At 40.7% G+C, this 72,089-nt stretch overlaps 1 protein-coding gene across 1 annotated transcript; it reads right to left on the reverse strand.

Annotated features, from left to right (window-relative positions):
* Positions 1-10,355: 10,355 nt before the first annotated feature.
* MXRA5 (matrix remodeling associated 5) lies at positions 10,356-42,160 on the reverse strand. The gene is made up of 7 exons (XM_060233919.1): positions 41,991-42,160; positions 33,278-33,493; positions 29,789-29,918; positions 26,311-26,701; positions 18,970-23,763; positions 17,407-18,307; positions 10,356-12,586 (listed from the first exon to the last, which is right to left on the reverse strand). Exons 2-7 carry the CDS (start codon positions 33,481-33,483, stop codon positions 10,678-10,680), a joined length of 8,331 nt encoding a protein of 2,776 aa, XP_060089902.1. The 5' UTR covers positions 33,484-33,493; positions 41,991-42,160; the 3' UTR covers positions 10,356-10,677.
* Between the last annotated feature and the right edge of the window lie 29,929 nt (positions 42,161-72,089).

A 72,089-nucleotide genomic window follows, 5' to 3' on the forward strand; every position in this document is an offset into this window, starting at 1 on the left:
ATCCCCGGAGCGACGCTAACCCAGAACTGTAGCCTCCTCACCCGGAAGGCCCCCCTGTGCGTTACTATCGTCTGGGCCTCGGCCGTCTTATTGTCTACCGGGAGCTGTTGGTAGGCCTGGGCCAGATCCAGCTTCCCGAAGATTTTAGACCCCGCAAGGGCAGCCAGGACGTGGCTCACCACCGGCACTGGGTAGGGGTTATCCTGCAGTGCCCGGTTTATCGTGCATTTGTAGTCTGCACAGATCCGCACCTCCCCGTTTGGCTTAAGTGGGGTTACGATGGGGGTCTCCCAGGGGGCGTAGTCCACTGGCTCCAGGACTCCCTGGGCTGTAAGGCGGTCTAGTTCGGCCTCTATTTTGGGCTTCAAGGCGAACGGAACCCTCCTTGCCTTGAGCCGAATCGGCCTGACCGTGGGGTCTAGGGGCAGTGAGATGGCCGGCCCCTTGTAGCTTCCCAGGGACCCGTCGAATACTTCGGGGAACTCTTTGCAAATCTCCCCGAACCCGCTGGGCGTTAGGGTTTGCCCCACCCCCTCCACGCGTATTCCCAAGGGTTTGAACCAATCCAGCCCTAGCAGGGTGGCAAGTTGGCGCTTTACCACCAGGATGTCCAGCGGCCCGTAGAAGGATCCCCTCTCGACTTGCACCCGCGCCCACCCCGCAACTTGCACCGGGTTCTTCTGAAAGTCCCGGAGTATGAAGTTCGCCGGCCGCAGTTGCAGCCGCTGCCGGGGGCACAGCTCCCTCAGGGTCTCCTCCGCTATGAGGGAAATGGAGGAACCTGAGTCCACCTCCATTTGGCAGGGGTTTCCTTCGATGAGGACTGCCACTTTAATTTTGTCAGGGGTGGCGAGGGGCAAGTTCAGTACCTGTAGGGACGTGGAGTCTGCTGAGTGGAGCTCCGCCGACTCGTGGTGCGTGGTCGGCCTCCGGCGGTTGAGCTTGGCCCGGCAAGCCCTGGCGATGTGGCCGGTCTTCCCGCAGCTCCGGCAGTCCCAGGTCCGGTACTGGCAGTCTCTCCGATCGTGGGCGTCACCGCAGCTGGCGCACTTGGTGGCCGGAGCCCTCTCCGACGCCGGTGGTCGATCGGCCGCTCGGGGGCGTTGGGCCGCTCTGTTGGGTGGACCGGCGGGGCGACGCAGCTGGTAGGCTTCTCTCTCCTCCATGCGGTCGTGGTCCAGCTCCTCGTGGTGGACGGCGTCTGACCGGGTCTTGGGAAAGGTCCTGGAGGTCCTCTCGAACGCCACCGCTTCGCTGAAGGCGCTCTGGAGGGTGAGCTCCTCTTTGGCGAAGAGCTTCTGCTGGAGCCTCTCGTCGCGGAGGCCCCACGTGAACCGGTCGGCCAGGGTGTCTTCCAGCTGGGGGAAGTTGCAGTTCCCGGCGATCTTGCGGAGGGCTGCCAGATAGTCGGCGGCCGATTCTCCTGCCGCCTGGTCCCTCCTGTGGAACAGGAATCTGCGAGCCACCCGTGAGGGCTGCGGCAAGAAGTGGCCCGTGAGGAGTCTGATGATCTCCTCGTAAGATTTCTCCGCCAGGCGGGCGGGCGCCGAGAGACCCTTTGCGATCTCGAACGTGGCAGGCCCGCATACGCTCAGGAGAACATCCCTCTTTGCTCCGGCGTCGGTGACCTTGTTGGCCCGGAGGTAGAACTCGACCCGTTCCGAGTAGGACTCCCAGCCCTCTGGATTAGCAGGGTCGAAGGCCTCAAGGTAGCCGGTGATTCCGCCCTGGTTGGCCATGGTGGCGGTCGTGACCAGTCGTTCGTTGCCCAAGATCTCCGTCGTAGCCGATAAGGCTAGAATCCCATCTTCGTCGCCAGTGTAACGTACTCGAAGCGGAGACGAGAGTAGGGCAACATGGTTTATTAGGAGCACGTTGCAAGAGAGCGAACACGCGGGCCGGGTCCCACTTATATACAATCCCCGGTACAACCTACAGGGTTGGTCAGGCCAATCCTGACCCGTTGAACTTCCCGCCACAGCTGTTGATAGGCGGGGAGATTCGCGCCCTGCGCTGGGGCTTCTGGGGCGGCCCAGTTGCCCCTGCGCCCGGTCGCATATTATTTACTGATACACTACAAAAGTATAAAGTGATACATATAAGAGTGAAAAAAGACTACCTTCAAATGTATGCTAGTGGGATCTGAACTGGAGGTGACTAACCAGGAAAGAGATCTTGGAAGTAATAGATAGCTCAAGGAAAATGTCCTCAGTGAATTGAAATAGTTTAAGAGGTAAATTCTATGCAAGGAATAATTAGAAACAAGTTTTAAAATAAAATATTTGGTATTGAAAAACTCTTGTATGAATCTGTGTACAGGTGCAGTGGGAATACTGTTTACTGTATTACTGGTCACTCTCAAAAGAGATTAGCACTGGAAAAGGAGCAGAAAAAGGCAACCATAATTATCCCAGAGTATCAGCATATTTCCTGCAAACAAAATCTGAGACAGTTTAGTCCAAAGAAATGATGACCAAGGGTGGGTGGGAGAACAGAAATCTATACAATTGGATAGGATGAATTGGGAAAAACTTTTTTCTCCCTTTCCCATGGTACTATAACTCAAAGGCACCCAATGAAATCAATGTGCAGTAGATTCATGGGAAATAAAAAAAATAAGTCCTATTTCACTCATACAAATTAGCTGCTATAGGCTGTAGTGATGGTCACTAGTTAGGATGGCAGAGTTAGACATCCATGAAAGATAAACCCATCTGTGGGTATTATCCATGAAAACTATTTGTGTTAGAGGCAGTAGCCACCTAAATAGCAGTGGTGCTGGGGCAGAAGGGAAAACGTTTGGCTACAGTATGAAAACAGGATGCTGGACCAGATGGACCACAAGTCTCATCCAGCACATCTGGTCTTACATTCTTGATTTTAATTCACTACTCAATTCTTAATCTTCTGTTTTCTGTCAAAACCAATATATGAAGGATTCCCTATATCACTTGTAAACTTTTCAGGGCTCCCTGAGACCATTTACATCCCCTAAATTCACACACAGTGGCTAGTATGTGGGTGGTGCATCCGTAATATGCAAGCCAAGAAAAACCAAAGACATCTCTGCCTTTCTGTTTAAACTTTTATTGTATCCAAGCCCTCAGCACAATGAGGGCCACTTTATATGAAGTAAAACAAAATGATTAGTGTAACAGTAGGACATGCAGCATAAGTTCATAAGGACAAGTAATCCTTTGTTGTTTGGGTGCACTTTCCAGAACTTCTCAGGCACTCAAGGCATTTTGTAATGAGGGAAAAGCGAATTTGATTGAGCCACTGGCTGTGTCTGTTGCTCTTAACTCTATGTTGGTCACTGAATGTAAATGTATGTTCAGCCTACTGAGATGACCGGGTTATAGATTAATGTTTCTTTCATTCTGGCTTCATATAAGAATTGACTGGGATGCTATGTGGCTGAGGTCAAGCTATTCAAAGGGAAGTCTAATATCGGCATAGTTTCCTTTGTTCTTGCGAGGCTGTGGAAAATCCACTTCAAACTGTTTCCCATTTAGACACTATGGGATGTCTAGTTAATTACATGGATGCATAAAAACATGAAAGTTGTTACAGCTGTTAAATGAATATTCTGGAAAAAGAAATGCTAGTGGGTTAAAAATAGCATATTTGAATAAGTATACTCTACAAGTGGGATTTGTGTACGAAAATTATTTGTATTTTTTATCTTTGTGAATTCTTTTTATATAAAGAAATAGGTCATTCCCTTCAAATGCATTTTTTTAGAGTGGGCTGGATACTACTCTTCTGCATAGGCAGAAGTGGATCATAATCCAGCCTTTTCCTTCAGCCAGCAATGTCCTTGATTCCCCCAAAAGGTTAAGCCCCAAACACGAAACCTGTATGGTGGCAGTGGAGAGAGGAATCAGGTGAGATGCCTCCTTGTCCCTACTACAGCCACAAGAAGCTGCCAAGACCCAACCTGTAACCTTTCATCAAGCTACCATGGGAAGTCAGTTTTCTCTACATTGTAAGGATTTTTTCATTTTTTTTTTAAATCATCTTACTTTGCATCAAGCAGTGTAATTTCTGTCAGGAGTAAGATAGAATGGCACTGATCATTACAGTTAATTATTAGCAGAAACTGCTCAGAGGAACTCTAGAGGATGTGTATCTGTAAGGAATTATATAATTGTGTTTGCATGGTTTGTGCTGGGTTTTTTTTAAAAGCTAAACTATTCTATTTGACAGCATCATTTTAACCATTCCTGACAAAAACAATTGTTTAAAGTGCTTACTTTGTTCCTTAGGATTCAGTTTCCAGGCAATCAATATTGTAAATTACTATACTATATACAAAATATGCAGATGCAATAACAGCCACATGGCATGAAGAAAGAAAGAAAGAAAGAAAGAAAGAAAGAAAGAAAGAAAGAAAGAAAGAAAGAAAGAAAGAAAGAAAGAAAGAAAGCTCTTTTAAGATTCTTGTATAATGTGCTTGCAAAAATATTCCCTTAACAACCACTAATGGTCCATCAGATTTGGTTTAATCTAAAAATCAATGTGGAAAGTACTTGAAGCTTCACATATCAGAAGGATGGGGACTAGGGTGTGCATGGAAAAAATTGGTATTTCCCACAATTCTCAAATCCCAATATCAGTATGAATCCTATCAGTATGATATTGGGATTTGGGTAAATAATCAGGAAACTTGAATTTATGCTGTCTTCCCTTCATTCATATAGGAATGCTGCCACTACAGTGCAACTCCAAGAGTGAAGGGAAGGCATTTTTAAATGACTTCCCTTCACTCCCTAAAGTCATGTTGCTATTGTGACATGCCTCTCTAAATAAAAAGAATGGCTTCCCTTCATTCCCCAGAGTTACACCATGGCGGCAGCACACCTTCATGAGTGAAGGGAAGCATTTTAAAATGCCTTCCTTTCACTCATAGAGGAGTGCTGCCATGGTGGCATGAGTGAGGTAGTGATGGGAAGTCATTTAAAAATGCCTTCACTGGTGGAAGTGCGCCTCTGCAGTGGTGTCATGTCTTGAAACATAAGCTGATGTACCGCATGGCGATCGCTACAGAGGCGACCCTGCGGGTCCCTGGATGTAGCTCGCCAGATGCCCCACCCATCAAGATCTGTAGTGGGAAGTTTGACTGACCAGGATTGCACTGGTCAGACTGGGGGGGCAGTTCCGGGTAATGTATATAAGCGGGACCCGACCTGCGTGTTCTCTCTCTTGCAATGGACTACTGAATAAAGGATGTTGCCTTCAACCCGTCTCGCAACTCAGTACATTACAGGTGGCATGCCTCCAAAAGTGAAGGGAATGCCTTCTCCAAGACGCACTGTGGGTATGCAATTCAGCAATATAGCTGGCTCAAATAAAAGCTCAATAATATTGGCTGGTTTGTGGGGGACTGAAGGTGATATAGGAGTAACAGTTTCTGCATCACATGTCTCTTTGCTTTGCCTATTCTGCTTTGCACATGCTATATGTATCCCCCCCCCCCCCCATATAGCAAAAAATCTGGCTATGCTCCACAGAACTTGGTGATGACATCTGAGTTAGGAAGCTGCAGTCCAATCAAGGAATACTTTAGAATTCTGTTCCCTGTGAGCAAGTCAGCTTGTTGCACAAAATATGGGCCCCAGCTGCAATTTGGAGGCTATCAATTCAAAAGCATGTTTATTTTTGTGAGCATTTATTTTGTATTTGCACTTTCTAGAGACTACCTTGGGTCTTCAAAATGTCTATAGGTAAATAATCTCCTTAACACTTTCCAATGGAATTTACAAGTCACATGCTGAAGTTAAACAGTTTGGTATACTTTTAGCTGAAGGCATCTTTCAGCTTAAACTGCTACAAATTAACTGTGATTGATTTTAAAACATATCATTCGCCTCTGCATTTTGTGGGATGTGGGAACTGTTTTGATTGTGTTCTCTGATTTAGGAGTTCAACGGTATTGAATATATTTGCCAATTGAAGGGTTCCCTGCAACCAGTCTTGTTTGCAGAAACAGCTGCTGTCTGTACACAAGCCCTCTTTGAATCCCAGTCATCCAGAGGGGAAAGGGAGAGACTTATAGGTTTACATGGAGAAAACACAATGGGTTAGTTCCAGGTCAGAGGTGTCAAACTCAATTGTTACAAAGGCCATATCTGACATAAATGTCACTTTGTTGGGCCCAGCCATGTGTGCCATAAAATGTAATGCTAGGTACCAGAGATATTTCACCACTGGTTGTGATCTACACCCCTCCTTGGCATCTTTTGCTTGATATGCACAAGAAGTTTTGCACAGAGAGCAATTGCCTGACAATCCAGGTGCAACAACCAGAAATTCTCATGGTTCTTTAAAGACTAAAAAAGCTTTAATAAGCTGGAACATGAAAGGCTGCATTCTGTTGCTGCAGGTGTGGCAGCCAAAGACAGGTAACCAAGTGGCATCAACTGGGGAACTCAACAAGTTCTGCCTTAAATAAACTGCTACAGCTAACAGGCTTTGGGGAGGAGGTGGGGTGAGGCAGCTACACAATTCCACCCTTCCCTCTGTCAAAGTCCCAAATTCAGCAACAAGCTTCAACCACAAGGGGAACTGTGATGCTCCCCAGCACTATGAATTTTGGCCAAAATGCTAGTGTTGCCATGCAATGTCCCCAGAATAATGACATCACTTCCACATGATGTCATTGCACTGGTGACATCACCCTGCCCCCCACTTCTGGAAAGCTTCCTTCTACCTGCTCTGGTAGGACCTCCAACCCTAAGGTGACAGGCAGTGCATCCCAGCCTAATGCCTCAGCCAAGGCAGCAGGCAGGTCCTGAGGAGACTGGCTGCACAGAGCTCAGGGCCAAATCAGCTCTCCTCTTGCCTTATGGTTGCCAGTTCTTGGAGATCCGGGGGAAGACCCTTGGGAGGGCTCATGTTTGGGGAAAGGAGGGATCTCAGCAGGGGGTATAATATTCCAATATAGGCCCTTCCAGCCCACATTTGGACTGGTTTCTTCCCCAGTTGCTCATGGGCCAGATACAAGCCCTGGGTGGGTTGTATACACCTGGGCTGTATGTTTGACATGTCTGTTCCAGCCAGTTTTTTCACTCAATGTCATGCAATTCGTTCCCTTACTAAGTCCCATCCTACATGGTTTTTGTCCTTGCAGATCCCATGATCCTCAGCACTGCATTTTTGATGGTCAGTGGCTCCAAATGGAAAAGTTGTTGGATCCAACCCAGTAACTGCACTTGCACATGGCAGTTGACTCAGAAGCATAGCACTTTATAACTGAACAATCTTGTCCTAATATCTTCCATACCAGGATGTTCTTTGTGAAAACTGATCCTCTGCCACTATACCAGCCTATGCTGTCCCAAAAGATGGAGTTGTGGAAACTGGCAGATCTTTGTGGGAATGGCTGATTACTGTAGAAGGCTCCATGCAACTGCTTGTAAAATGGCTATCATGCAGCATCCGATTTGTATATAGCCCAACATCGGGGGTTGACACTGATAGACACTGATAGACATCTGTTAACATTCAGGCCCTGACAATAGGGTTACCAGCCAGCAGCTCAAAACAGGTGGGATTCTGGAGGAGGATATGGGGCCACTGACAGGTGGGAAAATCTGGATGTGGTGACAAACTGAAAACAGTAGTCTGGCAATGGCCAGCAGTAGAAAGGAAGGTGAAAAGCAACAGGAAAAGAGATGGCAGCAGGCAGAAGAAATGTTCTGCTGTTCTGCCCACTTACTTGGCCAGGAATAAACTACTCCCAAGCCAGGCACCCCAGCCTTACTCATGTATGTATGCGAACCGTTTCCACTGAAGCCCTGTTCACACTACAGTGAATTATCATACAGCCTGCATGTATGTGCATGCACCTGTTTGTAAGAATGAGACAGTACAAATTTACTGTACAAATGAAGCCAGGGACCAGTACCTGGATAAATATGGACTTTAAATCACATATTTATCTATACATAGCATACATACACTGAATGTAACATGAAAATTACTCAGTACATATATAAAGAAAAATAAAATGTATGCTGTATGTGAGTTTGCTGTGACTCATGAATAGAGCTTGAAAGGAAAGGGAGCACCAAAGCAAAAACAATTTTTTTCAAGATATTATTTGAGAACTAGGTGTCAGTTGCTTAGCTTCCAAGATCTGATGAGATCAGGCTAAATCTTGCTGTCTTCCCTTCCATCTGAGCATGATACTGAGTATGTAAACGTAGTTTCAAAACATTCAATATTTCATGAGGTGTGCACTTTTTGACCTTTAGAATAGAAACCCAGTTGCTGATATGTGTACTATACACTTTTCAGGGTAAGGTGAATTTAAAAAATTATACAGGTTTTTAAAGTGACACCACATTACAGATTGACAGGATTCATGTTTTGTTTTGTTTTTAAATCCAAACCAACTTTTTGCTATGATGGGTTTTAGTGAAAATTAAATACAAAGAAGTATTTTAAAATACTTATTTGGAATTAATCACTTGACTTTTAAAACAATGGACGCTTTCCTGTTTAGGACAGCTTAGAAACTGAAAAGTTCTTCAAAGAAATCCAAGGTATGGAAAGAATGATCCAGCTTTCTCATTGGTGTTGTTTCCATAGTTTGACAATCTAGTGGATCTGGAACCAGATCAAATAGGCTGTCTTCTGATATAGACCTTAGCAAGTGACTAGGCCTCGGTTTCTTATCTTTCGGGGGGCAGAGTTGCCAAAAGGTCCAAGGGGGAAAAAAGTCCTGTCTGTTTAATAGAGACATAATGCATGGAAATAAGCAGCTAAAGCTTTTTATGGCATAGAGGTAAATAATATCACCTGATAGCTAACATTCCATTAATATGTCAGGACTTCTTTATTTTGCAGACAATTGGCAGCTCTACCCAGTAATATAATCAGTACATTACTTAATAATAATAATAAGTTTTATTTATATCCCGCCCTCCCCGCCGAAGCAGGCTCAGGGCGGCTACTTCACTTGATCAGTGTAAACATAAGTCCTATGAATGTTGTGCAGTGCCTGCAAATCAAAACAACTGTGCAAATGCAAATATTGCTGTGAAAATGTAGTGGGATTTCTGAAGTGTTCTATGAATGTGGGAAGGCTTCTGAGCTGCTGACCAACTTCTTAAATAAAAACAGACATATCTATACTGGAATTGCCTACTTTACATTCAACTCCTATATCATCAGCCGGTTTCAAGTAATGTATATTGCTCAGTGGAACAATTTTATGCTTGGAAAGAACACCATGGCAAAGTTGTGTGGAAAATATTTTTTATTATAAAACACACAGTATACTGATCTTAATATTATATAAAACACAGTAAAAATATCAGAGTCTTGTAAAGACCAATAATTTATACACTGAGACAAAGGTCATTGTTATTCCAGTCTCATAGTCTGAACGAGGGGGGGCAATATACAGAATGACTGAAATCTGCTAGGGATTCCCTAGCTGTGAGGCATTTGCATTGTTACAGTAATTATTGCTAGGTTGTCCTGGAATTAAATCAAAGACTTTTTAAAAATTGCAAACTGAAGTACTGATTCTTGAGAACTATCAGCGCTGAGAATTTTGATTCTGTAAAGATTTGGCAATGTCACAGCAGTGTAGGGAATGAAAGAAATGGTTTATGTCCAGCAATGACAAAAAATAAAAATAAAAAACACACCTCAGCTCTTCTGTTACATTTTAATACTATTTTGGTATGTTTTAAGGTGCTTGTTGCTTCAAGGAATCAATTTGGACTATTATTTGGCAGACGGTTTTAGGCTACAGACTGAAACAAAATTAACTGGAATAAGGATTTGAATTTGCAAATCAAAGAAATTGAAGAATGCAAATTTATATAGCACTTTTCCAGCATCCCTGTTCATGGATGCCATTGGGTCTGAGGGCTTTAGGTATTACAAGGTAGAAAAAAATTAACTTGACAAATTGGTACTAAATATTATTGCATTGATATCAGTCAGGCAGATTAGGCCTGGTATAGTTGAGGCTGTTAAGAAAAACTGTGATAACCAAACTGAATTCTTTTCCTCTGCCCTGTAATTTGAAGGAAACATGATCTCATTGTAACTCTCTATATCCCTGACAGTGGCAACCAATGATGTGGTGTGCTGAAATTCACAACGCAGTGACATCATATCATTGGATGAGTAGTCATAAATTTTATGTAAGAGATGGGAATTGGACATGTTTACATCATTATAACATGTGTTAATCTAGCCTTAAGGATACAGAGAGCAATGCAGCCATTTTAGTTTCCATTGACTCTGGTGATCAACCCCACTGACTGAAATTAAGGCCATCTAAAAATGTTTAACTTTACCCAGATCTTGCTCTTAATTTTTTCCATACATCTATCCATCACATTTTCTTTTTGAAATTCATAAAGTTATTTTGAAACAATGACAAACTTTGGATTTTATTTCATCTCTAGTCTCAAGTTGTGAGGTGAGAAACCCAGATGCATCAGTTATGGCAGTTCAGAGGTCTTCTCAGGCATGACAACTGCCAGATTAGTATTTTGGTATGGCACAAAAGGTAAAGCATGACAGTTATGGTGCAACCCTCTTTTTCTCCCCTTAATACAACTGATTCCATGTAGTAATTATATTTTTCTAGTTGTACTCACTTGGCAGGATCTTTGGATCTTTGTGTATTCAAAGGCATTTGTTTGAACTTTAGAATATGTGTATGTAGGTTGCTTTTGAATCACTGCCAAGTATATTTTTAGCAGTGCATTTGTAGAAGCCTGCATCCCTTTGTGTAGCTTGTTGGATGATTAATGAGCCCTGAGGGTGAAGGAATTTGTTTCCATACAGACGGGACTGAGCTCCTGTTGTCAGATGTGATTTGTCTGGGAGTTCCCATGTTATTTCTGCTTTAGGAATCCCAATGGCCATACAGTTCAGCTTCACTGTATTGCCAGGCCTTGCGTAGACAACAGGAGCTGGTTCACTTGTGATGCGGGGTGGGTAGGCAATCACAATCACTGGAACATTCATAAGGGAAGAGCCATACTCAGTTGCTACCTTACATAGATAAGTACCTCTGTCAAATACAGATGCTTCACGAACTGTGAGAGTGCCATTCTCCAACAGGGAGAATCGACCAATGGTCTGAGGACTATCTAACACCATCCCATTGGGCAGAGTCCAAGTTATACGAGCCCGCTGACTGGGCTGGGTTACACAGTGAAGCTGCAGGGTCTCCCCATTGATAATGCTCACCAAGTTGTTATACTGGTTGCTAATTTCTGGTTTAAGGCCCACTTTGAGGGAAACCACTCGCTCAGCAGAACCACCTGAGTTCCTGGCCATGCAGCGATAAGTACCGGCATCTGTTCCAGAGAGGGCACTGATATGAAGTATTCCATCTCTTTTATGGTAGAATCTATGCAAATGACTGGCTCTTTGAACTTCTGTGCCATTGGGAAGGATCCAGGCTGTGCTAGGCTGAGGATTTCCATGTACCGAGCAGTTTAGGTTGATGCTGTGCCCTGCAGTGGCAGTGATCTTTTCAGTGACTGGATCCCTAAAGGCAGGCTTTTCCACATGATCCATGACTTGCAGCTGTACAATCAGCCTGGCTTCCCCACCTTCATTTCTGCCAATACACACTAGCTGCACTGAGTCAGTCTGTCTCACTCCCCGAATGTCTAATGTGCCATTACGATGCACAGTGATTCTATTCCCATAATAGGGAGCAGGTAGGATTACTCCTTCTGGAAAGGCCCACATGACCCGTGGAGATGGGATGCCTTCTGCTTTGCAGTCAACCAGCTTACGGCTGTCTTTCACAGCCATTTCTTTGACTGAGGTGCTGGTGCTGGGATGCCCATTGATTCTGGGAGGCTGGACATTGACGTGGATCAAGACAATCTTCCGGTCTTCCCCAGCACTGTTCCGAGCTATACATGTATAGTTGCCATTGTCAGATCTTTGGGCTTTCTGAATGAGAAGTGTCCCATCTCTGTACACCTGATACTTATCTGACAGAAGTGGGATGAGTCTGTTGCTTGGAGACAACCAGGTAACTTTAGGTGTAGGCTCACCTTTTGCTTCACATCCCAGAGATATCACATCCCCATACGGGACACTGATAGTTGTAAAGGTTTTGTTCCTAATATTGGCAGGCTCAGCCACTACTTTGACTCGTACTTTCATCTCATCTTTGCCAATCTGGTTCTCAGCATAACAGGTGTAGTCCCCTTCTTCTCTCAGGCCTACTTCATTAAAGTATAGTGTTCCATTGTTGAATACCACGTATCTCTTTGCTCGGCTTCCACTGTCATCAGATTGCATCAAAGTGTTCACCATGCTGCCATCTGGAAGGCTCCAGGAGATTTCAGGGTTTGGCAGACCAGTGGCTACGCAGTCAACTTTTAGGTCTCCACCATACATCACTTTATGGTTATTCACATTCTTGTGTTCTATTTTTGCAGGTTTCATCATCACATTCACTTTGAGGACCACGTAGTCATCGCCAATCTTATTGCGGGCTACACAGAGATAGTCTCCTGCATCTTTGTCAGTGACGGAATGGACAACCAAAGTCCCATTGCCAAACACCTTGATTCTGCTGTCCAAACTAATTTAGGAAGACAGGAAACAAAACACATGTTGTAAGTTTATACTCATAATTTACCATAATTTGAGCCAGAAAGCAAAACATAATTATCTTCATTTGAAAGCAAACAATTCCATCCTGAAATAGACTACTCTAATGAGGATGCTTTTATTTACTTTATGCTCCTGAAGATCTAGTTCTGATTTATGCAATGTCTTTAAAATGGAAATGTAAAAAACTTGTTTATAAACAGCATGTCTAAATTTAAAACAAACTTATATGTGTGGATACACATGTTTACAAAATGAACAGGATATTGACAATAAACTCCATATGACTAGATATACACATTTATTAAATGAAGACGTTACTCAAAGAAGAGTCATATTGTTATGGTTTTAACTGGTTAAAATAAATACCAACACACACACACACATGCCTATATTCATCTACATGCGATGGTGAGATATCTGAGAAGAAGATTTATGTTACACTAATATAACAGGAGATATTAGTATATATTGCCAAACAATTGAAGGTATAATCTTTGCTTCAGGAGTAAAATGCATGGTCAATCTATTTTAAATTATTACAGATATCTAATAACATAATGTAGGCTTATAATGCTTATATAGCAAATGAGATGTTTGCCTGTATGTTGACCCTGCAGGAGTAACTGAGCCTCCAGCTTCCCAAGCTGCTACTGCTCAATCCATTTTTTCCCCCATTTCTGGGAGAACAGCCATACTGTTGCTGTGTTCTCGCAGATAGATAAGGAGTTGCTTTATAACAACTCAGATTACTACTTTAGCTATCCCAGGTCCATCTATTCTGAGTGACATCTGACATCCCTAAAAAGGACCACTGTCTGATGTCAACTCTCTGCTGTATATATCTAATGGAGCTTCTTGTGGCACTCAAAGGAAAACCTGTATATAATGCTTCTACACTTATGGCCTGTTCACCCTTCAAATATCATAAGAAATACAGCAAACTCAATGCAGATGTGACTGTGTAATCAGTCCAAAGCAGCTTTAACTGGCAGCAGCCTTCTACGGTCAGGCAAAGGCCTTTCTGTACTCAGGTACTTGAGATCTTGTCAACTGGAGATGTCAGTAGCTAAGCTCAGGATCTTTTGAATGGAAAGCATGTGCTCCATCAAAAAGCACATCAAAGAACAATTGTCCATTGCTCCACAATGGACAACAAGCTGTAATTCTTCCTGGAAAATGTACACGAGGAACAGAGCAATGAACACACTGCAGTTGAAGATGCTAAGGTGAGAAAGATGATAACTCTGTCCTGTTTCCAATAAACCACTGTCACTAAACCAAGGAGGAGTGAGCAATGGTCTTTGCATTGGTTAGAAAGGGAACATTAATGTTGCTGAACCAGTTCTTGTACAAGGCTTAGGTTCAATGCAGGTTCCAGCATGAAAACACAGTACTAAGACCCTGGAATATAAACCTATGAAATACCACCTCAGTAAATTGTCTCATAAGGTCAAGACTGTTAACTAACTTTTTTAAAAAATCTGCAGCTTCAGACATAATTAACCATCATTAGGGTTTGTAGAATCTTTCGGGATCAAGTGCCGTGTTCTACTGGAGAAAGTTTTCCTTCCAGACGTTTCGTTCTCAGCTGCGGAGAACATCCTCAGTGGCGTTGCAGCCGGAGCAGGCGCTCTGACCTTCTTGGCTGCTGTGCATTGAGTGGGGCAGCAGCCCTGGCCCCACTCAATGCACAGCAGCCAAGAAGGTCAGAGCGCCTGCTCCGGCTGCAACGCCACTGAGGATGTTCTCCGCAGCTGAGAACGAAACGTCTGGAAGGAAAACTTTCTCCAGTAGAACACGGCACTTGATCCCGAAAGATTCTACAAACCCTAATGATGTTACCAGCCGTGAAAACCTAAAATCTTTGATAATTAACAATCTTTAAAAGAAGACGTTATAAGATGACAGGTACAAGAGATTGGCTGTATTTATAAAACTTGCATTTATTCACAGTTCTAAACAGGGAGGTTATTTCTACTGAAAGTCTTTGACTTTAGATTGGTAAATATTCAACAATCATTTAGCCACTGTGATGGATATAAATTTTGACTACGACTGAAGATATCTTTGCTCAGCTATACTGGAAGATCTTTCTTGGTGTAGCTTCTCTCTTAGGGTTGTTGTGAAGGTAAAAGGGGTGTATGTGTTGAATTGTACCACATATGTTGTTCTGAGTTTTATTATTATAAACAATATTATTGTAACAACAAACTTCTAATATGGTAACATTCATGGAAAATGGGTGCTAAATGTCTTAAATGAAAATATGTTTAAAATATCACAACAGCTCGACTATGCTATAAAATAATCTCAGTGAAGTGCAAATCAAGACCAAACATCTTGGCAAAGCTTAAACTTTTTAGCAAGCAAAAGAATATAAAGGCTTTTTGCTAAATGTATATGAATGTTAACACAGATATAAAGTTCTGCTGGTGTAGCATACACAGTCACAATCCAACTTGAATTAAATCATTTTCAAATTGAGAATTAAAAAAAAATAATTATCTTCCCTGAAATCAGTGGCCCTTCACAATGCTTAACTCAGGATGGACTGCAGTCCATTTTGTTTTCACACGGAACATGGCTGACCACAGTTACTATATGCAGGCAGATTGTAGCTCCTGATCCTTCATTAGAATTATATCAAACAATTCTAATGTAATTTTATCCATCCTATCAGAGGATTTTCTTTGTGACAAACGTATGCCAACCTTTCTCTAAACTACTGGATTTTAAACTTTCTGTGTGACCAAGAGGTGCTGCCTGTTCATACAGGAGAACTCCAATAGCTAGAGAGAGAGTGGGGCTCCTATTCTTGGAAACAAAATGGAGTCTGATCAGAAACAGGCCAAGGAAATATTCCATTCAAAATGGAGTAGAACCAGCAGTGAGGTTGTTCTGGTCATTACCTAAGGCATCCTCTTGACATGGCCCTCTCCCTCGCCCAAACGAAATGCATGAGGACAATAGGGTCTTCTGGTAAGTAAGGCTCATAACTTAATTCTCAGCTACTGACCAACAGCCCATCCTTCAGGCCCATTGCTTCTACTCAGCCTTTTCTATTTAATTCTATGCTAATGCCTACCAAGTTGCTCAAGGTCTACTAAACTGATTTCCTTCCTGGGTGTCGAAACCAAACCACTTTAAACTCATCAACTGCATCCTGACCCATCCTTCTAGTAATTACTGTGCAAGAACTATCTATGAGCTCTGCTCATTGGCTTGAGGTGAGCACCCAATCAGATACCCAGAAAAGACTCATCACTGCCCACCACAAGCCAGAGGGGACCTCACTCCCTCCAAAGATTATAAACATGAGAGCAAGTCAAACCTCCTTTTTCAGTCTGAACACATGTAACTAGATTGTTTCCCCCCATTACTCTAAGAAAGGGCGCCCCTCAGACATTGCACATGGTAGTGCATGTCTCCATCTTCAAGTTGTAACTGGACCTCAGCACATCTGGACCAGGTAGTATCACCCTGACTGTGTTTTACCCTTGTGTTACCCCTATCAATTTCATCTCCATTTTCCTTTGGAACTGTGTGATTGTTGTATGAATTATTTACCTTGTTTGAATGTGTGATTGTATTTTTATATATATTTCTAAGTAAACATTTTATTTTAAACCATTTTACTGTTGGAGTTTTCTGTCTGAAACTGCACCTCCATAAATAGGTAAAAGATCCCTCCTAAGCTCTACCAGGGTCTCCTCTTCTAATTCCGCCATCTAAAGAGGAGATCCATAGCAATTTCTCTAACATCTGCCTTCAGAAATGGGACTTGTTTCCTTATTCATATGTTTGTTGTAGAACCCCATCATGTCTCCTGTGGATCCTCTGTGCACTGAAAAAACAAGGTGCACAGACAGTTCACATGGAACGCTGGTCAGGCTTTTCAGACCTCATCATTGCCCTGCATGAATCATGACATAATACAACACAACAAAACATTCTCTTTTCTTGGCAGGGAAAGACTGTGATTAGAGATAAGCTTCCTTTCAGGGAAGCACTTCTGCTATTACTGACCTAAGTGAGAAATTGTTAATGTGCTTTGAGGAATCTCAAAATTAAAAAAACCCCACCGTTCTAAGCAAATAACACTATACAGGCTTATTAATGATAAAGATCTGCTGAATACAGCGGGACTTATTTCTGAATAAACATGAGAAGCATCAGTATATTCAGAGCCAGTGGGTTCTAGAGCAGGGGTGGCCAACGGTAGCTCACCAGATGTTTTTTACTTACAACTCCCATCAGCCCCAGCCAGCATGGCCAATGGCTGGGGCTGATGGGAGTTGTAGGCAAAAACATCTGGAGAGCTACTGTTGGCCACCCCTGTTCTAGAGATTAGAGTACTGGACTAGGATGGCTGAGACCTTCTAGCTTCAAATTCCTACTTAGCTTAATGCATAACTTTGGGCCAGTTACATTCTGTAACCACCTCATAAGGTTATGGTGAGGACAGGGAGGGCAGAGAACCACATATGCTGCCCTGAGCTCCTTGGAGAAAGTACAAGATAAAATTGAAAAAATGATATAGGAATAGGCTTTTCAAGTCCAAACATACTTATGAAATGCTGCATGGAAAAACCTGATATGCTAAATAAATGATTAAATGATTGCTGGAGGAAGTTTCCATTCAGAATGACATGTAATATATAAATCAAGAGACAGTATTCTGAACAAGTTATTATTTCTAACCATGGAGCATAAAACTGGAATGTGATATAGTGTGATAACTTGCAAATTATTTTGTCATCAAAACCAACAAAAAGCAGCAGCAGATACCTGTGTACAGAATCCACCATTCTTTTGGAAGGCAGCCTCCAGAGTATCCGCGGCCAGGGGTCTCCTGATGCACTACAGTCTAATCGTAGGGTGCCACCATATGTTACATCAGTTCTCTGGGGAGAACTCCCGGTGATCCTGGCATTTGTGGACTGCTTCTTGACATGCAACCATACCGATCTCCTGGCAGCACCTACCATATTAGCTGCAATACATTCATAGCTCCCACTGTCTTTAGGTGAAACATTGCGTATGTAAAGGGTTCCATTTGGAAAAACAAACAGATTCCCATGAACAAACTGAGAAGTCCGAATCTGGGTACCATCAAAAAGTACCCAACGAATGCTCGGCAAAGGTGCTGCTTTGGCACTACAGTGAATATTAACGTTCTGTCCCACATTCAAGGAAATGTTTTGCTGTTTTTCCTGCTGGATAATAGGTGGCAAGGCAGCTATGTGAAGTCTCACAGCAGTGCTATCTGCCCCTGCAGCATTGCTGGCTATGCATTTGTAAACTCCCCGGTCTGAGAAGTTAGTGTCCTTGAGCGCCAAGGTTCGGTTCTCATATAGCACCACTCTTCCCTCTGTAGTACTCACAGTTTGCAATATTTTCCTGTCAGGGAAAATCCAAGAAAGATGTGGACTTGGAATTCCAGTGGCTTGGCAATCCATGGTCACCTTTTCTCCAAAATAAACAGTCACATCTCTGAAGCGGGAGCCTAATATTTTGGGCTGCTGGGCAAGGACTGTCAACAGCACAATCATTTTATCAACACCGTGCAAGTTCTGAGCCATGCATAAATACTGTCCACGGTCCTGAAGGTGAACTTTTCGGATAATGAATGTGCCATTTTTCAAGACTTCAAAACGTTGTATCCTTGTATTAGCTGTCATTAGAGCCCCTAGAAGATATAGCAGACAAAAAATAACAGACTTCATTATTCTTTTTTTAAAATTCTGGGAATTGCAATAACATCTATTAATACTTTAATACAATAAAGGGGTAGAGGAGCAAAAACACATGCCAGCTACTCTCCCACGGAGACTTTGAACATTCTTGGGTATTCTTACATGTATCAAATGATGCATCTAGCCTGTTCAATAAGTCTTAGATGAGCATCATAGCACCCATCTGGATGAAACATTTTCATCCACACTGTGAAGGCTGCTTGGGTGTCCAGATCACTCTTGCTAGATTGATGTGATTATTATTTCAAGAGAGTGGCTGAATTAGCCTTTTGTGGCAAAGAAAAATAGAAAGCAAATCACATCTTGATTTTTTTAAGATCTTAAAGATGCCACTTTATTTCTGCTTTATTTAGATTATTGTGAATAATACACTAGAATAAATGCAAGTACAGTCTAAGGTTAGGTACAAAATTACATGATAAAGTAACAAAAGGAATCTCACTTTATTTTATTCTATTTATATCCCACCCTCCCCGGGAAAGCAGGCTTTGTAAAAAAAAGGGTATGTACACAGCAAACAAAGAATATAACCTTTTTGGGGGGAATTTAAGTTCTTATGCCCTTTTGTGGCTGGATCAATCTTAAAAGCTCATACCTGTGGAAATTTTTGTCCAAGAAATGAAAGGTTTTGGTTCTCCTGTGGCATCGCATGGGATAATAGCATCTGATTCAGCAAGAATGGATAAACTGTTAAATCCTTTTGTTAAAATCTTAGGCCTTGCCCCCTGTGTGCTGAGATTCGTGGAAGGCTGAACTACACTGGAATTAAATGCCTTTCCTCCCAATTTAAGAACAAATGGTACATGTGGATTGCTGTTAGGGATGCTTCGTGAGAACTGTAAGGTTGAAGCCATTTGAGATTTAACACTTGGAGCTATGGATGCAGGAGGCATAGCTATAGCTGGTGGTGCAGTACTTAAGGACAGAGGAGGGACTGGAATTGCTGTAACTTTTATAGGAGTGCTCTGTGTAATATTGGTTGAAGAGTTGGATTTCTTCTCAATTGCGCTTGCTGGGACAAGCTGATTGGTTGTCATAGTTTTAGAATTTATATCCAAGTATTGGACTACTCTGGTTCTGTTAACCAGGAAAGGCATTCTGGGCTTGGGGATATATGGTATAGCTTGATTTATTATTCTTCCATGCTTGTCTTTGGTATCAGGAAGGTAGTTATTGATAAAACCTCTAGATGGAATGCTGTATCTAGTTTCACCCTGATTGCCAAATCTGCTTGGAAGATTTGACTTAGGTCTGTACGGTGGAGCTGCTGTTGTGATAAGAAAGGTCTCTGTGTGAAGAGTAGAGATTTTTCTGTCTTGTGTGGTATGAGCAGCATAGGCAGTTATTTCTGGTTTATTGGTATAATGAAGGGGAGGCTGATGAGTTCCAAAATGATGAAATAGACCTGGTAAAATGAGATATGGAGGCCTCACTGTACCCCTCACAAGAGGAAGTTTTGGTGGTGAAAAAGCAGGTGGCTGATTAAAAATTGGTTTAACTTTCATTGGTTGGTGAGGAATATTTGAATTTGGAGCTAAGCTGTTGAATGTTCTGCTCCCAGATGACTCTTTCAATTGCACTTGCTTTTGTTGTGTGGTTATTCTGTTCTGGTTTGAATGGATGAAGAAAAGTTCATTCTGCCTTGAGCCAGCTTTGGCTTGTGTGTTATCAGCACTAGATCCTTTAAGGTCAGGTGATGTTACTTGACTAGATGTATAATTTTCCTTGGTAGCAAAATGGTCCAACCGATTAAGAGTGCTAGATTGTAATGGTGAGAGAGTAGTTGCCAGAGGTGCAAATGCAATGGGCAAAACTGGAGAATAGTTTGTTTCAGTTCTGTGAACAGCAGTCTGATTATGATGGCCTTGTAACTGAGTGATTGTTTCCTTTGTGTGGCTTGAAGATCGTATTATTTGTGCTTTGTTATGCAGAAGGCTGAGAGTTTGTTTAGTTTCTGAGGGTGCTAAAAGATCATCAAATATTGTACTATAGTGAGGTGAAGACTCTATTACTCTTTGATTAGAAGATGGTGTAACTATAGTCATTGTTAGTGAAGCTGAAAATTTCTGCACTTCATTGACATTTGAAGGATCTGTCAAATGCACTGCTGTGCTATCAGTAGTAGTCCAATGTGGTACAATGTCTGACCCTGACTGAGTTGCTTTTGGCATGACTCTGTTCTCTGGAGATGAGACTACAGATCCTTCTTCAAATTCTGGAATGGAGGAAACTGGTAATACTGGGCTAGTGAAATTTGCAATAGATACTGAAGACCCTGGAGTATGTGCATCTGTGCCTTCATAGCTTGTTGTAGGAATATTTCCTTCAAAGTTTTCAAAGAATTCATTGTCTGTTGACATTGTTGGTTTATGCCCTAAGCTAGAATATAAAAACAGTTCTCGATTGGGAGCTGTGGTCAATGCATCACGTAGTGACTTTTCCACCATATGACTTTTCTGTTCTTTGATAGCATTAGAAATGGTTGCAGGTGTTCTAGGTTGTGAAGACATAAGGCTGAGGACAGAAACTGCTTCCAAGTCATGGACTTTGATGGATTTTTGTAAAGCAGTAGAACTTGTAGTTAATGAAGAGCTCTCTTCCAAAGGTTTGTGTTCATTTGCAGCTTCTACTTCATCATCAGGTTTATGAAGACTTGTATAAATGTACCGTTGTAAACTTTGGGTTGCAGCTTCTGTTTTAGGTTTATTTTGAATGTAAGGCCTAACTCCCATGGGAGAGAGAGTAGGAGAAATAGGTCTTGGTCTTCTGAATCTGTTTGGTCTTAATCTCCTTCTTCCATATGGTCTTCTTCGAGAATACTGGAAAACCTGTGAATCAGAGGTAGTGCTTTTGCTTCCATGGTCTGGAATGACTGCCATTGTGGTTAGCTTATTAGTAGCAGCTGCAGTCATTAGCCAGTCACTCTTTTTAAATGGAGCAGTGGTACTTTCCAAAACTGAAACAGATTCTGGTATTGGAATATGTATGTTTTCAAGTGTTACCCCTTCTAATACATGGTTTGGGTCAGAATTTTTGTTTGCTTGCTGATGTTCTATGCTACCACTGTTCCCAGGACCAAAAACTTTAAATGGAGAAGCAGGCATAAAAATGGTACTTGTGATTTTAGAGCTTTCAGAGGCCTGATGATCTGCAGAAACATCAGCTTCAAGTGGTCTTTCTACAGAAGAGAACGTATACTGTGCTGTTCTAACCCCTTTGTGTGCTGTGATCAAAGTGCTCTGAATATAAGGCTGGCTACTTATTACTTCTTCATTTGACTGCTCTTCAGTGAAAGTAGTGGGTACTATTGGGTAATTATCTGTTCTCAAATCACTGTGTTTCCAATCATGTGACTGTACAGTTGTGGAGATCCAAGAATCTTTTGCAGTAGGTGTTTCTACCAGGTATGTACTTCCTGCTGTGTTTGATGATTTGTGCTCTGTAACAGGCTTAGCACTTACTACTGTAGATGATAGAAACTGATTATAATCCTGTACATTGATAATGGGAGGAACAGTGACTGAGAATGGTTCTCTCTCTGCCAAGTGGGCTATGTCACCAGAAGACTCCTCTTCACTGACAGGAGGTTCCATAGTAGTCTTTTGTGGGGGACTGATAATGGGAGGAGGCGGTCTTGTAGTTTTATACATCAATGGTGTCTCTGTAGTAATCCTTAGAGAAGGGACTGGAACCACTGTTGTTCTAGGAAGATTTTTGCCACGAACCTTGGCCAAAATACTGGCCCAGTGCTGTGGATTAATCTGCTTGTTTGCCATATTTATTCTCCTCCGAGATTCAAATACTCTCCGTCCTTCTGCAACATTGATTTCTGGAGTCCTATCCATTCCTTTCCACAACTTCATTTTGCGTTTTCCTTTTTTATTCTTTTTCACATGGCCATGAAAAACATTGTCATTCTTTTGCTTAAGGAATACTTCATGGTTCTTCAAGTGGAGTTTTTTACTTAGAGTCTCACCACTTTCTCCAGCACCTGACCCCTCATTATCAGTTATTACCTGAACCTTTGTTTTTACAGAGGTTCTTGAACCAGGATGCTTTTTAAATTTCATGCTTTTTGAAGATCTCTCAGACTCCATTTTATTTATTGTTACTCTGACGGCAAATTGATCTGATCCTTGTTGGTTTATAGCCACACATCGATAATATCCACTGTCACTGACATGGCTGCGTGGAATTAATAGTGAGCCATTGTCTAAAAGGTACCCATTGGAAGAGTTTGATAAATCATTGAGAACATGGCTGTTTGGAAGTATCCAGCTTAGGTGTGCATCCGGTATGGCCACTGCACTGCAGGGCAGAAGTATGGGCTCCCCCACATATTTCTGAACCTTTATTACCTCAGAGTCTGCTGGCTGAATTACTGGAGGCTGCACCAAAATTCTGTAGGACATTGAATCTATATCACCTCTCACTTGAGCAACACAGTGGTAAACACCTGAATCAGCATAGGCTACTGATTTGATGACTAGCTGACCACTGCTAAGGACAGAAAATCTGCTGTCCTCCATTTTGAATGGAGCTTTCAATTTAGTCCCATCTGGAAGAAGCCATTTGATGGAGGGACTTTCTGTTGCTTTCACATTGCAGCTCAGCTGGGCATCTGAACCCTCTACTACACTCTGAACTGCCTTTGTGTGTAGGTCTTGCTCTATCATAACCCAGCTGTTTCTCTGGTGTTTGTTTCCTTGAGTTTGAAGGGTTTGAGAAACATGGGTAGAAAATGACAGAACAACTTTTTTCCCAGTGCTCTGGCGTCTATTTAATTGGATATGTATCAGAGGTTGCATCAACCAGTCAGGCTCAGCAAAGATCCTGCCTTTGACACCTGTGTAATAAAGTGCATCATAATCAGAACCTTGCCTGTAATGGTAGCTCAGTTTAGGTTCATGGCTGAGCATGTGCTCCCTTTCTAACTTGACAGGGACTTCACTGTAGTAAGCAATTAACTTCCACAGTTTTTCATAGTTCTCACGGTTCATGAGGCACTCCATATCCAGGGAAATGGAGGCATTGATTTCAATTTCATGGGGAGAAATTTGATTCCACTGGATTTTGGTAGAGTCTGTTGGTTTCTTAATCTCACAATCCAGATTCACAATGTTTCCATGCTCATCTGTCATGTTCAGAGTAATGTTCCATGGAGTAAGCTGAAATTCTTTGCTGTGAAATTCAGAGCTGTCATCATCTTCCTCCTCTTCCTCCTCATTGTGGCTGATGTTCAGTTTCAGTGGAGACTGTATGATGGGCTTTGTACACGAAATGTCTTTCAAATGTTGAATATCATGAGTCTGGAGCTGCTTAGGGTAGCTGCATTTTGGGCAGAGTTGCCCATCCTCATAGATTTTGTCTTTTTTACACTTTAGGACACCTGGAAGAAAAAAAAAGAGAGTATTAAATAATCTATGGAACTTTCACATGGAGTGTTTTACCAGGAAAAATCAAATGTTTTCTAAAGGCAAGGACTCTAATCTCACAATAAATTGAATAGAGACATACTAATTCTAATTTTGTTGTTTGGGCATATAATTTGAAAGAAAATGACAACAAAACAAAAGAGTATGAAACATATTTTACTGTTTACTTCATTTATACCCTACCTTTCTCAGCAATGCAGACTAGTGTTTCTCTATTTCAGGGGTGGCCAACAGTAGCTCTCCAGATGTCTTTTGCCTACAACTCCCATCAGCCCCAGCCACTGGCCATGCTGGCTGGAGCTGATGGGAGTTGTGGCAAAAAACATCTGGAGAGCTACCTTTGGCCACCCCTGCTCTATTTTATCTTCACAATTATCCTGTAAGATAGGCTAGGCTAAGAAAATGTGAATGGCTCATGATCACAGAGTAAGCTTTAATGGCAGAGTGAGAATTTGAACCTGAATCTCCCAGATCCTAGTGTGATACTCTAACTACTGCATTACCCTGGCTCCACACAAGAGCTTCTCCTCTACACATTCCATTATTGTTACACTTCTCATCTGTCCTGAGTACCAGAAACTGCCCAATAACACTTTAGTTTTCAACTCAATTCTATAACCCTAAAAAAATGATACTGAAATATTTTAAAAATATTTTGATTTGGGTGGATCTTCTTGTTTTTCTTTCATTATTCCTACCACTTGTCAAATTCTTCAACCTGCTTTTAAGTCTGGCATCCCTTCCCAGACTATCATCACTGAGGATTCTGTAATCACCATTTCTGTTACACTTATATCGGTTATATGGGTATCTGTTTGAATGAGAATATGTCACAGAATGCTTTACAACACCGTGTGATATTTTAGAATGCATTCTCAAGGTTGCTTGGGAACACCCTCTGCCTCAGCATGCAAAAATCCCTCCCTTGTTGGCCCTGATTCCTGGACAATTTTTTTGTTTTTTAGGGACAGCTGTTGGTATGATGTTTACCTGCATTTCTAACAAGTCATAGTCTTTGCTCAGGTATATAGAGAGCAGTTTGTCTATAATCATGCCCATAAGAAAATGGCAGGACTCAGTTGCTGACCCAAGGAGAAGATTTAGAAACCAGCCTTCTCTCTGACATGCCAAGTTCTGTAGTTTTCTGACAAATACCTCCCCATCTGCAACTCTCTCTTGGAGTAAAAATAACAAGAGAAGCTGGCACACAGATCATGCATTGACAACAGAACCCAAAAAGAATGTGAGCCACCATAACTGAAAGGGATCTGTTGAGGCTGGGTGAGTGGGCGTCAACGTGGCAGATGTGGTTCAATGTGGCCAAGTGCAAAGTAATGCACATTGGGGCCAAGAATCTCAGCTACAAATACAAGTTGATGGGGTGTGAACTGGCAGAGACTGACCAAGAGAGAGATCTTGGAGTCGTGGTAGATAATTCACTGAAAATGTCAAGACAGTGTGCGTTTGCAATAAAAAAGGCCAACACCATGCTGGGAATTATTAGGAAGGGAATTGAAAACAAATCAGCCAGTATCATAATGCCCCTGTAGAAATTGATGGTGCGGTCTCATTTGGAGTACTGTGTGCAGTTCTGGTCGCCGCACCTCAAAAAGGATATTATAGCATTGGAGAAAGTCCAGAAAAGGGCAACTAGAATGATTAAAGGGCTGGAGCACTTTCCCTATGAAGAAAGGTTGAAACGCTTGGGACTCTTTAGCTTGGAGAAACGTCAACTGCCGGGTGACATGATAGAGGTTTACAAGATAATGCATGGGATGGAGAAAGTACAGAAAGAAGTACTTTTCTCCCTTTCTCACAATACAAGAACTTGTGGGCATTCGATGAAATTGCTGAGCAGACAGGTTAAAACGGATAAAAGGAAGTACTTCTTCACCCAAAGGGTGATTAACATGTGGAATTCACTGCCACAGGAGGTGGTGGCAACCAAAGTATAGCCACCTTCAAGAGGGGTTTAGATAAAAATATGGAGCAGAGGTCCATCAGTGGCTATTAGCCACAGTGTGTATGTATATATAAAATTTTTTGCCACTGTGTGACACAGAGTGTTGGACTGGATGGGCCGTTGGCCTGATCCAACATGGCTTCTCTTATGTTCTTATCTAAACATTTATAAATGCAAAAGGATTCAGGTGAGAAATCAAGCCCTTAACACAAGATCCAGTTGGGCCCTCAGTACACGATGACCATGTAAGTACTGTATAACATCATGTCATTCAGGAATGACTCAGATCCCTGGTCTTTATCAATCACCCCTGTATTTGACAAATCACAGAATCATTTCAAATATGCATTTTCATATATGATGAGAATTTTTTTGCTATTGTTTTGTTCACTGAAATCTACAGTAAATCACAGAAAGGCAATCTATAACCTTGATACATAAATAAACCAAACCCTGATTGCCCATAACAAAGGAATAGAAAATATATGTACCAGGTTTTTGCTGGAGTACTTTTCTAGTTTCCTGAAATAACTCTTACCTGGAGACTTTTCATTCCATTCAAGGAGCCATCTCAACCTGCAGTCACAGGACCAGGGATTCCCATGAAGATAAACATTCTCTAGTATTGGCATTTTTTGAAAAATGCCCACAGGCAGTGTTCTAATAGCATTTTCAGACAAATAGAGGTGCTTTATTGTTGACAGCCTGAAATAATCAAGGATGATAAATGTGGAAAATGTGTTGGGGTGAAGCTGCTGAAGTAAATTTCCTTCCAAATGGAGAAGACGTAGGGAAGTTAATCCATTAAAAGCATTTGGATGGATGAATTCAATTCGGTTGTGGTCCACATGTAGTCTCATTAAACTGGAAAGCCCTTGAAGGGTTTGACCAGTTAAAACTTGCAATTTGTTGTAGCTTATTTTGAATACCTAAGTGGCAGAGGAAAATCAGTAGATTAATGTTTTCAACAGTGATATAGCATTTCAGAAAAGCAGAGAACGTAACACAGGAAAATGCAGTAGCTTTGATTCAGAGAAAGGTCATCACACTTAAGTTCTATTGAAATCAAAGGGATTTAAGAGAGGTGCATCTAACTTGTTCCATTGATTCCACGGACTCTTAAATATGATTTATGTTCTATGGAACAGGACCAAAAATAAGACATTAAACAACATTATGAACCATAGCAACAGACTCATTCAAAACTTCAGGATCTTCAAGGAATAAAAATGACTACTCAATGCACAACAGAAGCTAATTGCTCAACATTCAACTGAAGGAGCATTCTTCTAACTCATTTCATTACAATAGGTCACTGACGTGGATGACTAAGGGTTTCTCCTCTGCATTCATGGAGCTTTATCTAGTGCCTAAGAGAACAGAAGTCTTGGCTTATATGAAGTTCAGGAGCCATGTAAAGTCTATGCATGCACAACAGAATGTTTTGGAATAGGGTAGAACAGCTTTTCCCAACCTGTGAATCACAGCCCATAAGTGGCAAAAAAGCCTCTGAAAGTGGATTGCAGGCTCCTATTGGTGGTTGTTCCTTTCCCCTCCTTCCCTTGTACTCAGCTAAACTAATGCTGAATCTTTGAGCTAGAAAAGGCAGTGTGTAGTAAGCCTGCCAGCCAGCAGTTGGTAGTGAGCAAGGGTGAAGTTGTAGCTGTGCTTGCATACCAGAAAAGAAGCACGAATACCTTCTTGCCTAGCACAGAGGCAGCAACTTCATCATGGTCTTCCTGGTAGATATATGAGGTGAACTCTGAGGTGCTTGCAAAACCAAACAAAATGGTTTTCTATCCTCCCCTTCATTTGCCAACTGACAGGATGAGGCAGAGATAGATGGAGGCTGGAGGATCCAGTGGGGGTGAGAATAAGTGGGAGATAGTGAGCTCCTTGGATCTTATCCTGCCACCTGGGTTAGGTAAGTTTACCTGTTGATTTGAAGCATCTCCCCTAATTTTACCAGAGATGCTGCTTTGCTGCAGCCTTCTGAATGGGTTTGGGTTAGGCTCCTTCTTGATGTATATTTGTTGGGCTTTTGGGGTCCTCCAAGTTTTTTTTTAAAACTGGAGCTCCTTACTTTGCTGCACTGCATTTTTTTCTTTCTTTTGACTGCCACCTCCCCATTTCCTTTGATGTTAAGATCACCAAGCTGTTTCTTAATGGTCTGTCACTAGTTTAAAAACCACTTGTGATTTGCATGTGCTGTGGCAGTTGCAACAAATTGCCAAATAAATGATCTTCCCTATGCTCCTACCTGCTTCAGATGTGTCATTTCTTTGCTGCTGCTTGATCCAACCCTGCTTAGTGCAGCAGCAGCAGCAGCTCCCAGGCCGTGTGTATGTGAGGGTGCTTGCCTGTTTTTGAAGGGGAGAGGGGGTCATGGGCAATAGCATGGAGATTATTACAGTTTGGTACTCCACAGAGAAGAAACATCAAGCCTGGGGGCCAACCTGGGTTCTCCAGGATCAATGGTGGAGAGGGATGGGAGATCAGCAGCCTAGCAGCAGAAGCCTTGAAGGTGGAGGGGCTTCAGGAATTGGACCTGCCTGGAGCCATGCTGGGCTCACCAACAGCAATGTTAGGAGGGTTGGGGGGAGCACAGAGGCCTGGTGGCAGTGGCGGAAACTGTGGGGGGCACAATACTTGTGGGGTGATCTCTTCCTTCTCTTACCTGGCAGTGACTGGAGGAGCAAATAAACTTAAGAGGGGAAAGGAATCCCCCATAAGTATTGCACATCCTCACTTGTTTTTTCCAAAAGTTTATGCATTGTGTAGCTTTCCTGAATAAATGAAATGAATGAACCAAGAAAGGAACTTCAGGTTTGAAATCTGAAGCTTTCAATAAATAGGGAGCAACCAAAGTAACCAACAACCACTTTCTCATATTTTCCTTTCACAGTCTCTACTTTAGAGCAGAAGTAAGTGAGGTAGAAGGGGCTGGGGCCCAGACACTGTATTCCCAGGTAAGGAACAGGCTAAATCCTCCACCTTATCTGCTTCGGAGTGTTTTCTCCAAAGTAAATTTTATTTAACCCAATGGGACTTACTTATAAGGCAATACTATGCCCACTTACCTGGAGTAAGTCCTGTTGAATACAGATACTTACTACTGAGTACACGTGCATAGGACTGTGTGTTATAACAGGCAGGGGTGGAATTCTAGTAGGAGCTACTTTGCATATTAGACTCCACACCCCTGATGCAGCCAATCCTCAAGAGCTTACAAAAAAGAGCCCTGTAAGCTCTTAGAGGATTGGCTACATCAGGAACTCCTGCTAGAATTCCACCCCTGCTGACAGGAGTGCAGAAGACATGCATTATTGGATGAAAAAATGCATGCTCAGCCACCCCAGTGATACTAGCTAAAATGTACTTTATTGTGAATAAAACTATTAAAAGGTTCTTACTTCATTATATCTAACACAGCTTGTAAAACTGTATGTTTTAGATTACTTTTTATAGCTCATAAAGTTATAATGTTTAATCAGAAAGTTATGGTCTTACATCTGCATAAAGAAACTGACTAATTTTGGAAGTACAATAAATATTTAAACAATTTCACATTAAGTAAATTTTTGCTCAGATATTCAAGTAACAGTTATAAAATAAGCAATCTTGCAGTTACAATACACGGAAACGATGGCTGCAAAAAACCTATGATCCACAATTCATGTGACAATAAATCAATAGGTCACCATCAGTTTTCCCTCTAAGCTGAGTTAGTGTGAGCTAGCTCACAGTTATTTAGTGTCTGGCTCAAACATTTTTGTCTCAGCTCAGGAAGAATTGCCCCAGAGCAAACTAATTTATGTAGTAGCCAAATCGTTTGCTCACAACTTTAATACCAGTAGCTCACAAAGTAGAATTTTTGCTCATAAGACTCCATAGCTTAGAGGGAACACTGGTCACAATACCAAGTAAATTTTTATTTGTGGATCCCCATACCAAAAATATTGATAGAGGAGTAGAAAATTAAAATTATTATTCTAAAGGAAACACATTGACTCTACCTGTAATGATGCCAGATCTTTTAAGGCCCCATTAGGTATATTTTGGATATCATTCCCATGGATCATGAGAAGTTCTAGTTTTGTAAGTCCAGCAAATGAGTTTTCAGCTATACTCTGTATGCTGTTAAACCTGGGAAGAAAACATATTTAGTTATGTTTTGTAATGAATGACAGCTGCATGCTATGAAAACCTGGTATTTTAGGTAACTTGGTTTGCTCTTAAATTATCCACTTAATTTGACACACTTAATGAAGCATTCTAACAAGGACATGCATGATTTATGGCTATTTTTATATATGATTTTGAAAGTCAGTTTTCTGCTTCTTTGGCCACTTCAAAAAATACTAATTACAATTTAAGAGTCTAAACTGGCGATGTCAATTAGAATAGGCTTTTCCCTTCTCCACGGACTGAAGATATTAGTTAATGGCAAGAAGCCATATGATGATGATATGGAGCCTGGCAAAGCAATAGACCTGCAAGAGTGCCAACGAAACATGTAACATTAAATGAATAAAGATTTGCGTAAAGGACATTTAAAAATGGATTCCTGCCAAGCTGTTTCTAGAAGCAGAAAACCACAGCCACTAGCTAAATTGCTAAATTCGAAAATAGAGTATGCAATTATGTATTTAGCTCTTAAGAAAAATCACTGATCTTCCAATCACAAAAGTGTGGGGCTAGACAGAAACTAGGGCTGTGATCTCATTAAAACATAATAATTACTATAATTTATAAAGTATCTATTGCTGTAGAATTTGTAATCATTTATTTAACTTTAGATAGATTATGTTTAAATACATTTGCATATTACCCAAACTGCATTACAGGTCACTCTTTGTGATACTGAAAGAATACACAATGATCTGAAATTGGACCGACAGAAACCACTATGCATTGTTAGAATTTTTTTTAACATACTGGTCTGTACTCTACCACTCTACTAAGCCAAGTCTGAAGACTTCCTCCAGCCTAAGTTGCCTCCCTCCAACTTAAGGGAAGAACTAGGAAGATTTATTGGCCTAAGTCTTCTTAGACTGGAGGAACTTTCTAAAGCAGAACCACATTGTTTCCCTACATCCATCTTGACATTTATGTAGACTACACACTGAAAGTCAGGACTCAAAGCCACATTAGATTATGAGAGACAACATGAAGGTCTCAGAAAGTGCATTACTGCTAAGCTCTAACCAAAGACCTGATCTCTTGAATAATCAGTTGGCTTGCAGAGCAGCCAGTTGAACAGTGGTAGGTTAACACAGATCATGTAGAAAGGTCAATCCTTTGGGTGATGTAAATAAAATTTGCCTTTATTATAGGACCTGACCTTCTTGGATTAATGGAACCTGGGTCTGACACTGATGCCAAGCTTAAGTGCATGGATCCAAACAGCAGAGTCTTCTGATCTGTCAGAATCTACATAAACTTTGATGTGCTGACATAACTGGAATATCTTACGTTATGGCTCTGAAAACACCTCCTCTTGCTTCCTGTCACATCAGAGCAGTGAGTGTGGAAGATCCATAGAGACAGTCTTATCTTGTAAACAGCTAAAAGTAATTGGATGTGACTGGATTGTTCTTTTAGTGATTTTTGTTATACAATTCTGAGGCAGTTAGGCCTGAGTATTGTCACAGACAGAATACTGAAAGACCAGATAATTTTAGTTTAGTTTATTTTATTTACGATTTATATCCTGCCCTTCCCACGAAGGTGGCTCAGATAAACCTTTGGTCTTTCTCAGAAAAACTCATCTTTCATTGCTAAAATTTATCTTAAATGATCATATTGTTCGTAGGAGATTCTGTTTCCAAATACTGCATATCAGCGATGCCTTCGTCTTTTTGAGAAAATGAAATTATTTATTCTTAATTATAACAAGGTCATCAATTGTTTAAATCCATTAAACCCAAAAATATATAAATTAATGGACTAGGTTTCTTGATCTTAAAAAGCAGAGTTATTTCTGGCAAAGTCCATCAATTCAAAATAAGTGGATTCTCAATTTTGTCATGCACTTTCAGTTTGGGGATTTCTTTTTCTTCCTCAAAGAAACCACAATCTATTCCAAATGTTACCCCATGAGAGTCAACAGCTGAAAAGTAATTCAATGTTTTTTCCTCTTTGGAAACTACAAAGAGATAGATCCAGGTGGGCAGCCGTGTTGGTCTGAAGCAGTAGAACAAAGTAGGAGTCAAGTTGCACCTTTAAGACCAACTAAGTTTTATTCAGAATGTTAGCTTTTGTATTTAAGTTTTGTAACCATATGTTATCAATAAATTGTTAAAACACAAAGAATGTTAGCTTTTGTATGCATGCATACACTGTACCCCATCCCCTTGTCTGAAGAAGTATGCATGCATACAAAAGCTTACATTCTGAATAAAACTTTATTGGTCTTAAAGGTGCTATAAAAAAGATAATAAAAGTATTTTAAATGATAGCAACTGAACACTGTGAATGCCTGACCTAGCCATTTCTGTGCCACCTTTCATAGCACATTTTATAGAAATCACTGCGGCAAGGCCAAAAGTAGTCTTCTCATATGTTGTTGAGCTTGAGTCTTTACAGGATGACACAATAAATGAATACCAGAATTAGCATTACGGAAAAATTTCATATTGTTGTAGCATGTGGTACTCAAAATGGGCAGTTGAAGATAGGCATTCATGAAGCAAGTAGTCTGAGTGATTTGTACTGCTTTTCTATGTTTCTTGAAATCAATGGGCTTAGAAGATTGTAACTCTGTTTAGGATGATAATATTGGAGACTAAAATGATGATGCTAGGACAACAGCCATGATTACTGGTGAGTAGAGACTGCAGAAAAGGTGTAGAAGAGAAGCAGCAATATAGGAGGAGATGGTAAGATATAGATTACTTAATAAAAGTAAACACCTATGGAGCAAGCAATGAAAGAATGATTGTGAGTATAGATATGGAAAGAGAAAGACAATATCTATACTCCAAAGGTCAATGCAGATATGGTGAGAACAGTAATAAGAGGGAGTAGCTTCATGTAGAATCTTGGAAGCAGCAGTTTAGCACGTGGAAGCTGGAAATCTCCCAAAGTAAGGTATGTAAAAGCTATGGTGTTTGTTAACCAGGATCTTAATGCCTGTAATAATTTATTCATTTTGAAACTGCAATGAGAAGTTGAGTGTTGAGGCAAATGCAGAGAAAATGCACATGATGCACATTTCATGTTGGTCTGTCCTTTTAGTAATGAATTAAAGGCAGAAATGAGAGAGATTTGAGAGCATATAACAGTCTCACAAAAATACTAATTAGAAGAAGAACACAGGGATTACAGACTTCGTTTCACTAGTATTCTTTATACAAAGCTTTTGATGTGTACAGTAGTGGTATCAAATTGCAAACTGTTCAGTAGTGATGCATAATTCTTCAACTATATGCAACATGTGGGAAGAACTCTATAGGATTATACTCAAAGAATGTAAAATGCTACAGTAAAATTGCAATACAAACCCCAAATTGATTCGTTCCACATGTTTTGAGATTCTTGTTGGAACAGCTACTAAGGACCGAAATGTGCAATGAACTTCAGTGGGAACGTAACAGGCGCATGGGTGAGGACACGCAAGTGTGCTTTCTGGAAACCCCAGAGAGAGAATCAGCACCACGGATAGTGCCCCCAAATGTGGTTTCTTTAACATCTTTTCAGATTTCCTCATTTTGCTGTATCTATTTCAAATACAAAAGAAAACAACACTAATTGTTACAAAGACATATATACAGCATGGCACCTTAGATATGAATTAAACTACACCATTAATGTAAGTGCCCCTGAATATCTAGGCTAAATTATGTGCCCTTCACATTGTGAAAGAGATGCTCCTGTTATTTACCATCTTAGCCACTTTGGAGTCAGTTTCCAAGTTTTATCTTGAAAATTTATCTGTAACTATCTGCTACTGCAACCCTAAACACATTTACTGTCAAGTAAGTCCAACTGAACTCTGTGGGATTTATTTTGAAATATACATGATTAGGATTGCTCTGTAAATAAGCAGACAGGTAAAAGTTTTATATGTGTGTCCACAGCCCATGACACAATGATAAGAAACAATAAAGCAAATACTATATATTCATCTGTTTTATTGTTTAAACACGGTGTTATGGTTGTGGTCACATATAAAATTACCACTTTTCTAGTCATTTGCAGTACAATCCTATGACAAAAGTACAGATGTAACCTCCCCCAATAACCTCAAATTAAGCCCCCAAATATATTGCTAAATGAACATTAAGATGTCCAAGTAATAATCTATCACATAGTGTCTAAACCTTCTTTGCCTATTGTATAGTGTCTAAACAATTTTGCTGCTTTTTTGCCAGAGTCAAAATAGCAACTGTACTTTTTTGTATCTTATAATTACTCACAAGTCAAATTTGCAGGCAACTTTTTGTGTATTTGATGAAGGTTCATTGTCTCTTGAGCAGTGGGATAGGAATTCAGCCTGCTCTTTTCAGAGACAGGATGTTCAAATTTATAATTAGTAATGTTCTGTATTTTGCCTTCCAAACAGATGCAGTGCTATAAATTAAATGAAATCTTTATATATCTGCCATTCAGCATTGCTAAGGGCATTTGCTGAAACCTGAGAAGAATAACTGTTCTCCTCAGTGAATTATTACTTCAGTCATCTAAATACTGTTCAAGACATCTAAACAAATATATTTCAAATTGTGACATATCTACAACTGTTCAAAATTTTAATGCAAACTCAATGTATTTATCTAAGGAACCCAACATGCATTTAAATGCTCAACAGGAAAAAAAAACTCAGTTAACACCAGTATTCAAATATGGAATTCTGCAAACTCTCACAGAAAACATTGCACTGTTTGGATAAAATGTACCTTATAAATATAATCCCTGAAGGGAAGCATAACCCTTTAAGAGCTGGAATAAGAGCCATTTATTCTGATCTAAATTGTCTAGGTGCAGTGGTTATAGTACTGAATTAGCTTGATATAGTGATTGGAGTAGGACCTGAGAGATCAAGTTCAAATCCCTAACAAGCCATTGTCACTGGATGACCATGGACTAGTCACACTGCTTCTCAACTTTACCTAATTCACACAGTTGGCTGTGGGGAATGGGAGAGCAATGTATTCTTCTCTGAGATCCTTGGAGAAACCTTCAGGCTAAAAATGCATAAATGGATAAATAGAGGGAATCCAAGACATCTAAAAATTGCTCCCAAAGAGACCCATAAAACATTACATACTCTTTTTATGTATGCAGTGAAGAGAAAGAACCAAGATACACACAAGAATCACATACATTAAAGCACTGTTAAATGCCAAGATAGTTCACATCCAGTTTACTACTAGTAGTTCAGGTTGGTAGATGTTCAATAAAGGCCCCATAGACTGGATGCAGGAGCTCTCATCACACCTTCTGTGTCTTGGGGTGTAAGCACACCTGAAAATACACACTGAAGTTCTATTAGGATAGTAGCAGTTTTGATGTCCAACAACATGACCTTCCCCAGACTCACTTTGTCTAAGACAAGCCATATGCAAAGTGGCAGTTGCAGCAGGCAGGTCAGGACATGCCCAGAACAGGCAGGGTGGGGCTGCAGGCTCTAGGTTCAGTAATAGAGTTTGGCAGTCAGATGGAGCCAGTCACATCATCAGCACTGCCTGGCATAGGGAGCAACCAGGGAGACAATTGCAGCTGAGACAGGGCTCAATTTGAGGTTGAGTGAGAAGGTGGATGGAAGGAGCAAGTCAGGGAAATGGATTGGAAGGGTGGATCTTCAATGGAGCATCCCTACTCAGCATATAACAACGGAGGAGATGGAGAGAAGGAGGTGGAAGATAAGATGGAGACAGCACAACCCTCTCCCCTCTCTAATCTGAGGCCCTGAAGTTTCTCCACTGCAGGGAAGAACATGGCAGAGCAAAGGCAACATGGTTTTGACTAGGCTGAGTATTAAATTTTATCAATGGAAGCATGAAAACACTATTGACAGGCTGGTCAGTAGTGCCTGAAGAGAGCTCCTTGGTTGTGCATAGAACTTTTTATGATCCTCCCCTGACTTGTCCTGCTCAATTTGTTTTCCTACTCAATTTGTTTTCCATTCCCTTCCTGTTTGCCCTTACAATTATGCAATATCATCCCTGATCTGGTTTGCACCGGGACAATAACCCTCCTTTTAAGGCAAGACTGCTGTGTTGAAGACCAGAGAGAAACACAAGTGCAGCATATTATCACCTTGCTCCTAATGCTCAGGCAACAGGACAAATTGAGAATTCACCCATCAGTTTCATATCCTACAAGCTACTGTCTCTATATAACAGCTCAGAGAATTATTAGTCTCCACAAAGCTAATTCTTTGTGTATATATCCATTCTTAAATATTCAAGCAATAAAACAATCATTACTTTCCTATTGGCCTCATATGCAAGCCATTATATCCCAGCAAAATGGCTGGTCAGGATGAAGGGCTTTCTCAAATATTTGTGGTCAACTCGTTAAGCAAATTGTCTCTTCTTTTAAAAAAATAACTCTGTGGTAAGTTTAAAAACCATGTGCTTAATGAGGTGTATCTTCAAGAAAAGTTGGCATATTTAAATATTTTGCTTATTTTCTTTCCTTTAGATAATGAATAAATACCCACTTCTGCTTTCAGAACTCTTCCCAAGAGCCAAACAGAAGTTGCAAGATCAAAAGAATACTTGCTATTCAAAATCCTGGCCTCATCTTTCTAAGTGAAAATTATGCACAGTAAGGGTTTTGATCTATAGCAATGGAAAGTGCATTATGTCTTAACATTGTCTTCCAGTCCTGTAGATAGTTGGCATGCTGAAACATATACAGCTGACTACAAAACAATGTGTTTAAAAAAAAAAAAAAAAAAAAAAGCTGGAAGTCTTTACTCAGAAGGCTGGAGGACTTCATTACCCTGAAACTGGTGTGTTAAAAACTGAGAAGATGCAGATAGCCAAAGAATAACTTTTTGGCAGAAGGATTTTCATTACTAATAAGCTGGAAAAGGCTGTTCAGTCGTACATAAACAATTTCAAGTATAATGCACAAAATTTGAATTCAGTAGCACCTTTAAGACCAACAAAATTTTCTAGGGTAGAAGCTTTCATGAGTCAAAGGTCACTTTGTCTGATACAAATAGACAATTGACACTTTGTCTGATACAAATAGAAAGGATGGCTATGATTAGTAAGAAAAACAAAGAAGGGAAAGAAACTTAACCCAAAAACTGGAATAAGAAACCTAAAAGATTGATATGCAATTAAGGGGCCGAACATTAAAAACAAAGTGTAAAAAAATCAAAAATCAACATACATGTATTTATTGTTGAAAGCTAAAACCATTTAAGGGCCCATCATAAGCCTCTATCCTATGTAAAATCATAAAACCTCAACTTGACCTGATGCGTTTATACCTAAATTGGTCTTCTTCAGAGGTAAGTGATTACTAAGAGTCAGCATGGGTTTCTCAATAACAAGTCATGTCAGACTAATCTGATCTCTTTTTTTTGAGAAAGTGACTACCTTGCTGGATCAGGGGAATGCTGTAGACATCATTTATCTTCATTTCAGTAAGGCTTTTGATAAGGTTCCACATAGTATCCTTGTTGACAAGTTAGTAAAATGTGGTTTGGATCTGGTTACCGTTAGGTGGATCTGTAACTGGTTGACAGATTGCTTGTGCTTGTGAATGGTTCCTCATCCTCTTGGAGAGGAGTGACAAGGGGAATGCCTCATGGATCTGTCCTGGAACCTGTTTTGTTCAACATCTTTATAAAGAATTTAGATGAAGGAATAGAGGAAATGCTTATTAAATTTGCCAATGATACTAAATTGGGAGGGGTGGCAAATACAGAAGACAGAAACAGGATACAGGATGACCTTGACAGACTGGAAAACTGGGCTAAAACCAATAAAATGAATTTTAACAAGGATAAATGTAAAGTTCTGCATTAGGTAGGAAAAAATCCAATGCATGGTTATAGGATGGGGGAGACTTGTCTTTGCAATTTTGGGCTGTATCAACAGAAGTATAGTGTCCAGGTCACGTGAAGTGATGGTATCGCTTTACTCTGCTGTGGTAAGACCTCTCCTGGAGTATTGTGTTCAGTTTTGGGCACCACATTTTAAGAAGGATATGGACAATCTGGAACAGGTCCAGAGGAGGGTGACGAAGATGGAGACCAAGTCCTATGAGGAAAGGCTGAAGGAGCTGGGGATGTTTAGCCTGGAGAGGAGGCGGCTGAGAGGTGATATGATCATCATCTTCCAAGTACTTGAAGGGCTGTCATATCGAGGATGGTGTGGAATTGTTTTCTGTGGCCCCAGAAGGTAGGACCAGAACCAATGGGTTGAAATTAAATCAAAAGAGTTTCCAGCTCAACATTAGGAAGAACTTCCTGACCATTAGAGTGATTCCTCAGTGGAACAGGCTTTCTCGGGTGGTTTTTAAACAGTGGCTAGACAGCAATGAAGATCCTGTGAATTTAGGGGGAGGTATTTGTGAGTTTCCTGCATTGTGCAGGGGGTTGGACTAGATGACCCTGGATATCCCTTTCAACTCCATGATTCTATGAAATAGGAATGAAGATCCATCAGCCCTTATATCCAGGTCATAAACTGGGAACACTGTTACAAATAAGGGCCAGTTGGAGTCAGGATGAAGAGTTATAATGCAAAATATAATCCATGATTATAGCTGAGAGAAATGCACAGAGATAGAGAATGCAGAAAATCTGTAATGGAAGAAGAATCCTATGTCCCTGTTCAGTGCTGGGCAGGTGGGGGGGGGGGGGTGCGTCTATTGTCCTGAACTTGTTGATTAATTCTGATACAGAAAAGTCAGTCTCCCACTGCTGAACTAAAATTTATTAACAGATTCAGGAAAACAGTCCTTCTGGAGCTGAATAGGAACACAAGATTCTCCTCTCATCACAGATGCTAATTTTCTGCATTTTCCACCTCTAGGCATATCTCCCAGTTCTAATCAAGATGGTGATGCTTTCATCACACCTCTGCATCCTGGCTCCAACTGACCCTTATTTGGAACATACATCCCACCTTCTGACTTAAATATTTGCATCTGAAAAAGTTAGCTTTGACTCACAAAAGTTGAAAAATCTTGTTGGTATTTTAGGTGCTAATGGACTCAACTTTTGTCCTGCTGCTACAGACTAACAAAACTACCACTGGAAAGTATAATGCATGTACACATATCAGTTTTGTGTTTAATAACAGCAAGAGTGGGGAGGGTTAGGCTGAGAGAGAAAGATTGGTCCAAAGACAGCCAGAGGTTCTTAATCAAGTTAACCTGGATATCCCATCCTCATTGACACTCTGACCAGTACATCACACTTGCTGTCCATTAAGAACATATACATCCTTCTGAAATCTGGAACAACTTATACATACTTTATTGACAGACTCACAGTGCAATCCTAAGAACAAAACTGGAGTCCAGTAGCACCGGTAAGACCAACAAAGTTATATTGAGAATGTAAGCTTCCATCCAATACTATTGGCTGATGAAGTGTGCTTTCAGCACACAAAAGCTTATATTCTCAATAAAACTTTGTTGGTCTAAAAGGTGCTATTGGACTCCAACTATGTTCTATGGCTTCAGACCAACATGGCTGCCCACCTGAATCTAAGTACAATCCTAAATATAACTAAAAACTTCTAAACCCATTGACTGCAATGGATTCAGAAGGTCATAGCAGTGAATGAGCACCACTCTGATTAGATGGAAACTTTTTTCTCCAGACCTGTCACTGGCCTGTAGACATTTGCTAGTGAACAATTCAACCAGCTTCAAAGGGCTAAGGGTGAAAAGACTAGCAGTGCAGATGCAAAGCACTAGGAGCCAGCATGGTACTGTGGACAGAGTACAGACTTAGACTGGAGAGATGCAAGTCCAGATTGGTTTCTTGGGGTGGGGGGGGGAGGGCATTACAAAGCTCACTATCTGCCTTTGTGCTAACTGACATCTCTTAGCCTAACCTACTGCATAAGTTGTTCCTGGGATTAAAACAAAAACAGAAAGTTAGACAAAGGTTAGAACTTGGACTCTGTGGTAAATCTCTGCTGACAGAAGGGATTTCCTGCTGCAGCCCCAAATGATCTCTAAACTGCTATTCCTGAGGGTCAAGGGATTCTCAGGAACAGCATGAGTGGAGCTGGGGGTCTGCAGTGTAAAGGGGAAAGTCGGCAAAAGTTGTACCCCTTCTATTAAGAGAAATTTCCCACAGAATTCAAGAAGAGCCTTCTCTGTGAAAGTACTCTGGCTTTGGGACTCCTTTTCTGCCAATCAAGTGAACCTTGTATCACTCACTCATATACTTTTAATCATAAGTCTGTCTTCTTATTCACTAACCTTTAACACTTGTCTATGGTTCATCGCATGATTTTACTCTTTGCTTTTTCTGTTGGGTTTTGAATTTACACTTCAAAAGATTTTTATTTTTGTTAGCTGCCTGGACTGACTTTATAGCTGAAAGGCAACCTATACATAGTTTATTGGGTTTTTTTACAAAAGCCCATGAACACCACCTTACAAAAGTGGAGAATTACACACAAAATAAATAAACTTTTACCCCCAAGTTATTTGCTTGTGGTGCTCATAATGGTCAGAATTGTGTAGGGAGAATCCATGGAGACCAGATGAGTGGAACTAGATTATCTTTGGTCTCTTCCAAGACTGTAGCCTTGGTTGAGCCAAGTAGCAGCAAAACTTCTGAACATGTTTCAAAACAATAGAAAGAACCTATTACAATTTTTTAAAATCCCTTTTTGAAAAGTAGTCCATGCGAAAACATGATGATGATGTGCAAGGTATTATCATCTGACAGCTGAATGGGAAAGGTGAGGAAATAAGTCATGCTGGCATTTACAAGACACACAGAAGATCTCCTTTCTATGGCATATATAGCAACAGGACCATAGGCCGTTGCCACATTTCAAAATAACATGCATCAAAACTGAGGGCATTTAAACACTGCTTGTTGGTAGCATGAAATCCATAAATATGTTACTAGATAATGTCCTTTTGGATGGTGCCAAACACTAAGCAGCATGTGCATAAACAGTGTAGATTTCTTGAAATAGACAAATTCACCTTCAGTATGTACTTGCTGCTATTGTTGACAGTTGTATAGTTTTACCTGTATATCCTGATTAATAATTAATATATCCAATGGCAGCCAGGAAGTCTCCTTAATAAAAAGCATGGAACAAAAAAGAAGTGCCTGGGCAGACAAAGAGTCTTAATGAGTTTTAACACCTGAAGAATTACATTGTGGCTCACTGCCCTCTAGGGATTGCACAGTGTTATTGACCAGGTAGAAATATATGAGATAGAGACTGAAGGATTGCTGTGATTACGCATGTGAAGTGCTTTGAGTATCTAAAGAGCTGTACAAACTCTGTATAATAACAACATGAAGGTATGTTGGAGCAATGAGCCTATAACTCTGTCTAAGAGACTGAAGTAAAATCACAAGAAATTCATCTTTAGTCCCACAAGGAACCTTCCCCAGTCAATCTCTGCAGATTATTCCATGTGCTTGCAACGATTTTGCACATTCTGTCTAAATAGAAGCTCTGGGATCCAGTCCAGGGATTTATCCCCAAGGTGGCCTCAGGTTTCCTTGCTAGACAGCAGAGAATGAGTAGGTGTTGAGCAGGAGAAGGGCGGATGATGATTTCACCAGCCACACTGAGGGCAGCAGAAGGATGTGCTTGAGCTATACAGTGCACAGTATTAGGAGACACTGGGGCTGGTTACGCCTTACACAGATTAATTTTTACTGCACATGCTTCCCATTAGAGAAGAATGCCCTTAATTCACTGAGTCATTACAGTTACAGTGAAAGAAAGAACGCTCCCCTGAAACTGAACTTCCAGTCAACGTTTTCATTCCAACTTTTCCAACATAACAAAAGAAGCTGTCAGGAAGGGGGGAAAAAACCCTCCAAAACAAAGCCAGTAAACTCTGCAGATCTCTCCTTTCATTCCAGCTAAGAAAAAATAATTCTTTGGGCTTCTGTGCTTCACCCCCTCCTATTTGAAATTGCTACTTTTTTCAAGTTAAAGAAAGTCTAGTGAAAGCCTCCCTCTACTGAACTGTGGAGAACAATGAGACACAGCATAACCCCAAGAGACTAGAAAAGATAATATTACCTACTGTTTGGCAGGGTGTCACTTAGGCACAAAGGTCCTCACAGTCCATCCTTCCTTGGACAATGGAAGAGGAGTTAGTGCCACATGCACACAACTGACTTCTCTGTTTAACCTCCCTGTATCCTGGGTCGCTTCACTTGCACCAAGAGAAGGCTGCAAATGTTTACATCCCACCCCAAAGGTGCTTGATTCAAGCCAGCCTGTCCATTCTTCCTTCCTGCTTATTTCTGCAACAGTTTTGGAGAGTCATAACTCCAGAACGGGGAGGGGGGGGGTAAAGAGGGAGAGAAGGGATGATGGTGGAACGGGGGGCGGGGGCGGGGAGGAGAGCTTAAATTAAACTGGGAGCGGAGGAATCCATCCAAGAGATGCGTTTCCACGGCCGTCAAGAAGTAAATCCAGGATCTGTTATTTAAAAGCCAAGTGACGCAGAAGCAGCAGCAGCAGCAGCAGCGACTAAAGCCGTATGAGGCAAGGCACAGCCAGTCGCTACTCCCGGTCAACTCCTGTCTGGACTGACAGGGCTGTAGGCTGCTTTACTAAGGCGCTTTCCGGACTCCTCGCCAAAGTTCTGCCTGAAGACTAGACGGGGATCAAAAACCAGGAGAGAAAGAAAGACGCCCGCCGAGCCCGTGTCAGGCATGCGCCGCTCTCCTCGCCTCCAGCTCCTTGTGCGGCGCGTTTTGAAGAAGGCGGCAGTGGCGGCTCTCCTTTCCTTGGGGGCGGCTCGCGAGGCAGGGCGGGCGGGAGGGAGGGCGCTCCGAAAGAGGGCTGCAGCCGAAGTCGCGCCAAGGTAGGGGTGGGAGGGGGCGCTCCTTGATTCGGCAGCGGAAGGGGAGACGCGCCTGCGGGCTGCTCGGGGGCCGCGTGGCGCTCCTGGGATCGGTGGCCTCACGTGGCCACAAAACGAGAGGCCGCCGGCGGGCCCCGCTTTGGTAGACGGGAGGCCACGCGAGTGACAAGAACGGACGTGTCTAGCAGCATTGCACACGCTCGCTCAGCATCTTCTTTTCACCCAGGTTGTCTCGCATGCTCACGAAGTATTCAGATGCCAGGAATCTGTCGCCTGGCTGTGCAATGTGCTGGCAAGCGAATGCTGCCTTTAAATCACAAGCAGGGCGTGTTTAAAGTAGCGCTGCGCGAAATTTTTGCGGCATTCATTTTTTGGCCTGAAAACTGCCGTTTCAGAAGGGGGGGGGGGGGAGGCGGGGGGGGGCTCCTGCTAAAAGATGAGCCAGTTGACAGAGTGATCACGTCCCAAGGTTAAATGGGCCTCCCGTACAAAGTGCCACCCACCTGTTTTCAATTTCCAACCCACTCTCAGATTTTGCTTTACTTTATTGTGATATATACCTGTCAACCTTGTGATTTTGAACTTTAGTTTGAGTGATACCTGGTAATTTTGACTGTTAATTATCTGCTCAGAGTCTGGGTTAGAAGGGTCTGTAAGATCAAAGCAAAACCTGTGATCATAAGCACTACTGAATAATCGGTACTATTGGTACAATTGAATGAGGACAGTCTCCCAGAATGAAATGAATTCCAACAATGTAATAAAGTGTACAATATCTTCTTACGATGTATTACAGTGTACAGTATCTTCCAACGAAGTAATAAAGTGTACAATACCGACATGTATTCCTGATATCCGACATGTTTCCGAACAATGTTCTCCATCAGGGATAATTCCTCTCAACTTCATACAACTCAACTTCACTCAGAGTAAACCATATATGCGAATGAGACCAATTCATAATACATCTGATATCAGCTCTTCCATGGTCACATACTGAATTTTATCTCTTCACTCAGGGTATAAAAGGTGAGGCTTCAGCTCAAAGTACAACAGACAACATTTCTTCAATGAACACAGACTGAATCTAGCCTCTACAACATGCTTACTGAAGTAAGAACATATGAAGCAGGGTCTGGAGATCTGGAATTACAATTCTCTGGACTACAGAGCTCAGTCCCCCTGGAAGAAATGGCACTTTGGAGGATGGACTGTATGGTATGATGGTCCCTGTCCTCCCCAAACCCACTCAAACCCAAATCTCCCAAGAATTTGCCAGCCTGGAGGTGGCCTGGAAACCGTACTTGCCACCAATTAATTGAGAGGAATTAATTAAGTTTTTGATATATATGAGGCACGAGGAGGAAGTATAGGCTGATGGGGGATACATTATTGTAAATTTTAAACATATCAGACTCTTTCTACTTGTGAGGTATAAGCCAATACTGTCAACTGGGCTTCTTTTGCACATGGCCTTTCTTTCTGCTATTTGCAATGTTTGCAGCTGCTTCCATGAGAAAGTATATATTCTTTGCTGTACACCAGCAATGATAATCACTTCCTTGTGAAGCACATGTGAATACAATATGGTGCTCTATGTGGTGAATACTCTTTGTGGTAGAGCCAGTTGTCTCTCATTTGATAGTCACCTGGCTAAGAGAGAAGATGACGATTGGATGGGAAGTCTCAGCCACATGATCCTGGTATTTGTACCTATATCCAAGTTGTGTGGGTTTCACCCAGGCCTCAGATTCAGCAGGGATTCTCTCCAGCACCACAACTCACAGCATCTATTATTCTGCACTCAGGAGCTGCACTCCTGTGAGCTCCTGAGCGCAGAAAAATAGATGCTTTTGAGTTGCGGTGCTGGGGAGAATCCCTTGGACTGCAAGAAGATCAAATCAGTCAGTCCTAAGGGAAATCAACTCTGACTGTTCCCTGGAAGGTCAGATGCTGAAACTAAAGTTCAAATACCACCAAATGAGAAGGGAGCACTCACTGGAGAAGACCCTTAGGCTGGGGAAGACAAAGCAAAAGATGAGATGTCTTGTAACTAACATGAATTTGAGTGGACTTCAGAGGCTGGAAGACAGGAGGGCCTGGCATGACTTGGTCCATGGTGTCACAAAGTGTCAGACTCGACTGTGCAATTGAACAACAACATATATATGCATGTATATGTACCAAATATGAATTCACTGTAATGAGCGTACAAAATTTTATGACTCATGGTTCAGATGTTGCTTGGCTCTATAATGAAAGGTGATAGAAAGTTTACTCCCAGAAATTATTGGTTTCAGTCTCAAAACTTTACCAAATGCACAATAAAGGAAAATAGAACAAGAGCTTAAAGCATGAATGATTCTGGGCAAACATGAATATATCCCTTACAATGTCAGAATCTGAAACATTTTTTAAAAAAATTGATCACAGCAACATTGCCATAATTATCTCAATCCCCTCCCACCATAATTGCAGGTTATAGGCTCATGTCTAAAATGATTTTATGAGATGAGTATTGGCTATCCAAGATGGAAGATTTGTTTTCATCCTTATACTCTTTCACCATGTTGAACTGCTTGGTTCTTACATTATTGATAACAGGAGTAGCACTTTTCTTCAAATATGTGTCTGCTAATTCTTAATTACGTTTTAATTTAAATTTTAAAAGATTTTGTGGTTTAATGAAATGGCAAAGTTCTACTTATAGCTCTGTCAAGGAATAGCTTTCCTCCCCAAAAATCTTTTTCTTATTCAACTAGAAAATTAATGTTTGTTAGTGAAGAATTCAGGGCTGCTGCTGAAAACAGCATATCTATGTCAGGTTCTCTTCCTCCAGAATATGTAGGAAATCTTCCCCTCTGCCAATGCATTCTCCCCCTCACCATATCATTGGTTACTGCTGCTGGGATTGTTTTGGGACATCAAGACATGTACAAACATGTGAGGATCAATATAGCAAATGAGGGACATTACTGAATTTATTATTGACAGCACAAATGAATGATTTGACAAGAGCAAGGGGAAAAAATTAAAATTGTTTCTCAATTCTTATAGGGCTATTCTCTGGCCTCCTTTTCTACAGTGGTGGCTTGCCCATCCTCCCTCCCTTTGTATTCTTGCTATCAGTTACAGTTGTTAGTTCTCATGGCCTATATAGTTCCTTGCTGTTTTTTATTGTCACAGCTTGGCAGTTTGGGGCATTGTGACAGGTCACTTGGGGGGATGTGGTGTGTGTAATCTTTCCTTTGGTGCCTCCCCTCCCCCATACCTTCCTCAAACCAACAAAAGAAACAGGTTGCTGGACTTCAAAAAAACTTGGGTAAAGAGGAACTGAGAAAACTCCTCTTAAGAGTGTTATTCCAGAGCCTGTTTTGTATCACCGTCTTTCTCAGGAAGCTTTGCTATGTCAAGTTCAAACCTGTCAACAGATCCATGTTTTTGATGTCTCTCTCTCTGTCTCTGCTGATCCTCTTACTTAGGGGTTTATTCCATTGTGATTATACCATTCCATGTATATTATACCATTCATATTCCATTATTCCATTGTGATTATACCATTCATATTGGAAGACTGTAATCAACAATTACTCTGCAGCTGTCCTCTCCACAATTACTTTTAAAAATCTTTTAAAATCAACAATTACTCTCCAGCTGTCCTATCCTTTCACCTGCTATGCCAAACCACCAACCTAAAAATGTGGTCTGAACTGCATATAATATATATTTACAGACTATAGCAGTATTTGAAGGTAGTTCAAGGTGTCCAGGGAAGAATGTGCATGTCAATATTGTAATTCACTTTATGATACAGATATTTAGAAAACAACAGTAAACAATTGGGTTCGTGATAGAATCATGTCAGCTTTTCAGATAAAATGATAAGATCTTAAAATGATAATTATATTTAATTCTGAATTTTATGGAAGCCAGAGTAAGCATTATAGCACAGCAACAGAGGCTGAAGAATAATACTCTAAAAATGGAGGGGCTTCCCAGTGAGATATATGTTAACTTTTTACACTTCAGGAGTACTGGTGAGTACCATCATAAATGGCTGTTACAGGTGGTGGAGCCAAACTAAAATGGCTGCCACAGGAAGCAGAGCCAGCCACATACCTCCTTCCTCATTTTGCAAAAGACTTGTATTGTAGTCTCATTGAATACATGAGTCTACCTTATTAAGAGTCTGGCCATTCATGTGTCAAAGTTAGTTGATGTTGAAGTTTTGTTTATTACGGTCAAAGACCAGTGGAATCAGATATACAAACTCAAACAACCAAACATATCAACAAGACAGTTCAAAAAGTTCTAAAAGTAGATATCTCTGCAATGGCGAATACAATAAAAATGCAAAACTAGAAAATATGGCACTAAGCCAGCACTGTACCTTGGTAGATTCTGGCGGTGACACAGAATATTGCACCTATGTTTGAGGTTTCAAGCTCAAGGTCAGCTAGAAGAAAGTGTACCTCCGACATTCCTGGATTTTTATGGAGGACAGGCTGAATGAAAGTATATCTGAGGTTATAGTAAAATAGGCAATACAGCAATACACATCCAGCTGTTTCAGCTTCCTCAGTAGCACAAGGTATAACACTTCTGAAATGATATTACAGTGCTTTCCTTCTAATAAGGCCAATAGGAGAGTATTAAAACAGGCCAGAGAAAAAGCTGTTCTATGTTTGGGGATATGTAGATTGGCCAAATAATTTAACAGCGCCAATTCCTTGTTCCTGGGGTGATGGTGTTTTGCAATAGAACTTAAGTGGTGTTGGGGTTGCAAAAGAAGCTCATGGCATAAGCTGGTCAGGTTACTAATTCCATGTAATCACTCTTACTGCCTTTGTTTCATTTTATTCCATGCTGAACATTTGAAACACTGCAAAATAATAATACCTTCACACGTTCAGTGTGCACATATGTTCTATTCAGTGCAATGTAAAAAAACATTCATTAAATACAACCATACATTACTTCCACCAATTGCAGCTACTCAGAACTGAAACTCAGGGTGCTCTTCTCTCCTCCAAAGAGTCTTGTTCAAAAACAAATACAATGTTCCAATGGGGAAAAGCCTCTATAGTGTCTTAGTTTTGTCTGCAACTTTGGGTGGAGCCCTCAAGTATTCAGTTGTAAAAATGAATTCCCAACAAGAGAGTAAGGGACCGTATTCCCAGGATTCTCCATGGTTTCGTATCCTCAGTCCCTCCTCAGCCTTTTCTCTCAAAGACTTGGAGTTAATATTACATAAATATGGCATCAATAATATTCTAAACATAACCCAGATCCTTTTTGTGTACATACCATCTCTAAATCAATGCACACTTAAAGTGCATATATTTTAATTATGGATCAACGCATGTAGTTCAAAACTTCTGTTTCCGGCTCTTGCCACTTCATTCTCTGATCCCCGCTAAATAGCGGGAATCCTCTCTTCCATTAAAGGTACATGCACAACCTCTACAGTTCTAATCCTAATTTTGTTCCTTGTGCAGTCTTCCAGTTTACCCATCCAAACTAGTTAGAACACCTTGGCTTTACTGAAAACTGTAGTTACCAGGTCTGCCCATTTTCATAGACAGGCTTCAAAACTCTATCATCTACCAGAGGTAAACTACTTTGGTTACTACCAGGCAAAGATATACATGAAATTGTCTCATCTTTTGCTAAAACAACTCCCCCTCCTGCCTCAGGCTGCCCTGTACCCCCCCCCCCCCACCAAGGAGACTGGATCAATACTCCTTCTAAACTGTGGAGACTTGTGAGCAAAAAAATCTGCTTTGTGAGCGGCTGGCATTAAAGTTGTGAGCTACTGAATAAATTTGTTTGCTCTGGAACCATTTTTCCTGAGCTAAGACAAAAATGTGAGAGCCAGTGGCTTAAAAACCTGTGAGCTAGTTCACACTAACTCAGTATAAAGGGAACATTGGACTGGATGCTCCTTTAGGTTCAAGAGTGAAAACAGCTAAGGGACAGGGGGCAGGACAGCTCTCTGGACTGGACATCAAGGATTTTCTGTAGTATAATCAAAAGAAACATTCCATTCCATAAAGTAAGCAATAATATTAACTGAGATGTAAAGTAAACAAGGCGTATCAACAATACAAAAATTATAACACATTTCAATATTATTAAATTTGTCAAGAGCTATCCAAAATTTCATTCTGGTACAGCTGCTGATGCAATATTTGTGGTCATTTCTCTCATTTATGTAGGACAATCTGTCTGCAAATTTTTGATTGGACACTAACTAAAAATGGTAACACTCCTTTAAAATGGTTTAATTCATGAACAAGCTGAGAGCATTTCAGTTTCTTCATTCTGTAGCATAATAATGCCAATGGCATACTCCAACAAAATAATTCCAAGAGGACACACTAAATTCAGATTCTTTTCTAAATTTAATGTTCTGGGTTTGATCCCTGTGGTTCTGGGAATGATTAGCTCACAACACAGTATGATTGTAACTCTTTAAATGATTATTCATAAGACTGATCTTGCTATGCTTATTAAACGTCTGCTATTGTTGATTAATAATCACATAACATTATACTAATTGAAACTTGCATTAACTTATCTGTCCATATTCTGTGCACTCTGATTAATACCATAGTACATCTACTACTATATTTTGTACTGATGTATATTTTGGGCTTAGTTTGTAAAACTTATTTTTTATACATATTGTTGCTTTCTTCTCTCTCAGAATATATATCTCTGCCAACTTCAGGCATCTGACAATTGGGCTCTGATCCAGCAACTTTTATTCCACAAAAGGTTTATTAGTCCTTGTAGGGTCATGGCAGGATGCTTTATTGCTATAGATTAACCTTCATGGAGTAAAATATTTAGCTTATTGACAAAATAAATTGTCATTACCTTTATGAAAGTTATGGTAAGAAGCTGAACATTTTATTGCAGTTTCTCATAAATATGGGAGCAATTAACATTTAACCTGAAATGCCCCGGAATAAACATGTTCATAGTGGTTTCAGACAGTTTCAATTTCAGGATAAAATTAAATACATATTAAAACAAATGAGGTTTTTATTATGAACTCTGGTTTGTTAATTGCAAAATTGTTGCACGTTTGTTGCAGCAAATTGCCAATGAAGTATTTCCTTTGTCTCTGTGTCTTTCTCTCACTCTGTTCTTTTCATTGTTTAGCTCTCAGTTGTTCAGTAGAATTAGGGGGAGGGCTTTTATTTCAGAAATAGTAATTTTTATCAATACATAAAATATTTTCAGATTTTCCTGCAAAGCTGAGGCTTTTTCAAGTTTGTAGAATCATGTGTTTATGGCTCTGTTTCTGGATTTAAGTATTAACAGCTTTGGCCATGTTGGGAATTAGATATACTGATATATAAATTAAATGTAATGGTTTGAATCTCTTCACATATCAGTGCAAGACTTCATGCAGGGCTGCAGTTCACAGGATCTACAGATTTCTCTATGCTTCTATGTATGCAAGAGGTCGTGGAAGTAAGTTGTTGACAAACAGAAGGTCACATTTGGACACCTTACTCATACATTGTCCTAGTGTCACTTTCCTCATGATCTTGGGCTTTATCCCAGTCCCCTTCAGAGGCATCCGTGAAGTGTGCACTTGCCAAGTCCCTGCATGAACTGACTCTAGAAGTTAGAAACAAAGAGTTCCTCAGCTGACAGGTAGATGTGTAAGAGTTTCTAGCAGGCAGAAAGTTTGAAAACCTACTACATTAATGAACAATAAGTATCAGTGCTTGTTCCTCCTGACTTTAGAACTCATTTTATTTAACAAAGACTCAGCAAATCCTGTCTGGTAAATTTGGTTTTCTTATCTGGACACAAAGTTAAGAAAATGGGAGGGGAGTAAAGAAGAGCTGGCATTTACACTCAGCTTTTTTTTTACCCTAAAGAGTCTCAAAGCAGATTTCAATCATTTCCCCTTCCTCTCTTCACAACAGGCATCTTATGTGGTAGGTGGGGCTGAGAGAACTGCGACTGACCCTAGGTCACTGAGCAGGCTGTGGAGATATAGGAAATCAAATCTTGTTCTCCAAATTAGAGACTGCCGTTATACTACATTGGCTCTCAGGAGGTTAGTAGAGCTGCTCAGAATTTCCCTCATAGTGTTTTAGCAATTTTTATACAATTTTAAAATGCTGGTACCAGACACTAATCCTTTTGTGATAGGAAAACTCTAAACCTAATTATATAAATAAAATAAATCCGTATGTTCACCTCACTGTTTACAGAAATGAAAATTGTGTGTGTGTGTGTGTGTGGTATTCAAACAATCCTAAATTCAGTTGGCTTGTAAACTTTAAAATATATATGCTCCAGTATTACCTATTTCTACAGAAGTCTTAATGCATGCTTTTTATTTCTGGAATCTAGGGGGAAGAACTAGGTACAAAGTAGTGACCTTAACAAGCTGATAATGAATTTTATAGGGCTAAGTTCTATCAAAGAAATCTCCGTTTTAGTTTTCATAAATATTTCTACAAGTTCAAGTTTTTTTCAAAGCCAAATTTCATTCCAGTGGAGTTTATCTGCACATTAAATCCATCTTTCACTCATGGACCATCTTTCTAAATTAGATTCATGTGCACAAAAGAGTGCTATAGATGCACAATGGTGTTCCTAAATCTCATGCACATTGTGAAACAGATAGTTATCAATCACCTAGGAAGAAAGGGATTTCAGGCATGCTTTTTTATCTTCATTACACCACATCCCCATCTTCTAGTCAGTAACAGATATGTGTCCACAAGTATGCATGCTGACCATTGCTGTGCATGAGGATCACAGCCTTGTTGTATCAAACAGAAACTAAAGGAGACTTTTCTATTGCCTGTGATTGCAAACCCATGGCCTGTTAGTGGAGTCAGCCTGCAGAAAAAAAACACAACAACTTTGGGAGAAAGAAATTTGACATAATGTTTATTGAATATAAGCAAAGGAACATTAGTGCAGTATGGGAATGGGTCCAACATCAGATGACCCACCTGCCACCCAATGGACCCATCCCTGCAGCATGCATGCTGTGGGAAGCCTGTGGACTGACAATCCAGTGAGTACCACTTGAACACAGGCCACTGCATGATTCCCTTGTCCCCTGGGGTAAGAGCTGGTTGAGTCCTTGAGCTGGTCATGCTGGTTGGTGGCTCCACCCCAAGACCCCTTAAGGGAGTCCCCAAATAGGGGAGGTAGGTGTGCAGATCAGCCCCCCAAAACAGATCCATCCCAATGCCTAAAATACCTCAACTGTGATGAAAATACATAACATTTTAATGTACAGAAACACAGGTGGAATGGTGGAAAAGCCGGAGAAAAAACCCCCGCAAGGTTGCTTGCCTCACTGTGGTGCTTTAAACAGCCTGGGAGGCTGGGAAACAGCTCATGCATCACAAGCCCACCCTTTGCTGCTCCCACCCATCCTCGGCTGACTCAGTCTATGTGGCTCCAGCCCAGGGTGCCCACTGGAGCAAGCAGCCTCGCGCCAGCTGGAAATGCCACATGGCTGGCTGACAGCACCAGCCATCTTCCTGGGCTCCCTCCTGGCCTGAGCTGCAAACACAGTGAAAGGATGAGTCATGGTCGGAGCTTGTTATTTTACTTCTGTATTGCCTTAGTAATTTCCTTACAAGCTGTTCACTGTTTGCATGTTAGAGATGGCAAGTAATATGTCGCCTCTGCTGCTTCCTGGGTCACCGCATTCTTATTTCCATCACGGACCTCTAAGGAACAACTTGTACATACTTTTATACTGTCTCTAAAAATGATGTTGCAGTTAAAATCTGATTCTGTCACTCCATCAATTAAGAATAATATAGTTGGCAAAAACAAAGATGTGGTTCAAAAATTGTACATGTGCTTCCAGGAACTTTCAGACAGCTGTTAGTACTTTTACCTCTTTTCTCTCTCTTTTTCCTCTCGCTAAGTACATTCCATGAATTATTCATTCATAAGTAGAGAACAACAGTTTGTTATAACATTGCCACTTTGCATCTTGAATACTGGACTATGACATTTCTGGGGTCATTTGCAAAGCCCTTATCTCTATATTGGCAGGGAATTATTCGGTAAACTGAATTAGATGGATTTCTAATTGTTCCAGCTAGAAAAAAAATATTAATGTTTAGAAGCCATCAGACACATATAGATTTATATCCAATTTCTCTGACAAATTATATTCTTAATTGGTTATCTTCCCTCCTTCATCTACTGCAATGAGAAAGATTCATGTGTGCTAAGCGGTAGGTGATGTAAGGGGATGAAATGTCTTGTAGATGAGAATTAGACCTGCATTATCTGATATATCAGGGGATTTAAAGGTATAGTGTCTAGATGACAAGATAACGCTCTGTTTACTCCATATCAGCCATATCATCTAACACTGCATTTAGAAGTCAGCTTGGTGAGTTTTTAGCTAGTTGCTGGGCATTTCCATACGTAAAAGAAAGTGTTCCACATTTCCCAATGAAATATGATAAAAAGCCTTTACCAAGCATTTCATCATCAGGGATAGGGCTCATCATTTAGTAATAAAGTTGTGCATTCTAAGCTGAAGATTTGAACAGCACCTGGAATTTCTCATGTAGGATGGCTGGAAAAGATGGCCCGAATGCATGGAGAGTTACTACTATGCAAAGTCAACAGGATTGTCAGTGTTCTGATTAAGCTGTGGCATTTACCTGAATTGATAAGGAAGAATACTGGATCACTGACAAAGGGCATGGGCAAACAGAGAAAACGCAACAGTCTGTTATAAAAGATGTTGCTGATGTATGCACTGGTGTGTCAGTAGAAATAAAAAGAATGCCACTGCCAAAAGTTCTGTGTAAATAAGTTTTTCCTAGTGTCTGGAGTGTGAGTTTCTAATACTCCACTATTTCTTGGGAGTGTAAAACAATAAGTTTCAAACTGTTAAGAGGGTTAGAGAATGAAGGACTAGTAAAATAACTGTGGCAGTTATGTAGACCCACGTCTTGACTCACACAAGCTTTCGAGTGGTGATCGCTTTAAAGCAGAGATTTCTTTGCTGATGAAATTTTCTGAATAATTGGGGCTTTTTCTCACAGATGCCCTGCTGGTATCCACAATTCTTCCAGGTTTGTATTTCTGGAATTTGCATGAAGGTAATGATAAATGAATTTAAACAGGAAGGAAGGAAGCAAAGAATTCGACTAGGTTCTGGGATCAGGGAGAAAGGAAAAATGCCCCTCCCCCTTCTTTGGAAGTGTTTTATACATTAGGGTATGAAGCAAAATCACAAAGCAAGATGGATTTAAAAAATTGTTTTAAATTGTGCATTGTACTGCAGTAAGGTGCATAAATGCTATAGCTATATTTTATTTATTTAGGATTTATATCCCGCCCTTCCCACAAGTGGCTCAGGGCAGCTTCCAAAAATTGGTCAACATAAAATTAAGCACTTTTAAATATATAGGCAAATATTTAAAACAGTTAAAACCTTAAAACCAATAAACCAATATCAACAGAGATTATGTGCATCAACATTCCAATGTTCTCTTTCCTTGCCAGAAGATGAATGAAGATGAACTGAATCCAAGGTGCAGTGAAACAGCGATTTGGAGCTGTGCAGAGGGAACAGTCTCATTCCTTCTTTAAAATGCAGGCATAAGGTGTGTGTTCTATATGACAAGCCTGCCATGGCTACAAAGCCTTTTTAAAAATGTTTTTGATAGCATGTGAAAGCTGGATTTGTGAAGTTAGCTAGTTGCCCCATGGGCTATCTTTCCCACTGAGATATTTAAGGCAATAACCAATATACTGTTGGCTTATGAGAATCAAGATTTAGACATAGGACAGGTGCTAAAAACAAAGACATAATTTATGGAGCTAGTAAACTCAGGAAGTATGTAGCTATCATAAGATAACAGGACCCTAAGGAATGATCATAGGGAAAAGGCAGGAGAGGTAAACTAAATCCAGCACAGTATTTAGCAATTACCTTCTTTTTCTTGCCAGAAATGATCTCATTTACTTGAGAAGTCACTATAATTTGTTCAGGCAGAAGGTCATATTTCAAAAGCACATGTCATTCTTGTAAATTTGCAGATTTTGAATAAGTGTAGTGGATCAACTCAATAAGTTAAGATAAAACACAGGAAAGTTTGTAATTTTAAAATTAGCATTATGAGAAGAAGGAAAGGAAGGAAGGAAGGAAGGAAGGAAGGAAGGAAGGAAGGAAGGAAGGAAGGAAGGAAGGAAGGAAGGAAGGAAGGAAGGAAGGAAGGAAGGAAGGAAGGAAGGAAGGAGGGAGGGAGGGAGGGAGGGAGGGAAATATTAATTTTAGCTGTATTGCAGTCCTGCAGAGTTAAATAAAAATTGCTTTTCTCCAATACTTTTAACACCTCCTTGTCAAGACCTTGAGTCAAGGAATAACACAGTCCAATAGTTCAGCAATTTATTCCATAAGCATCATAAGGCAGTACACCATCTTTGCTAAGACTGATGTCTTAGCCCAGGTACTCTCCTTTTAACCCCTCACCCCAACCATTACATTTTCAAGTCCAAATGTGGCAAAAGCAGAGTGGGAAACGGGGGCTTTTGCGGGATCCCTTCCCACCCCAAGTTTAAGAGTCCAGGTGTCTAATCTATGCTTTCCTAGCGTCTGACCTTGGAGAGGCCGGTGGAAATAGCTTGACTAATACATTCCCAAGATAAGCATGCAAAGAGATGAGCTCAGCAGGAATGCACCCAGGCAAAATGGTAATAGTACAAAAAGCATGGCAAGAAGGATACAGAGGAGGTGACTCTCGACACTCCCTTCCCCTCCCAAATTTCAGTTTCTGAGCCGCAATAGCATTCACTTAGCTGTAAAAAGGGCTATCCTTTGCAGTTTAAAGGATAATGAAGAGAAAGGATAATCAGGGGCTAAACTACAGAGTCCTGAGCATCTATGATTGCATCTGAAGAGACAATAATAATGATAACTGAGCTGTATGGGGCTCTACGGATGGGGGGCCAATGTGCTGGGGAAGGTGTCTTTAATTTCTTCCCATGTCATTCTGATGATCATAAATTCTTTTCCACCTCATCCACCAGGCTGTTTTAAATCCCAGGGGCTGAAATTGGTAGGCATAATACAGTGTTCGCTTTCTGGTCCTCCAGGACTGTGGTAACCTCTAGGGGCTCCCCTTTTAGCTGTGCTGCTCCTTCAAGAGCATCACCAAAGTGAGGGAAGAAGGGACCTTGCTCTGCATCCCTTTAGGCTTGTTCTTAAAAGGCCTCTCTGAGCGAAGGACAACCCCCAGCCTCTACAATCTCTGGCCACCGGATCAGGTTCCAATGGTGGTCTTGTGGGTTCTTTCCTCTTGGGTCTACCCCCCAGGAATCTTCATGAGCCTGTTTTATTTATTATTTATGTCATTAAATTTATTAATGCTGGGGAAGTTGGTCAGGCCTGAGAAGGCCACATTCTGTTGGTGGCTGCCATGCTGCATCATATATGTCTCCTGAGTTCAGAGGCCCTGCCCCAACCATTATTCTCCCTGTTGCTGGCATCCCACACTCTCAGACTGGATAAGTAGAAGAGCTTCCCTGCAACTGTCACTGCCAGGTAAGTGCAGGGGTGGGATATCACCCATGGACACACAGGTATCTTTTTTTTTCTGTCGGAAATCGATGGGAGCATTTCCAATTGGGAAGACAGCATGGATGGAGGTTTAACCCACCTTCAGCAGCATCAGCCATACCAGCTTCTTCAAAACTGCTTTTTACAAGTCAATTAAAAGTCAAGAAGCAGATAGCTAGCCTTCATGTAGGACAGCTCTTCGTCTCAGAGGATGTGAACTCTTTGATGCATATCCTCTAAACCCAACTCCCAACCACCCGTTAAACTGCAAAGGAAACTACCTCCTTGTCTGTCTGTCCGTCTATCTATCTATCTATCTATCTATCTATCTATCTATCTATCTATCTATCTATCTATCTATCTATCTATCTATCTATCTATCTATCATTGTCGCATTAGTGTGTTGCATTCTATTAGGGCTCCCTACCTATTTCCTCCACTATTTTGGGGAGATGGTGACACTTTAAACTGCACTAAAAGCATGTAAGTAATACAGAGATGGGATCGCCTGAAGGGGTAAGACAGGGCTAAGGTCTTTCTCCTCTTCTCTTTAGAGTTTACACCAGTCTCATTTGACCGTTCCACTCTGTCTAGTTTTACTGATGTCCTGATGAGGATAATTGAAAAGGCTGAATCCTAAACCAATAGATTCTTTACTATATTGATGGGCTCTTTCTTGCCCTTTGCTTGCCAAGAGGACATTTAAAATGAATCTTCAAAAGAAGCCAATTTAGTAGTCAAATTACACATGGATTCATAGAAGCGCCATATTTTGTGTCTATTTATTCTTTGCTAATTTACTCTTTGTTAGTGATGACATGTCAGCAACAACAATACTATTACTTATGGTAGTTAAATTGCTCATATTGTCTTCATTAAAATCTTGCAACAAAAAAGACCATTTTATTGCAGAAACCTCTTGTACAATATTGTTTTGAATGCCCTGAAACAAGATGCACTTAGAATCATATAAGTTACATCACTGAGCAAATAAAGGGGTTTTTGTGTGTGTGTGTGTGTGTGTGTAACTATATATATTGAGATTCAGACCAATACAGAGTTTTGCTTAGCTTTATAGACTATCACAGTAAATTAACCCTAAATTTATATTTTAAAAATTCTCTGGTGATGATGCAGTCACTAACAAACAAGAGCTGTGTGCTTACTGCCACATTACATTGTAGCATATGTGGTTATCATCTTTATGGTTATTAAAAGCCTCAAATGAAATATTTCATTTTGCTAAGTATTTCTATTTACACACAAAAAGGAGCCACAGAGGAGAGATGACTGTTTAATATTGAACTGGCTTTTTAAAAAGCCATTTAAATATAACCAGATTTAAACTATTAGTCTCCAAACTTTTGAGGGTTAATGAAGAAAAGTTGTTTAACAGTTTGTTACATTCATTACATGTACCAATTTTCTGTGGTTCCAGTGGCTAGTACATACCTGGATTAAGAATATAAGAAGAGCCCTGCTGGATCAGACCAATTGTCCATCTAGTCCATTACACTTTTTCACACAACAGCCAGCCAGATGTCATGGAGGATCAACAAACAGGGCACTGAGACCCAGGCCATACCCTCATGCCACTTCCCAACACTGGTATTCAGTCATTGGGCTCCCTGCTCCTGTAAATGCCTAGTAGCCATTGATGGACCTGTCATCTTCCCTGCACCATTTCCTCTTTCCTTTTGACATCCCCCATACCATCAACTTTCTTTGCTTTGTTCTTTTCTTCCCACCCACCACCTGCCTTTTATCTGGCCCCCATCTTCAGACCTTATTTGATTCATTTACACCCCACCTTTTACAACAAGCAGCTTAAGTCATTTTCTTCTCCATTTTATCCTCATGACAACCCTGGTGAAAATGTATCACTAGCCCAAAGTTACCAAGTGAGCTTCCATGGCAAACCAAGGATTCAAGATTGGGTTTCTCACATCCTAACATGACACTCTAACCACTACATCCACACTGGCTGTCATGGAGTGGCTGCTGTTGAACAATAGAAGGAGCCAGGCCTGGGTGAGTTGTGCTAGTTGTGTATTAGCAAGTCATCAGATGGTTGGGCCGGGCCACTGTCCTGATTAGTCTTGCTCCATCCCCCCATCTTTTTGTGGCAGATAACAAAACTTAAAGATGTAGTGATTAAAGGAGGAGACTGAGTAAAATTAAAATGTGAGGCAGCTGTATTCTGGGGTCCAGGCTGTGCTATGTTTTTATGTTATATTGAAACATTCCAGGGTTTTCTGAAGTTGCCAAAATCCTTTCTAGAACTGCCTCTTCTTCATAGTAGTGTCTCTATATCTTTGAATCAACAACTACTCATAACAATGAGAATGGGTAACAAATTTAAGTGTTGGTAATGCATACATTGCATGCCCCACAAGTTTCTTGTTCAGACGCTGTTATAACAATGTGGGATATATATTTTTAGATCAGTTTAGTTCCCCTTTTTCTATATATTCAGCTGGACAAGTGAAGGCTAGAACAACACATTTATTTAACAGAAACCAAGCTATATAACAAGAGTATTACGTGTAGAATGTTTCGATGCATATGGGTAGAGCCAGAGGCCATTTTGTAGAAAAATAGGTGGTGGAGCTCATCCAGGGATTGCTATGCAGCTGCACATACTATTCAATGGACAAGGAGGTGGAACTCTCAGAAGGAGGAGGTGGAACTCTCAGAAAAGTTCAGGAGCTGTGCTCCTATGAGTTCCCACTGAATCTGAGGCCTGGGTAGAGTGATTCTCCATGGAGACCCAGCAGTTACAACCTTTCTACCACAAGTTTGAATACTACTGGGCCAACTACAATAAGGAACCACTGAAGAAAGATTCTTGTCACCCCTGGTTAGAAGGTTTACTAACCCTGGTTACCGAAATCTGTTTTCCATCTTCATGACCCCAATCCACAGATTTAAGTATCCACAGATAGTGCCATGTTGACTATATATCTGGGGTGGCCAAACTGTGGCTAGGGAGCCACATATGGCTCTTTCACACAGCTCCCTGAGTGTAAGCCTACATAAAGAGGAACTTTATGTAGGCTTACACTCAAGTAAGAATGCTTAGCATCAGGATGTCAGTCAGCCTCTGAGCACTGACCATAGGCAACTGTTTCTGCCATGTGTGAAGTGGGAAAGGAGGGAGAAATTGGCAGACTTGCAGGTTCTTCTCCACTACACTACAGAGCTCATCCAGAGACCTAGAGTGGGGAAAGAGAGCACAAGAGCTGAGGGAGCCACTGGAAGGAGGGACTGAATTAAAGAGGGCAGTGCAGGGTTCCCTTAGTTTCATAGCTCTTATAGGAGCTGTATTTATTAACGTTGGTGTCAAGGTAAAGAGAGATGCACAATGATGCAAACAGTGGTCTGTGATTTATATGATACTTGTGTGTTTACTTCTCCCACTGGTACCAAAAATAATTCCCTAACCTTTTCTTATCCTGGTTGTATGGGGATTGTTTTTCTCAGCTTTTGTTTTTGTTTTTTAAAAAGCATAGCCATGTTATAAAATGCATACATATGTATTTTATCTTTCTGGGCAAATAAAGTATTAAACATTTTAATAAAGATGTGCGTAATGTTTGTTCATGTCTTGCAGTCCTCAAACATCTGACACTTATTAGAATACAATCAAAGAATCATAGAGTTGGAAGGATCATCTAGTCCAACCCCCTGCTCTATTCAGGATCTATGTGGGTCTTACGTTAAGCAAGTTTGGCCACCCTGATCTATGTATATCAAATCATATGCATATACAAAATGTATACTATAATTCAGACCAGGCCAGAAGTAACAAAAAATTGATGCTGGCTGGGCCCCAGTTCTGTTGATCCACAATTAAAAAGGGTGGAGGCTAGTTGGTGTGAAGCAAGAAAGTTAAAGCTAAGGTAAGTCTGCTGAAGAACAGAAGTGGCCCTGAGGTCAAGAAATGCCAGAGGCAGAAGCAACCCCATTGGCTGGCAGAGTGGGAACAAGGAGGGCCAGACACAAAAAGTGGCAAAGCTAGGTGTCCTTGACTTACCTGCTTGGAGGATCACAAATGGGAGTTGGGGATGCCAGTGTAGGTAAATGCACAAGGACATGTAGGCACCTGCAAGGCAAAAAAAGAAAGGGCTAGAGACCAAGAAAGAACTATTAAGGACCATGCCAGTTGAGTTCAAGGTACTTGGTCAAAGGCTCTGCAGGCAAACAGGACAAGTATGGGGGGGGGTCTATTGGGGGACTGGAGCACTTGGTAGTTCCACCTGCAGATGAACACTTGATGAACCCAGGGCCCTGTAAATTTGTTTCAGGGCAAAGGGTCCAAAGAAGAACCACTAGGGAACCTGATCCAAACTAGCTGGGATCATGAAACCTAGTCTGAGATCCTACAGGTAAATGTGACAACTCTTTTTTTTTTATAATCTATCAACTGAAGGTCAAATCAGTACTGAATATGGAAATCAGGAAATGAACTTGAATAGTCACTATGTTTTAAAACAGAAGTTTTCTAATTAATGAAATTTAACACTGTTGTTTTGGAATCCTTCTGCCAACTTGGTACATTTCCAAATGCATCTGCATGGATCCATTGCTTTTACAACATCTCTGGAATTCACACTCACGGTTTTATGCTGTTGCCACATGTTCATTTGGTAATAGTACATTGGGGGGAGGGGGGAGGATCAACAGACAAGGACTTTTCTAACTGTATTGTTCATGGGTAATAAGTCATTTATCCAGAGATCCAGGGAACAATATCTCTTAGTTCTGCAAAGCAGAGAGCTGGAGAAGGAAGGGAGAATCTTCTCTTGAAAATGTATACATCCTGTTCTCTCAACATGTCTTGCATAAACAACTACTGTATAGGTCCTCCTGTTTCACTGTACTGGAATGTTCTTTTATTCCCTGAAGTTTCACAGAATAAATTAGTTTCCTGTAAATAAGGACATTTTGGTTTGACTAATATAAGACTGCAGAGCTGGAGCCACATCTGTGTATATCATTTTGGGTTACAGGAACAGCGGCTGCCATACTGTGGAAGCCAGACTTGAAAGGATCCTATTCATGACTGTCACTGAAATAGCAATGATTTAAAAAACATCTTCCTTTCTTTTGAAATTGCATAATTAGAAATACTTAAGGATAACTCATTTTTGTTACACAACAAAACAACAGCCATTGACTGATTATTGAAATCATAGCTGGAATGAGAAATGATTAAAGAATGTTTTCAAAAACATTCACTAGCAAAGGAAATTTCACTAGATGTTTATTTACATACTAGCACTGTCATTACTGCTTTTTGTCACTGATGTTCCTGTGTTATGGAACAGGCATTTAATCATTGATGTCAGCAAACAGTGGTAACTTTCAAGATTTTGACATCAGGGAAAGGTGATGGATCATGAATTCCTGAGCTATGCCTTCTTGCTGAATTATTGGAACACTATGGAACTTTGTGACATACTTTCACCTCTAACATAAGTAGCTTTTGTTTTAATTTCTCTCTCCTGATTGTTCCTTTGTTGCTCTCTGCAGCAGCACAAGCCTTCTTATACCATTCTCCTAACTTCTGGTGGTCCACCACTCTTTCATTGTCCCTCATGTTGTCCTTTATCCTCAGCATTGGCTGAAACATATGTACCTAAAATTACATCATTCCAATCCATGTTGCAACCAGCTGTGCAGTCTGCTCTGTATATTTGTCTTTAGGGAACTGAGGTAATGGGGTCTGAATGAAGAAAAAAAAATCTTGCACTTCTGCTTTCAGATATAACTTAGCTGAAAGAGAAACACTATAAATAATTCTTTCCTGGGGATGTCCAATATAAAAATATGAATATCCAAGAGTGTAGTGAGTGGATGGCTTTGGGCTAGTTATTATTCTTGCTCAGCCTTAATTTTTAGGAAAGTACTGTAGAATGGAATGGAGGTGACACTGATATTCTTTTGTTGCTACAGACTCCTTTTATTTGAGTGGAACCTACTCAGAGCATACAGGTCTCTGTGAAAAAAACTGTAAGCTGCTCTGAGACTCTAAGTGGAGGATGGGATATAAATCCAATTTCTTCTTCTAAACCCAGACACAGACTTCTAGAGATTATGGAAAATACCATGTTGGATAATATCATTTTAAGAAAAGTTAAAAAAAATGTATATTAAGTGTAACTGCGTTCATTTAAATGCATACAAGACACCAAACTATTTAGGTAAGAAAAATTCTAGATAAACTGGACTATTAAAGCTACATAAAATATCTGACAGATAACAAGCCAGGAAGTGGGTGGCGTAGCCCACATGGATTAATTTCAGTGTTTTGTGGCTTATTTTGGCCTTTTGTTTTTTCTCTCTCTCTCTCTTTCTCCCTCTCTCTCCAGGAAAGTCATATTTTTTATAATTTCAGAGGATAGTTGTGCTGGACTTCAGGCAGGGCCAACTCTTCTACTAGGCAAATTAGGCATTTGCTTAGGGCACTATCCCTGGAGGGGCACCAAATTAGGCACCTCCACCTTTTTGTTTTAAAAAAATTCAGTCGAGCACTACATAGGAGTCCCTACTCAAGATGGTGCAGAGGGTTCCTGCTGGAGCCATCTTGAGTAGGGACTCCTAGTGCCTGTCTGCACTGTGGCCCTCCCTGATTTGCTGCCTTCCCCCCTTGGCCACCACTTCTCCCCATCTCCTTAAGAACATAAGCCATGTTAGATCAGGCCAATGGCCCATCCAGTCCAACACTCTGTGTCACACAGTGGCAAAATTTATACACACACACACACACTGTGGCTAATAGCCACTGATGGACCTCTGCTCCATATTTTTATCTAAACCCCTCTTGAAGGTGGCTATGCTTGTGGCCGCCACCACCTCCTGTGGCAGTGAATTCCACATGTTAATCACCCTTTGGGTGAAGAAGTACTTCCTTTTATCCGTTTTAACCTGTCTGCTCAGCAATTTCATCGAATGCCCACGAGTTCTTGTATTGTGAGAAAGGGAGAAAAGTACTTCTTTCTCTACTTTCTCCATCCCATGCATTATCTTGTAAACCTCTATCATGTCACCACGCAGTCAACGTTTCTCCAAGCTAGAGTCCCAAGCGTTGCAACCTTTCTTAATAGGGAAAGTGTTCCAGCCCTTTAATTATTCTAGTTGCCCTTTTCTGGACTTTCTCCAGTGCTATAATATCCTTTTTGAGGTGCGGCAACCAGAACTTCCTCCCTGATTCGCTGTCTTCCCCCCTTTGTGGCTAATACTCCCTTCCTCCCCAATTCCCTCACTGTCTTCCCTCCTTTGCTGCTGCTTCTCCCCACCTCCTTCGCCTTCCTCCCCAATTCGCTCGCTGTCTTCCCCCTTTGCCGCCACTTCTCCCTGCCTCCATCCTCTCCCTCCCTGATTCATTCACTGTCTTCCCCCCTTTGCTGCCACTTCTCCCTGCCGCTGGACAGGACAGCAGATAGAACTGTGAAGGGACAGCAGGGAGATGGCGGGCAGCAGATGGCAAGGCTGCCTTGGGCTCTGCGGGTCCTAGGCCAGCCCTGACTACAGGAGAAGAGCAAGATTCAAATCTGGTAGCACCTTAAAAATGAATAAAATTTGGGGGGCAATTTTGAATAATCTGTTCTGTGTTCTGCACTAACATGTTAATGGATGCTATGAATCTGGCCTTTTTTTAAAAGCATGAAGTTGGACAGTGAGGGAGCATGATTTTAAGAGCTATGAGACTAATGGCACCAATTTTGAATTTTAACAATTTATAATGAAAGCTGAATCATCTGTGTGTGGAGGAAGGTGCACATGACCATCTGCCCAGAGCTGGAAGTTGATATACACAAAGTATTTTGTTGTGTATTTCTTAGCAAGCACTCAACAGCAAAACTGAATCTAGAACGAACAGAAACCAAAAGAACTAAATAGCATTGGTATATGGTTGCTGCTTGACCTCCAAACATATGAAAACTTTATTGATGGTTCTAAATGCACAGGTAAAACTACAAATCAAGGCAACCAGTAACATACCAAAGCAGACCAACCTATTCTAAATATTCCAACTCTCTTTATAGGCCAATGATTGAAATGGACATTTCTATTTTGTTTAACTTACATCTTTCAAAAACAAAGTAAAAGTATATGTACTGGAATCACTGAAGAAACATGTGCATAGCACATACACACTGTTTTGATATTAATTGAAGCAAAAGAATTTTCATATGCATGTTAAGCAGACAGTATTTGATGTTGGAGCAAGATAACTATTTCTGTATATACATGACCTTAATTTTAATATGCATGTTTTCATTTGGCATCTTTAACTGCAAATGAATGTAATTATTTATCTTTAGTTTTTTTTAAAAATAGTTATTCTACATTTCTCTTAGCTAAAGGTTTTTATAAAGACAGTTTATATAAAATTAAAGCCACAGTAAAATCACTATAAAAACAAAAGTTATTATGATGGCGTCTATCATCAGCCATTAAAATAGCAAGAGAAAGAACGAGTGTTTATGACTAATAAAAGCCAATAGTTAACAACAGCTAATCTTACCAATAAAAACAAAGTAAAAAAAGAAGAAGGATTTCACCTGTCCTCAAACACTAGAAAAGCTAGGCATTGTGCAAACAGCTGTTGAGAAGACAAGGCAATCCACCAGAGAAAGGCTTGTCCCTGTTACTTCCCCAACAACTCTGAGGATGGATCACACAAAGGCCTTCTGCAGAAGGTTAATTGCATGTAGGTTTATATGAAAGATACCAGTTCTGTAGGCTTTCTGGTTCCATACTATTCTATAAAGGTTTTATCTGCTTTGGCTGAAGCTGCGAAATACAGTTGGGTGTTACCCATTCACTGATAATATCCCACTCCAGATCCTCAAGTAACTTCCTTCCAAAGTTTCATGTAGATGCTATAGACTGAAAGCAATCCTTCGACAACACAGGATCATACCTTGAATCTTGGGAGAAGGGGAGGTATATACATATTTCAAATAAATAAATGTGCCAACCAACACATCTTTTCGTGCCTCTCAATCAGATAGGACCAAAACTGCCAGAGTGCAATTTCCCCCAGTTTTCTGTTTTAGTCAAACAGGCTAGAAGAATACCATGTTTTAGCAACAAGGTTGCACTTTCCCTGAGTTTCTGCCACCAATGACCATAAGTCATGATAACTAAAGTATAACTATCAGTTCCAACACCAAATTGAAATTAATCTAGGTTTGATATTTTATATTAACTGCAAGCCATTTTATTATTAGTGAAACAAAGGAAATGATAGTAATTTACTGGACGATTGAAGGACATGACTTTTTATCCTTCAGTGAAATTAATTAAACATTCCACTTATCTGATGAATTAATCAGTTTCCATCACCACTGTAACTGAGGTATATACAGAGGTATTCACTTACTGTTCAGAACAAAAACTTTTAAACAGTTTAAAATTTCTATTAAAATATAGTGTGGTTTGGCACCAGATCTATGAATATGAAACTCTGACTGAGATATCATCAGTGTGCGACCTGTATCTCAGTAATCTTTCTGCCTTTGGCTAGTTCCTCTGTTTTGGCCTAACCCTCCTCTTTCAGCTTTAGGATAAAATCAGATAAGGTTACCTTCCTTGTATAGTCCTGCCCTGAACGCCTGGGATAGAATGCAGGAAATGAATTTGTGCCTAGGATTCATTGGTTTAGTAGCACCTTAGAGAGTCCAGGAACACCTAATCAGGATGTTTTGGGATACACATGAAGTGTTCTAGACAATTCAAAAGCTTGTGATGTTTTGGTTGGTTTTAATAAAAGATTTTTTTTCTTTAGTCCCCCCCCCCCCCCCCACGTTTCTTGTTTGGAGTGTCATGTTACTCTTTAAACTCTTCTGGATTTAAAATGAAACAAATGCGAGAATTAGGAACAAGAACAGTTCCAAGGAAAATAAAGGAGGGGGATACTTAGATTTTAGTCCAATAGCATTTTAGCTATTTCTGGTCAGACCTTGAAAACTAAGAAGGGTCAGCCCTGGTCAGTATTTGGAAAGGAGATCACCGAAGAAGTCCAAGGTCAAGATGCCGAGGCAAACAATGGCAAACTACTTCTGAATGTCTCTTGGGGTCGCCATAAGTCAGATGTCACTTGACAGCAGTTTCCAGCACCAGCAGAGCTTTTGAGAGTCAAAGCTGCCTTTGCCAGGGCGGGGTGGGGGGTAAGGAGGAATCACAGACAAGATGGCTACATTTCCCTTAGGGCAGATTTCACTTTCTATGTCCCTTCCATTAACATTTGCTGAAGAATACTTTTTTGAATAGAACTGGGGAGAGGGGGGGGGTTTCAGTCATAGATGTTCCTATAGACAGAAAAGGGAACAAGAAAGTATCATCACCTTCAGCTGTGGAACTTTATTTAGAATAGGCATGAAGACAAACTTCCAGTTATAAAAGAAACACGAGTTCCTCAATTTGGACACTTCCCTCTGATTTTACAAGGATTGCTGAAGTACTTAAAACTCCCACATCAAGCTGTATGAGTGGTGGGTCAACTGGAAAAGCAGATAAAACTTCAGGGACCCCAAACAACTTTTCATTTCCTGAACATGGAATGGCATCACAAATCACCTGAAACAGCATCAGAAGGGTGCTCAACTTGAGCTTTCTGTTTCCTCCGTTTTAAGCAGTTTCTTTCATTTCTTTATTCAAAAACTTAACAATAATCACATGAATTGTTAAACAAACATACAATGACTTTTCCCATCCCTAGCTTAATATAATACCAGGCTGAACAACTTCATTTCATTCAGCAAACAAGCCCTAGCTTTTCAATGATGAACACAACCGCAAAGAGCCAACTGTATTCTCCTTGAAACACCTGCAAAAATGCAATTTTTGCATTTTAAAAGGCTGATACATTTTTGCTAGCCCGAGGGGAAGCAGTTAAGCAAGGGTTTGTTGCAGAGATTCCATGCCAGCTGGCTTGATATCAAGGCAACACAGCTACTTATATTCTTTAAATATTTCACAATCCTAAAACAGAACCACCTCCTCATACTGGGTGCTGTGGGAAGTGTCTTTCCACGGATCAAAAATGCCCGTGGAATTTTCCCTTAGATCGTATGTGAATTTGCGATGGCAAGCCCACTGCTCTAAAATACAGTGGAGGATGGGTTGCTATATGCAATTGTCTTATTGCATATACCAACCCATCCTCCACTGTATTTTAATGTCTTCCTTTTTTTCGAATGACAAACTATAATGGATGTTATAATCTCTTGAGAAGCCATGCCCTCTATTTAAACTAACAAAGCCAGAATGTTACCTAGATTTATGGCACTTCGCACCTACAACAGCAGTCTGCTTTTTATCAGCCTCCAGTGTTTTTTCAGTCCTGCTTTGTCCTAACACTAACAAACACAGATCCCTATTTGTGATTCTTTTAAACTGCTAAAAACATTCCCATGATTCTACACTGCCCACTTATATTAAGAATTGCTGCTTCCATTCCCATTTTGTCTAATGAAGTCTGCTTAAGAGCATATGAAAACTTACATTCTGAATAAAACTTAGTTGGTCTTAAAGGAGCACTTGTCTACTGCTTTGTTCTATTGCAAATAATATAGAAAGTGTATTACAAATAAAGACATGTAAAAAAAGCAGGCGATGCCTACAGTAAGCATTGCAGTGCAGCATCCTGTTATAAAGGTGCCCATTTGGGCTGTTCATCCCACTACAATTCTAACCTTTACAAAGTATGTGTGTGTCTGGGGGGGGGGGTAATAATGTTTGTTGTGACAGCCAAGGTTCACATGAGTCCAGCAGCCAACCTACTATTTTATGGTGGTAGAGTGGGCTACACTGCCTCATGCCGTCAATAGGGAGAAGTCTCCAGCTTCTGTTGTCTTGGGAAGGGGAGAAATGGGAGATCAGAATGGAAAAAATAATGGCCCCCAATTTTCAGGAGCCCCCAAAATACCCTCGAAATCCTGAACAGGTAATGACACTTTTACAAAATTGGGAGAACGGAAATAATACCTACTCAAAATCCAGATCTGATATTCATACCGATTTTTTAAAATGCACACTCCTAATGACAATGCCTCTTTCCTGCACTGAGCAGGGACTGGACTACATGTCCTATAAATCCTCTCCCAGGTCTGGGGGGTCTACTTAAAGTGTAAGCTAGCATTGCATTTAGAATTAATGTTCTTTGCGGAGCTGCTCACCCCCCCCCCCCACACACACATAAACGCAGTAATATTCAGTGGCTGGGGAGTGGCCTGGTCGCAAGAGGGTTGGACTTGACGGGGTTTGAGGAAGACCCCAGGGCTTGTCCAACTGCAGGTAGCCCTTGCCGTGTTAGTTGTGTTAATTAAATAAAGTGGCCCATTTCCCAATATTCTTGTGTCAGCCTCTTTATTCTGATGGGGGGGGGGTGGCAATTCAGACACAAAAATGTGTTTGATCTACACCAAACAGAATGCAGAATACATTATCTGGATAAGAGGCTAAACTGAAATCCTTTACCTATCTCACTGACACATCTCCAGAGGTTCTGCAGATACAAATGTGGACATTTGTGAGATAATATGGCCAGGGAAAGAGTTTAAAAAGACATCTTGATTTAGATAGCTGAACAAATATTCTTATGCTATGGCTGGATTCAGTACTGGGGAAAAAATCTGTACACATTGTATTTCACATATATGTGGCTTGGCTCTGCTGCAGAAAGTGAGCTCAGCTCTTCTTCGCCTATGCATATGTGGCTGTTTGTTTTTTTCTCAGTATACATATGGAGACATGCACTGCCAGTGTTCATAAGGAAGTGTGTTTTATTTCCTTTCAACCAGCAATGAATGAAAGTACAGAGCAGTTGCATTGGCACCTCTGACTGTTTACACGTGTCTATTGCTGTGCTCTTAAATGAAAACAGATTGTTTTTATTAAAAGCTGTGTTTGGGGGATAGGGAAACTCAGCTGCCTCAGGCAAAGTGTATTAGAGTAAGAACTTGCTTACTTATTCCAAATTAGCCAAGTAGAAATACAGTTTTACTGTCTGATATATATATTTGGGAGTTTGGAGATGAAGAACTTAGATCTTTTTTATCAACATAAATATTTTAAGATTGCTTGATTCTACTTGGCAGGGTTCTCCTCCCCTTTTTACATAGATGTTTAATGAAAATAAAACATACAGGAGCCATGCCATGATCCCAGAAATATTAATCAACAACTGTCTTATTGACAAGGCAACTACATTCATACATTTGATCCTATGATATAGCCAGCAAATGTCTGATTTAACAACTTAAATAAAAAATGTGTACATACCCTGAATTGAGCTAGCACACCCTTGCTTCTTAAGCATGGTTGTTTAACCCCAGTACCCATTACCAGTGACATGAATGCATAACTGGATTTATAGAGCGATCCAAACAATACTTTTCTGGGAGGAAACCCCTGAGTAGGATTCTAAGTAGGCCTGCTTAAGTCTGGTCTCGGCTTTCCCTCTGCATGCTAGGATTCTTAACCAGGGCTTCCTCCTGATTTCCCATCCTAGCTAGTGGAAGACTAACTAGGTAAGCCACACACTTGCATTAGTACATCATAGTTAACTGAAGATGTCATTTATTTAATCCTATTAATCTCTCTCCAATAGAAGAAGAAGAAGATAGAAGATATTGGATTTATATCCCGCCCTCCACTCCTAAGAGTCTCAGAGCGGCTCACAATCTCCTTTACCTTCCTCCCCCACAACAAACACCCTGTGAGGTGGGTGGGGCTGGAGAGGGCTCTCACAGCTGCTGCCCTTTCAAGGACAACCTCCGCCAGAGCTATGGCTGACCCAAGGCCATTCCAGCAGGTGCAAGTGGAGGAGTGGGGAATCAAACCCGGTTCTCCCAGATAAGAGTCTGCACACTTAACCACTACACCAAACTGGCTCTCCAAGGGGTCCAAAGTGGCTTATATCATCCTCTTCTCCATTTTATCCTCACTACAACCCTGTGAGGTAAATTAAGATGAAAGACCATGTAGCTCAAGGTCACCCAGGCTGCTTCTATGGTAGAGTGGAGATTTGAACCCAGATCTTTCAGATTCTAGTTTGACATTCTAAGCACTGTACCACACATTTTATATTGTCTGAAAATATAAAAAATGAATATTGGGAAATATAATAAATTTAAAATTTAAAAAATCTCACTTGCTGGGCTGGGGAGACCAGAGGGTGATGAATCAGTACAACAAATCAAAATTTGTATTTAAATGGATCAAAACTGCTCTCCCCCATGACACATTTATCAGCCATGGAAAAGACTAGAGCTTAGTAAAATGAGGCACTATGAAGAACTTTAATTTAAAAGTTACACTCCATTCCATCTTATTTTCCAAATAGCTACAGAAATCTTCGTGTAAACTGCTTAAAATAGTTGCTTCTATTTTTCCCTTAGTATTTCCCCCAGATAACTTTTCCCTATGCAAAAATGTGATTCTCTTGCATCATCAGGTTTAAGTTCTTTCTTTTATACACACTTTAAATTACATCATTTTAAATGATCTAGTGTCATTTTGGTTTTGGATTCTCTTCCACTGTGTATTTTAAGCTATCACTTTTACATTTTTCCTCCCTGAAGACTTGTCTAATGCTCCATAAGCTGCTGCAATACACTTTTATACAGGATTTTGCATAATTAAAAAGATTGTTAGAAAAGATTGTTTCAAAACAGTGGTGCTAAAAGGAGACAATCACGCTGTTCAGTGATTCAGTTCTATTTCTAGTCACCCACTGAGATTTTAAACTTCAAGCCGGAGAGAAACTGGGGGTTGAGGAAACTCTTTCCTCAGGTCCTGGGATAATTTATTCTGTGTGGCCAATGTAGTCACACTATGAAACAAATTATATTGATTTCTTTGAAACACTAAATATTTTTGTGCCATCATCAAAATGTAGGTCACATGTCATTTAAGGAATTAAGGAGCCAGTTAAAGAATTATTGTTTATTCCCTACTTTAGTTAACATTATCATTATTATTAACTGAAAGGGGTTTATTATGTCACATTGTTATCTTCAGTGGATTTTGAATTTCTTTATTAGGAGTATAATTCAAGTATTTTATAAATCTATTGTGTAATTTGTGTATGTAGTTGTTGCTTGTGTTTATTGCATAAATAAAACACCACACAAAAAGAGCTGTTATATGATTGTATGCATGATGACATCAAGATTTCTTTTTTGCAATGTTCATTAATGTACATGTTTATGACCATAATGCTCAGCTGACACTTTCTCCCATGCCACCACTACCTGGTCAAAGCTGAGAAGTCCCTTTGCAGAAGCTGTTTAACTTGAACTAGCTGACAACAAAATCAACCAGCTTAAGCTCACCCATAGTCTCCATTCACACTGCCACCAGCAGTCTCCAAGCCAAGTAGTTTTGATGGAGTTGCTACTGTAATCCCCAAGAACTGGTTGGCTTGGTCTTGTAGGGATAGAGTCAGAGAGCAGAGTTTAGCAGCAGAGAGAGAGTCTGTTTTCTGGGGAGATGGATAAGGTTTTCTTGTATAAGGTAACTGCAAATTGTGTATGTGGAAAAAAATTGCTACAAGGGGATTAAATTTGAGTGGTATTACTATTGTAATCATGTTGTTACAAGTGGGAATCCACAAGGACTTGGTGGAGGCATCTCATTTCCATCTTCCTTGCTTTTCCCTCTTTCTCTTCCCTGAAAGCCCCATAGCCCATCCCATTTTCTTGCCT

This window comes from Heteronotia binoei, chromosome 3 (genome assembly GCF_032191835.1).
Source record: "Heteronotia binoei isolate CCM8104 ecotype False Entrance Well chromosome 3, APGP_CSIRO_Hbin_v1, whole genome shotgun sequence".
Classification (NCBI taxonomy): Eukaryota; Metazoa; Chordata; class Lepidosauria; order Squamata; family Gekkonidae; genus Heteronotia; species Heteronotia binoei.

Bases quoted from the DNA above. Each gene is read 5' to 3' on its own strand.
- MXRA5 (XM_060233919.1), bottom strand. From the start codon at position 33,483: ATGAGGAAATCTGAAAAGATGTTAAAGAAACCACATTTGGGGGCACTA. The intron at 26,702-29,788 runs GTAGAGTCAATG...TCTGCCACTTAG, and splicing joins AAGATCTGGCATCATTACAG to GTATTCAAAATAAGCTACAA. The intron at 23,764-26,310 runs GTAAGAGTTATT...TTTTTCTTCCAG, and splicing joins ATGGAATGAAAAGTCTCCAG to GTGTCCTAAAGTGTAAAAAA.